Source organism: Rhinichthys klamathensis, unplaced genomic scaffold (assembly GCF_029890125.1).
Source record: "Rhinichthys klamathensis goyatoka isolate OS25496 unplaced genomic scaffold, OSU_Roscu_1.1 h1tg000186l_1, whole genome shotgun sequence".
NCBI lineage: Eukaryota > Metazoa > Chordata > Actinopteri > Cypriniformes > Leuciscidae > Rhinichthys > Rhinichthys klamathensis.
Window position 1 is genome coordinate 1 of NW_026606714.1, and position 55,011 is coordinate 55,011.

At 39.6% G+C, this 55,011-nt stretch overlaps 2 protein-coding genes and 1 long non-coding RNA gene across 3 annotated transcripts; 2 read left to right on the top strand and 1 right to left on the bottom strand.

Moving 5' to 3' along the window:
* Positions 1-13,081: 13,081 nt before the first annotated feature.
* Positions 13,082-14,513, top strand: med7 (mediator complex subunit 7). Its single transcript, XM_056261780.1, has 2 exons — positions 13,082-13,225; positions 13,589-14,513. The coding sequence occupies exon 2, from the start codon at positions 13,598-13,600 to the stop codon at positions 14,324-14,326; it is 729 nt and encodes a 242-aa protein (XP_056117755.1). The 5' UTR covers positions 13,082-13,225; positions 13,589-13,597; the 3' UTR covers positions 14,327-14,513.
* Positions 14,514-15,392: 879 nt separating this feature from the next.
* lonrf1 (LON peptidase N-terminal domain and ring finger 1) lies at positions 15,393-32,989 on the top strand. The gene is made up of 12 exons (XM_056261781.1): positions 15,393-16,262; positions 19,384-19,502; positions 21,084-21,206; positions 21,337-21,507; positions 21,740-21,869; positions 22,550-22,625; positions 23,771-23,885; positions 25,811-25,932; positions 26,164-26,322; positions 26,766-26,928; positions 32,267-32,416; positions 32,517-32,989. The coding sequence occupies exons 1-12, from the start codon at positions 15,965-15,967 to the stop codon at positions 32,664-32,666; spliced, it is 1,776 nt and encodes a 591-aa protein (XP_056117756.1). The 5' UTR covers positions 15,393-15,964; the 3' UTR covers positions 32,667-32,989.
* A 1,189-nt stretch (positions 32,990-34,178) lies between these two features.
* On the bottom strand, positions 34,179-34,488 carry LOC130095128 (uncharacterized). Its single transcript, XR_008808048.1, has 2 exons — positions 34,309-34,488; positions 34,179-34,214 (listed from the first exon to the last, which is right to left on the bottom strand). It is a non-coding gene; the product is annotated as an uncharacterized LOC130095128 (long non-coding RNA).
* Between the last annotated feature and the right edge of the window lie 20,523 nt (positions 34,489-55,011).

Below are 55,011 nucleotides of genomic sequence, written 5' to 3' on the forward strand. Positions count from 1 at the left end.
TGACGGTGGATTATGAACTCGCCAAAACGGAAAAGAAAGCCAAACTGGACGCATGATCAGTAACTGCTGCTGGCCCAGTTAGTGCTAGAAAAAAAAAACATAAAAAAAGTGAAATTCGGCACTGGGATATGAAGCAAAACTAAGCGTGAGAATGGGAGAGTGTTTGCAGATCAATGCAGCATTCCCGCTTGTGTCGCGGACCCCGGACGACTGCGAGAGGCGGTGGTGTGCGCTACAATCCTTTGTGAATTGGTCTTAGTGAGTTAGGAGTCCTCTCGACTTCTTTTAAGCTGTCCTAGACTTAGGTGCTACTTTTAGGGCTAAAATGCTTCGTGAATTACTCTTAGTGAAAAAAATTAGGAGTCCTAAAGTTACGAGTGACACGCCCATTATTTTTAGGAGTTGCTCCTAAATTCGCCAGTTAGGAGCTACTTTTAGCCTTAAAATTCTTTGTGAATACGGCCCCTGAACAATAAGCAGACCCGGACCAAACGAACCAAGCGAACAGAACTACAGGCATGAACACACCCTGAGTATTTTACAGGTCCAGATATTTTAGCATCCCTACTACATCAATCCAACAGTTCTTTACTCACCACCAATTTCTGCCATGCCACTGAAAATCAAACAGGAACGTGTTCTCAGCTTCAGTGTAGTGTTCAGATCGGTCAAGACTCTCCTCTGAACTCAGAAGTTCACCTCTGTATTCAAGAACAAAATCCCCTGTGAAGAAAGCTCCAGTGGTGAAAACTCCACGCCCTGAAGAGGAGAAATATATTAGCTGCAGCTTCTTTAATGTCCACTTTTATTTTGATTATTACTGAAAGTTCTCAACAATACGATGTACATTATATGATGTAAAAGGGAAATTAGTGTAGGAAAATAGTCAATAGCCAGGCTAATCTCGAAGTATGCTTTGCTTATACTTTACATTATACTTTCAAGTCTTAAAATTATACAGTTAAAATTTCATTCATTTTCTTACACCAACATTATTATCATGTCTATATATTGTTAAGAACAAAGTGCTGCGCAGCGCAGCACGGTTCGGCTCAGCTCGCTTCGCTTTTCCACTGCGTGGTACGACTCGATCCGGTTCGGCTCGCTTCGCTTTTCCACTGCGTGGTACGACTCGATCCGGTTCGGCTCGCTTCGCTTTTCCACTGCGTGGTACGACTCGATCCGGTTCGGCTCGCTTCGCTTTTCCACTGCGTGGTACGACTCGATCCGGTTCGGCTCGCTTCGCTTTTCCACTGCGTGGTACGACTCGATCTGGTTCGGCTCGCTTCGCTTTTCCACTGCGTGGTACGACTCGATCCGGTTCGGCTCGCTTCGCTTTTCCACTGCGTGGTACGACTCGATCCGGTTCGGCTCGCTTCGCTTTTCCACTGCGTGGTACGACTCGATACGGTTCGGCTCGCTTCGCTTTTCCACTGCGTGGTACGACTCGATACGGTTCGGCTCGCTTCGCTTTTCCACTGCGTGGTACGACTCGATCCGGTTCGGCTCGCTTCGCTTTTCCACTGCGTGGTACGACTCGATCCGGTTCGGCTCGCTTCGCTTTTCCACTGCGTGGTACGACTCGATACGGTTCGGCTCGCTTCGCTTTTCCACTGCGTGGTACGACTCGATCCGGTTCGGCTCGCTTCGCTTTTCCACTGCGTGGTACGACTCGATCCGGTTCGGCTCGCTTCGCTTTTACACTGCGTGGTACGACTCGATCCGGTTCGGCTCGCTTCGCTTTTCCACTGCGTGGTACGACTCGATCCGGTTCGGCTCGCTTCGCTTTTCCACTGCGTGGTACGACTCGATCCGGTTCGGCTCGCTTCGCTTTTCCACTGCGTGGTACGACTCGATCCGGTTCGGCTCGCTTCGCTTTTCCACTGCGTGGTACGACTCGATCCGGTTCGGCTCGCTTCGCTTTTCCACTGTGTGTTACGACTCGATCCGGTTCGGCTCGCTTCACTTTTCCACTGCGTGGTACGACTCAATACGGTTCGGCTCGCTTCGCTTTTCCACTGCGTGGTACGACTCGATACGGTTCGGCTCGCTTCGCTTTTCCACTGCGTGGTACGACTCGATCCGGTTCGGCTCGCTTCGCTTCGTAATCAAACAAATTACTGTTTCCCCCGTTACAACGCCGTTACCGTTACTGACAATAAAATGCGGCGTTACCATAGCCTAATTAAGCTATGGTACCACTGAAGCGGTTTTCATCCGAGTAGGCTCTCTCTCCGCCATAGGACCTGCAAAGTTTTTTCTCTGGTGTGTGTGTGTGTTTATGAGGCGCCGGACTGGACAAAAGCGAAGCGAACGCCGCGAGCGCGCTCGACAGTGCGCGAGAAAGACCGAGTGTGTCCGAGCGCGCGCTCGACTGCGCGAGAGAGACCGAGTGTGTCCGCGAGCGCGCTCGACAGTGCGAGAGAGACCGAGTGTGTCCGAGCGCGCGCTCGACTGCGCGAGAGAGATCGAGTGTGTCCGAGCGCGCGCTCGACAGACCGAGTGTGTCCGAGCGCGCGCTGGACAGTGCGAGACGAGTGTGTCCGCGAGCGCGCTCGACAGTGCGAGAGAGACCGAGTGTGTCCGAGCGCGCGCTCGACAGACCGAGTGTGTCCGAGCGCGCGCTCGACAGTGCGAGAGAGACCGAGTGTGCCCGAGCGCGCGCCCGACAGTGCGAGAGAGACCGAGTGTGTCCGAGCGCGCGCTCGACAGTGCGAGAGAGACCGAGTGTGTCCGAGCGCGCTCGACAGTGCGAGAGAGACCGAGTGTGCCCGAGCGCGCGCTCGACAGTGCGAGAGAGACCGAGTGTGTCCGAGCGCGCGCTCGACAGTGCGAGAGAGACCGAGTGTGTCCGCGAGCGCGCTCGACTGCGCGAGACGAGTGTGTCCGCGAGCGCGCTCGACAGTGCGAGAGAGACCGAGTGTGTCCGAGCGCGCGCTCGACAGACCGAGTGTGTCCGAGCGCGCGCTCGACAGTGCGAGAGAGACCGAGTGTGTCCGAGCGCGCGCTCGACAGTGCGAGAGACACCGAGTGTGTCCGAGCGCGCGCTCGACAGTGCGAGAGAGACCGAGTGTGTCCGAGCGCGCGCTCGACAGTGCGAGAGAGACCGAGTGTGTCCGCGAGCGCGCTCGACTGCGCGAGACGAGTGTGTCCGCGAGCGCGCTTGACAGTGCGAGAGACCGAGTGTGTCCGAGCGCGCGCTCGACAGTGCGAGAGAGACCGAGTGTGTCCGAGCGCGCGCTCGACTGCGCGAGAGAGACCGAGTGTGTCCGCGAGCGCGCGCTCGACTGCGCGAGAGAGACCGAGTGTGTCCGCGAGCGCGCGCTCGACTGCGCGAGAGAGACCGAGTGTGTCCGCGAGCGCGCTCGACAGTGCGAGAGAGACCGAGTGTGTCCGAGCGCGCGCTCGACTGCGCGAGAGAGACCGAGTGTGTCCGCGAGCGCGCTCGACAGTGCGAGAGAGACCGAGTGTGTCCGCGAGCGCGCTCGACAGTGCGAGAGAGACCGAGTGTGTCCGCGAGCGCGCGCTCGACTGCGCGAGAGAGACCGAGTGTGTCCGCGAGCGCGCGCTCGACTGCGCGAGAGAGACCGAGTGTGTCCGCGAGCGCGCGCTCGACTGCGCGAGAGAGACCGAGTGTGTCCGCGAGCGCGCTCGACAGTGCGAGAGAGACCGAGTGTGTCCGCGAGCGCGCTCGACAGTGCGAGAGAGACCGAGTGTGTCCACGAGCGCGCTCGACAGTGCGCGAGAAAGGCCGAGGGTGTCCGAGCATTATATAGTTTGTTTATAAATAAATTACAAATTTCAGCATTAGAATAATCTCTGTAGCCTATTGGTATCATCTGCAACGTTTTAATTAATTTACATGGTTATAGAAATAAAATCTAAAAAATAGCTGGCAGGTAATGTTCTGGGAAGGTTCTGGGAGCACTTCTTGTTAAACTGTTTATCATTTTAACTTGCACTACAAAGTATTATTATTTATTCATTTTTGGTACATTTCTTAAGAAGCATAATTTATTTTTAGACTTATTTTTTGGCCAGCTGTGGTCTGTGCAATATTAAATATTAAAAGTTCTAAACCATCTATTATGTTTTATTGTTCTATAGTAATGATAATATTTTAAACAATATATTGCATTGTCCCACAGCAACATTACAATAGTGTAGATTAGTTTACAATGTTTTATAATAATAATTTATTCTATAGTGTCCATTTCATTAATTTAACATATTTAATATTGAGGGCAAGTTATTTGACTTTTTTTTTTCAAAAGTAACGTAATAGTTACTTTCCCTGGTAATTAGTTGGTAATTAGTCTCTTATATATTGATTTAACTCAGTTACTATTTGTGAGAAGTAACTAGTAACTATAACTAATTACTTTTTTTAAGTAACATGCCCAACACTGCGAGTATCTGACTGTGTATTTCATGTCATGTCAGTTGTGATGTTAAATAAAGTCCAAGAGTATTCCAGAATTTCAGCGGGAAACTTACAGACTCATATTCTCCTCTCATGCAGTATCGGATGCAGGATTTCGACTGTACCACTTCTGCATGAGATGAGAACACTTTTTAAGATGTTCTTGGGTCAAGAAAACGCTCGCTCTGACTGGATGTGCTTAAATCCACAATAAGGACACTTTCCTGTCACACATCACACATGCTCACTTCAATAAGCCACAGAACGCAGGTTAATGTGTTTACATGCCGGGCAAATATGGAATAAGGGGCAAAAATCTAGCTGTGTCAATTGGTTTATGCTTATGCCGTTTATGATGACCTTAGTCTGCGTTTACATGACCACACGCACTGTCTGCTTCTTGTGCATAATTGGGTTAAGAATGTGCAAGTAAACATTGACTTTGGGTTGATGGAACCAGAAGTGCAGAAATGCAACTGTTTTTGTTTTCGGGCTAATGCCTGCAGAATGCCTCTATTCAGGAATCTTGACTGCACAAAAAAATAAAATATAAAGTACTGTTTAACTTGTGAAACATGGATATTAGTTGGCCTAACAACCATATGACTCGCCTCACATTAAATTCTCAGTTTTGTAGGTTAACGTTATTACTAAACTGCTTAGTCATAAATACTTGCCTTTATATTTGCTGATGAACTGCTCTTGAAGCTCAGGCTTGTCGGTTTCACAGTGATGTGATGCTCAGCGTCCTGCAGAGGTTTTATACGTCTTTTATTTCCCAGCATGGCGACTTTCTTTCTTGAAATGAGTGGAAAAATTAAATTAAATATAATGTGAATGAAATAAACAAGCATATTTAAAAAATCTTGTTGATCTTACTGGAATTGTTCACCCAAAAACATATGTAATTAACATACAATTATGTTAATTGTTGTTCCAATTGAGCCTCATGTTGTTCCAAACCTGTGTTGTGTTTTTTCTGTTCAACACTAAAGTATATATTTATATTAGCCTATATCACATCACAGAGCTCTATTCAATGACAGCATGTGTGACCAGTCACAACAGTTGTACAATTCCACGTACAACAGGAATTTAAATTAAAAAGGCAACGTGCCAAAAAACATTGGTTCTTGTGTGTCTTGTGATATAGATATAATTGACATCAATCTACTGTATATTCATATCTGAATTAAGAGCTACAGCATACAGGAGATTTTCAGTCAATAACCAGCTAGATTCATAGGGACTATTTTTAATGTGCTTTTTGTCTGCTTTGGACTTTGAAACACACAATAAAAATACTATAAGTGTCTATGTACCATCATTGGGCAAAAAAAGCTTTGTGAAGATAAATAATAATAAATAAATAAATAAAACATTCCACTGAAAAAAATATTTTTGGGCAAATAATGTAATAATGTATTACATAAAATAATAAATATATCAAATAATAATGATATAAAAAATATATAATTTAATTATTTCAAATTACAGTTGCTATTTGACAACACTTTTGAGAAAAACAATGATATAGTAGGCTATCACTGACTCGGTTGTTTTGATTAATTTGTAGAATCTAAAGTACTATTATATAAAAATAACAAAATTATATTTACTGGGCAATGCCTACAGTAGGCAATAAACTTTTTTCCTTATTGCAACAAATCATCAAATTAGAAGCAAATTCAATACAATCAAGAAGTAAATAAAACCTTACGCAAAAAATAATTAAACCACTCAAATAAACCACTTACTTACTTTCATATTTCACAATGTATTTAGTTATCATGCATTTTCAGGACAAGACTTGATCTCACCTTTCCTGCGTGGTGGGGGGTTGTCATCTGTTTCGCGTCCCATTGTCACGTGTCTGCATTTCCCGGGAAAATACATCGACTGTCGCAGACTTGCGTCAATGACGTAGTTACGTATTTGGATTTCACGTTGAAATTGTGATTATATTTATTTGACCGAATAAAAAACTCTCTGATGACAAGAATCTTTGTTTTAATCACAATAGTGTTTCTTCAAACACACACACACACACACACACAAAAAAAAAAAAAACTGGTGGAGTAAGTAGTAAGTCTTTCTAGTGGACAGAGCACATGATCACTTTTAAACGAACCCAGAGGACTCGAACTAGGAACCAGTGCGCATGTCCGTACAAGCACAAGTTTAAAAGAGCATATAATGCCTAAATGAGCAACCTAGATCTCTTGAACAGACATCTTATTTTCTACTAATAGCATTTATTAATCAAAATAGTAAATTGATGTCTGCAAATACACAGCAGGGCTGATATTCAAGCTGGTATATATGTATCCAGTTTTGCACGAGTCTGTGTTGTTGTCAATTTATTTGAGTTAAGATGGGGGAGGGATGTGGATTATTTCGAGGCTCTAAATTAAACTTTAACCAGTACTTTAACAGCATATCTTCTTTTTATTTCTTTCATAAATTAATGGTACTTTACATTAAAGGGCGGAGAAGCTAGACCTGGTAAAAGTGCTTTAAAAACGCATAGCCACAACAGATTGTCATCTTTTGAGCAGCACTTGTTCTGCTTAGCTATCTACCTGTCTGTCACTGTCTGCCTGTTAGTTCAGCTGTGTCTGCAGTCAGTCTCAGTGCTGTGGGGGAAGGGCGCGCGCGCGATCAGTCTCAGTGCTGTGGGGGAAGGGCGGCTGATCACAGTGTGAGCAGATCTCAGTCAGACTGACAGTCACAGGCAGGGTTAGGGTTAGGGTTAGTGGAGATCCAATGGCTTTTCAAATCAAAGAAAGAACAAAATAATTCTGTAAACAAACATTTAAACGTGTCAGCTTGATTCATGATTCTTTTAAACAATTTGTTTTCTTTTGTATGACTACATGTAACTGCTCTGTCTGTCTATCTATCTATCTATCTATCTATCTATCTATCTATCTATCTATCTATCTATCTATCTATTTCTTTTGTATGACTACATGTAACTGCTCTGTCTATCTATCTATCTATCTATCTATTTCTTTTGTATGACTACATGTAACTGCTCTGTCTATCTATCTATCTATCTATATCTATAGAGAGATAGATAGATAGAGAGAGAGAGAGAGAGAGAGAGAGAGAGAGAGAGATACAGAGCAGTTACATAGTCATACAAAAGAAAAAAAAGTGTTTAAAAGAATCAAGCTGACACGTTTAAATGTTTGTTTACAGAATTATTTTGTTCTTTCTCTGATGTTCATTGATATATAATGTACTAAGGATTTTGAGCAAGTTACAGGCTTTTGATGGTAATCTATTGTGTTCTGCTGTTTGTACGAAATGCGCTTTCCTTATTTGCAAATCTTAAGAATGATTCAAGAAATGTACTAAAGCGACTGATAAGAACTGTTTATAGAGGAGAGCAGTTACAGCAAACATCTCTCTCTCTCTCTCTCTATATATATATATATATATATAGAGAGAGAGAGAGAGAGACAGAGCAGTTACATATAGTCATATAAGAAAAAAAAGTGTTTAAAAGAATCATGAATCAAGCTAACATGTTTAAATGTTTGTTTTCAGAATTATTTTGTTCTTTCTTTGATTTTAAAAGCCATTGGATCTGCACTAACCCTAGCCCTAACCCTAACCCTAGCCCTAACCCTAGCTCTGCCTTTGACTGTGCCTTGTGTCACAAACAAGAATGTCAAAATGCTTAGTCATGTTGTCAATATAACTGTATCAGTACTTTTAGAAGTAAACAATGGCTACGATTTTGATGACAATGATTGAAAATACAAAAGACTGCACTTTATCTGTATGACACATATGCATGCGCAGAAGAGTACTCAACGGTCAACAACGTCACTTGTTTGCGGAAGTAGCTAAACATGAATGTCAACAGTGGAGCTCGTTTAGCAATATTAAAGTTATTTGTGTGGATGCGGAGTCGCAGCCAGGAGTGGTGGGATACTGATGTGAGTGGCTTCACTAATACAGAATTCATCAGTAACTTCCGAATGACCAGATCCACCTTCGATTATGTTTGAGCACCTTCGATTAACTCTGTCACGGGAAGAGACACGTCTGCGGCGGACCAAACAGTGCAACGCGTTGGAGTGTAGTGGCTAGCTACAGGTGCGTGCTATCGTACGATAGCTAACTTGTTTATCTTCTCATTCCCGCCTACTTCAACGCAGAATTATGACGTTTGTCGCATATCAATGGCGTGCGGGTCGGATACATGTGACTTGGCCGTTCAGATTGAGGTCGCATTTGAAAAGATCGAATACAGATCGGATTTGGACCACATACCCAAGTGGCCTGGGTCGCATTTGAAAAGATCGGATCTGTGTCGTTCAGACTGTCATGAAAAGATCAGATACAGGTCGCATAGAGGCAAAAAAAATCGGAATTGGGTCGTTTTAGCCTGCAGTGTGAACGTAGCCATAAACACACATGGCCCATTACTCTAGTTGAGACTGGACTCACATATATACTGTTGGTCTGTTAAAAAATTACAGTACAATGTCATTGCAATAAAGAAAAAGACTATTACACACATATGTACGTGTGTGTGTGTGTGTTACATTATGTCTCTATCACGTATATTTACTGTATAATGAACTTATGGTGAACAGTAGCCTAGTGAACACTGTCTGATCACACACCTGTTCTGTCTACAAACGCTTGAATGATTGAGGACACACACGTTTGTTCTCATGGCTCACCTTTCAACCCGCCTCGGCCATGAGGTCATGACTGAACATGATCTACATAGTGGCCCTTATTTCTTCAGAAACCTACATTCTTGGCCTGTTCTATCTCTTCCTCTGTTTTACCTCTGTATCACCACACATGCTTACTCCTCTTCTCCTCCTCGGCTGTTCACCCTGTTGTTCTTCCGTTCTCAGAGTGTGTATGTGTTGTGCTCTGTCTATATGCCAGAGGAAGATCATGAGATGCACTCTGAGCGATTATAGAGAACTGGTGATCATTGATTGATCTAATGCTTTACATTCCCCTTCATTAGTGAAATTCAGAATTCACATCTGCAATTCAACAATTCAGGACAAAAAAAGTCTAATAGAATTGTATAGAAAATATGTTTGACAGTTTATGACAACTAGTTCAACCATTCTGCATTTAATGACTTATGGAACTAATGCCTATATGTTTTGAGGGGTCTATTGCCTATATGTTTTGAGACTATTCAACAGAGAACCAGTATAATACATTTTGATAAACATGACATAAGCAATTAATAATGTAAGAAACAGCAGACACTTGTATATAAATTGCATGAATGTACCAAAGCATTTGCAATTTGTTCAAAAGAATGATAAACTGCTTTTATGATGTGCATTTTATTTATATTTAAATAGAAATACTTATGTTTAACAGGTTATTCAAATGTTTCTGTTGATTAAACAGTGACTAGATGATGATGTCTAAAACAAGAATTTTAGTTGTGATCTGGGAAATGCACCAAAGCGACTGAAAAAAACTTCAATATAATTATTATAATAATATAATATATAATTAGAATGTTGTAACTGCTTTCCTCTATATAATATAATATAAAGAGAATGTTGCATGTAAGTGCTCTCCTAGATATATAATATAAAATAATATATAAAATAATACAATATAATATATAATATAAAGATAATGTTTGCTGTAACTGCTCTCCTAGATATATAATATAAAATAATACAATACAATATATAATATAATACAATTTAAAGAGAATGTTTGCTGTAACTGCTCTCCTCTATATAATATAATATAATATAATATAATATAATATAATATAATATAATATAATATAATATAATATAATATAATATTAAGAGAAATGTTTGCTTGTTTGCTTTAAGTGAATGTGTTGCTGTGGTAACGGACTCCCGCTTGTGCGGTGGGTGGGGGCGGGGCGGCGCCCGCTCACTGATATATGAGAGGGAACGGCAGAACGCAAAGTAGGAGAAAACACTTTTTAAAAAAAGATTACTCATAAAAGCAAGCGATTAAGCATGTTTTCACATCTTTTTGTGGCTTGTCTGTTTTTATTAAACAAACTCGGATGAATAAATCATCACACCCATATTGACAGATTTAATCAGTTGTTCCTCTGCTTTTGGAAGGAAATATGTAACGTACTTTTTAAATTCACATGACGTAATGTGTCTGTCCCTTCCCCGCTTCAAACTCGTTCCTACATGATTAATAAACTCCTATGTAAGTTACTGTACGTGCTGTATAGTCTCGGTGACGCGCAGCAGCGCGATCTTCACACACACACAGAGCAGACTCTGATGCGAGAGCAAAACTGCGAGGATTAAAGTTGAAACACATGCTCATATACATCATGAGAGCTCCTGCTGCTCAGGGCAAATTAGTAATTTTTTATTTAAATAATAATTATTGGCAATTTATCTATAATTGAATGTGGATTATCTGTTTATTTATTTATAATAATGATTTTTTTTTGCCTCCGCCATCTTTGTTGATGACGTAATGGCCTCTGATTGGTCAGATCATCAAGTCCCGCTCTCATAGTGGCTTCCTGCGCTCTGATTGGTCAGAATCCCCGAAGTGTGTATCTTTTCCGGAAGTGCAGTACTCCTAGAGGGCGCTGTGTTATACACACTTTAGTGGGGGGGCATACACACTTCACATACACAAATCACTTAAAAGTGATTTTTTGGGACAAGTGAGATTTTAAGTCTGGACACCATTTTAGAGTATGCTGAATGCCATTATATAGTCAAACAAATGAGGACATACAAAATGTCCTCAATTTTTGAGGTGGTCCTCAGTTTACTGGTGTGTATCCTGGTGAATGTACCCAAAAGGGACATAAACAAACACACACACACACACACACACACACACACACACACACACACACACACACACACACACACACACACACACACACACACACACACACACACACACACACACACATTATAGGGGACTTTGCATTGACTTCTGTTTTTATTATGAGCGAAATATATATATATTTTTATCTACTGACGTACAACTGTAAAACATTTTTTTTTTGCATTTTTACTTTTTCATCAAGACATTATGTTTATTAAGCTCTTTTCCTTGTAATATGATGTAGGTGATTGAAATGTTTGTTATTTTTATGGGAACATTTTACATCAATGTAAACAAAGCCATGAGCACGAAATGGAAGAATTCACTTAAACATTTCTGCTTAATTCCCTCATGACAGTGGAAACAGAAGAAACCTTAAAATGTTAAGTGTTAATAATTTTGAGAACAGACATAATAGACATATAATTGAAACTTGACATTACAGGTCAGGTATGAGGTAGAAAATTATCTAACCACAAACATGAATAAGGAAACCACATCAGAGTGAAAATAAGAGTAATATAAAAAGTAACTTATAGTTTTTTCCAACTGCTAACACACTAAAATGACATGCACAGCACAATTATTTAAACTGACACACAGAGAGCAAAACCTCTTCTCAAGTCTGCAATAGTCTAAACACATTTTCTGCTTTTTTGCAATTCAAAATGACACTTTTTAAATGCACTGAACACGGTTCTCTGCATAAGACACAGCAATCTGACATAAAGTTACATGTTTGCCATTTCAAAACTGCCATTCAAAATGACACTAGATAAGCTAATTGGCCAATACATGTGCCACCTGGCCAAACACCTCAATGGTTAATTGTTAACACCTCAATCAGGATGTATAAGCACAATCTGTTCTGCAATTTTCTTTTTCAGTTAACTGTTTTTTTTTTTTGTGAGCATAATTTTGTTCAGTCCAATGTAAATATATCTGCTGTGCATAGGTTGCACTGACTTGTTTGGTGAAAAATAAAACAATAAATGTTTCAACAGCATGTGTGTGTATCTGCAAATATTTTTGTGCATGTGAACAATCTGAAGAATTTTCTACAATTTGAACTATTTTAGTATTATGGCAAAGCATACTAAAGATGAGAGTGCTTTTCATTATGCCCAAAAGTATGTAGTTGGTTAGTCAAAGTAATAAAGTAGTCTGGTAATAAGAATGAAGTGTGTGCCATTTCGTGCAAAAGTTTGATTTTGATAATGCTATATTGGTTGCAAAAATTTGCTGAATTCTTTGATTTCCTGGAAGAGGTGTGTGAGTCTGACCATTTTTTTTCTCAATATAATTTTTTCTCAAAATAGTGAAGTTGTTATATATCTACAGTATATAAATACTTATATAATACTGTAATAAGAATACTTAATAACTTTCAGTTAAACATATTTATAAATGTTAAGAATTTTCAAAAATGTTGTCAGTTTCTGGCACATCTGTTTCTGAGGGATGTGCCACTAAATTTTGTGTAGGCAACCAGTGGTGTGTATGTTACAGTAATGTTATATCACACAAACGGCCCATTAGAAAAAAAGGGGGAGTCTTGAGACAGAAGGGCATGTTTTTCTGGAATGCAGAAAGTATTGGGCAGAAAGAAAAATATTCTTTATTAAACTGTCAGGACTTGGAGTTAAGGATTTTTATGTTTTATCTTTGTTTGGAGTGGACACAGTGACGAGCATAAACTGATCTTCTCCACGGCAGTTCTTCAATTCTTGCATGACACAGAATGTAAGAATTTAGTGCAAACTTTGACCTGTGGAGGGCAGTAATACGCTCAGCAGCGTCTACACTGCCGGAATCCTACAAGAAGAAGAAGAAGAAGAAGAAGAAGAAGAGACATGCAGGAGGACTTGACCGCTTTGCTTATGTTTACTGAAATTCTGTTTTCGTAGCCGACACTATTTTTGTTCAATAAAGCCATCAGTTTCGGTATGTATTTTTGTTGATTACTACAGTAATGAGTCCCGCTTTGCGATTCTCTATATCACTTATTTGGTGAACAGTAGCATTTAGCTTGTAAGCTTTTAGCTGTTTTAAACAAGTAAGTTATTGTTGATAACATGTTTATGGTTCCTTTTACTGCATTCCGAAGACCCCCAATATGTTTGTTTGTCAGTAATATAACGAAATATGATTGAGAGCAAATCATTTTTCAAAGCGAATTTTGTTTTTAATAAATAATAGTTGTTTTGTAGATTGCATCCCAGTGAGACAGAGTTTTAATAAATAATAATAACAACAATATTGGTACTATTCTATTTAATAAATAGATTTGATTGTTTTCTCGACTAGATTTAAAACATGGGGGAGCCACAGCAGGTCAGTGCTCTTCCACCGCCTCCAATGCAGTTCATCAAGGAGTACACGGATGAGAACGTGCGAAAGGGACTGGCCCCCAAACCCCCTCCTCCTATTCGAGACAGTTACATGATGTTTGGCAATCATTTCCAATGCGATGACATCATTATTCGACCATTGGAGACCCAGGGCATCGAGCGCCTCCACCCTATGCAGTTTGACCACAAGAGAGAGCTGAAGAAACTAAATATGTCCATCCTAGTCAACTTTCTGGACCTTCTGGATATCCTCATCAAAAGCCCAGGCAGCATTAAGCGAGAGGAGAAGATGGAGGACTTGAAACTCCTGTTTGTCCACATGCATCACCTCATCAATGAGTACCGTCCTCACCAGGCCAGGGAGACGCTTCGAGTCATGATGGAGGTTCAGAAGAGACAGAGATTGGAGACGGCTGAGCGTTTCCAGAAGCATCTGGAGCGGGTGGTGGAGATGATTCAGGGGTGTCTTGTTTCGCTGCCTGATGATTTGCCACAACCTAACAGCTCCAGCGCGGGAGAGGCTGGTGGCGCGGGGTCAGCTGGAGCCGCAAGACTGAAAACCGAGCCTATGGATGTAGATGTGACGGGTGTTAGCTGCATGGTTGCACAAACAGACAAGAATGTGTCTTGTAAGAAGGACAAAGTGGGGGACAAGGATGCTGCAATGTGCAGTATTATTGATGAGATGACTTGAGCTGTCTAAGGAATGTATTGTTTTTATTGTTATTCAGGACATGCCCGTTCTTCAACTTTGTTACAAAACTCAACATAGGCAGACCACATATACATACAGACATTTGTACTATTTAACACGGTGATCTGCTCACACAGTCATTGAAGTAGAGCTGTATGTGTAAAATAATAAAGATCTGGTCTTTTCATTTTCATATCACTTACTGCTTTTTTGTGTTGTTTCCACATAAATAAAACCGACTACAAGAATCAGTTCAAGCCATATTTCACAAACTGTTGTTGTATGTAGATGTATATTAATGGAATGATAATGATAAAGGAAAAAAAAAGCTTGTTACACTGCTGAGTAAAAACCTGCTCTGCAGCCAGACAATGTAGTGTTATGTGATTTAGCCATTCTCAGTGTCACATGACTGTTACATGATGCAGATTGGTTGGAGGAAATGCAAACTTATACAACCTTTACTGCACTTATGCAATCTTGTGTAAGTGCACTTTAGTCAACACAGTGACGCAGATTTTAACCAAATGGATATTTGTATCATTGGTTGGTAATTACAATGCCTCTGTATTTGCAGTGTCATCCTGTTATGCTTCAGGTTTTTACTCACCAGCATGCCAGTGAACATATGTTCTACATACACGAGTCCATAAATACACAAACATGTAGGGTTTGCGAAGGTAATGTTTATGTAAAAGTTGTAGACAATTTGAGATAAATGTTTAAAAAATATTAACACAATGTTATTTCTCAGGGTTTATAATGTTATCAGTGGCTCAGAATGCAGGATCTCCGGAAGGGGCTGCATTCAACATCTAAAGCAAAACCTCTAACTACGTGCGGAAACTGTTAAATTACACAATGATAAGGCAAGAAAGCAATTATCAAAGCACAATTATTGAGCACCCATATGTCCATGGCAGAGTTTGCTTTGTAGGCGTCTGTCATTGAATTAGTGCGCGAGATTCCCTGTTATGAAACGCGGCGTTCGCTGTTTCACAACAGGGTGGAACGCGGAGCGGGAGAGCCAATGGGAAGCACCATTACTCGTCACGTGTTTTTTTTATTTATGTAATGTAATAATGGTGTCAGTGGCGAACCCAGCACTATCTGCGGTCTAAATACAAGAGAAAGATGTTGGTCTAGCGAAATTAAAAACAGGAAAATAGAGATCCATCGGTCGCTTTTTATTTTGTCCTTGCACTGCGTTGATGGAGTTCGGAAGAGTCAGCAAAGCCACGCTGTTCGGACTGAAGCGGAGTGAACCGATTCGTCATACACAACAAGGGAAAACGTTACTCTCACAACAAAGACTGAGATATGATTGACAACGGATAACCATACATATTAAATCTATTGTCATATATAAAAGTAAGTTGGAGATGGAATCCTAAAGTATGCTCATAGTCTTGGCACACTCGGCTCAATTTCGCATAAACTGCCATCGGCCTTTGGAAGCTTATAAAAGCAGTGGTCACGAAATGAGATAGGAGAGCTGTTAAACTACCGGTGTCATTTAACTTTTTTTCATAACGTTACTACATTTCATGCTCAAGAATCGAGCTCTGTAACTTTTGACAAAGGGCATCAGCTGTTCAACTTTCAGGAGGAAGCTGTCACCGGGTGAAAGAGTCCAGCATGGATCTGCTGGAGTGTCCGATCTGTCTGTTCCTCATGTGCGAGCCCGTGACCATGAGCTGCGGTCACTCGTTCTGCAGGAGATGCATGGGGGCTTTCCTGCCCTCGCGATGCCCAACCTGCAAAGAACGACTGAAACAGAGAGATGCGAAAAACATCAGAAACAACGTGTTACTGTTTAGCGTCATTGAGAAATGTTGCCCAGAAGAGACTAAGATGAAGTGTCACATTCAGGAGAAGCTGAAAACCAGCGAGTTTACAGAAGCGCTTCGTATTGCGGACGAAGGGATCGAGATGGGTAAGGATGCAAACTCCGTCTACGAGGCAAATTACCTTATGCAACCAAATTGGTGTTTATTGTGCAACAGGGTTGTGTTCCGTATCGGTAATAATGACAACTGACATGCAGATGCGCCTCGGACTATGGGTGTCTCAAAACTAGGGCTATAAACGGAGCTCGATTCGTTAATTTTTCTATTAAACACCGTTTTGTATTATTATTACAGAAACCGAATTGTTTTATGTTTAGTTGCTTTAAGGCGCTTGATTTCAAAACACAGAGATACAGCGCGAGTGTAGTCGAAAGAATCATTCTTGAGAGCCGATTCTTTTTTGTGAATCAAAACATATCACGAATCGGAATACCGATTTATGAGTGTGATTACAGAATTAACCAGAGTCACTTACCCAACCACAAGTTATTACTAACGTTATGTCTGGCTTAAAATAAACCAAAACTGTTAGTGTTGCATGTTGTACGTAGGCCTAAGTCTCGCGAGAATTTTATCAGTGTTAATTGGTTGTTCACATGACAAAATTAATGAAATGTTTAATTTTTTTAGTTCTTATAATTTTTTTTTTTTATGGTTAGGATGCATTAAGTAAAAGTAAACCCACTTTTTGCAAGAATTGCAAATTTGGTGTATATGATGATCGGTGACATGGAAGGTGCCTATAGGTTGTGCAGTCTATAGATCACTAGATTTTATACAGCAAATTGTAACCTTTTTTTTTCTTGCTGTACAGGATATTTGTAACTCATAATAATAGCCGGCTCTTGCCTTTTATAGGACATTTATGCAGTGACAGCACACCTCATTCTGCTGAAGTAGGCCAATGAGTTTGTGAACCTCATATTCACTAAGGAAAAAGGAATACATTGAATGCAATTAAAAACCTCCAGAAGTATGATGATTTGAATTAAATGAGGATAAAATTTACAAGAATCTGTTAATAGATTATCAATCATGTCAGTTCAGGACATCACTGTGGAAAATGCATCATAGAGATGATGTAATTAAAGGGTTAGTTCACCCAAAAATGAAAATTCTGTTATCATTTACTCACCCTCATGTCGTTCCAAACACGAAAGACTTTTTGGACTCATCTTTGGAACACAAATGAAGATCTTTTTGATGAAATTAAGTGATTTCTTTCCCTCCATTGACATCTACACAACTACCACTGAACAGAATTGATTTATTTTTATTCACATATAAACATTCATCAACTCACGCATCAGTTGTGGTAAACAGAAGCGCAAGCATGCTAGCTTGATGTGCGAGAAAGAAAGAAATTCATTCTTGCGTGACGCAGCACGTCTGAGCTTCTGCAAGAACCAATGAAGTTTGTTCTCAAGCGTTAAGCAAAGATGCTTGAGCTTCTGTTTATGTTCGCTGATCAATATTTATATGTGAATAAAATCCTAAATTCAATCAGTTCATCGTATAAAGCAATCGTGTCTCTTCAGAAAATTTAGACTAAACCGCTTGGGATTAGATTTACAATCTCTTTATGAACTTTTCTATGCGTCAGAGTTGCGTAGCTGTCACAAAAATTGGGACAGAAATCTTAGATTTTATTAAAAATATCTTCATTTGTGTTTCTATGAACGAAAGTCTTACGGATTTTGAACGACATTAGGGTGAGTAAACGACTCATCATTTACTCATTTTTTATCATTTTGAGACAAACTATCTCATTTAACATTTAATATACTAAATGCATGTTTAGAATCAGATCAGCCTATAAACACAGCTAGGCTGAGATAATGAAAGCCATATGCAGCAGGAGTCTGAAATCTGTTGTTTTTAGAAATATTTGCCCTAGATTACAGCATTTTAACACAGCGTGGGTTAGTTGAAGACTGTTAGAGATTGTCTTTGTGATCCACCTACTCACACACTTGAGAGCGGAGAGCCGTGCTTGTTGAAAGCAACAGTGATTTCATAATCTCAGGTCTCCTAAAGGGTTAATGAATACCAGTGAAAATGGGTTAAAACATGTTGTGACTGAGTGGCTGATGTCACTAACAAGGGTAAATAAGGCCATGAAAGAATCTCTAGGGCACACATTGGTGAAATAACAAGTCCCCTTAGGTATACAATATACACAAAGGAGACATTACAGAACATATTCTAAGATGCATGATTGTGGTTGTGCAGAATCCTGTGCAATTAATGCATCTCCGACATAATGAGCTACAGTGCAGTTTGGTAATATTGTAAGGCTCTTCTCTTTTAGATATAGCATGACTATTAACATCAACAGTACCATTTGTCTTTTAGTGAATTAAACGTATCATTTTACGGCCACTGAATGAACGAGTCATCTGTCTAGTAACATAAACCCTCCCAGGCAAACCTCAGATGTGTGTCAACTCTTTGAATCCAATTAGAGAGTTTCCTGTACGCTCAGCGTTCTGCCCCACATAAACTTTCCCTCTTGTGTAACCGAGAATCCTATAGCATAATCTGGTTTGTATCGTAACATCCTGGTTATTTCATCGGCCTGTGTGCACATATATCCAGTAGCACCTCATTGCAGTACACGAGATCCAGGGGGCGGAGTTGGATCCAGATCTAAGGGGTGGAGATGGGTAGGATTAGGGGCGGGGTTAGGGATCAGGGGGTGGAGATGGGTAGGTTTAGGTATATGTAAGGTGGGAGGAGTTGGATCTGGATCCAACTCCTCCCCCTGGATTTCGTGTTCTGCAGTGAGGACCATCTCATCACTGTCAGATCAGATCCCTTTGTAGTTGAATTTGATTAATCTCTAAAGCATCCTCATCCACCCCTTCCTTTGTTTATCTTATAGCAGGCGAACTCCATTCATTGCATTTGATCTTTATGCATTACACAGTTTCTTTTCTTTATTTTTTGCGTTATGCTATTAGATGGTCATCTCATGCCATCCAAGTGGTGCAGATGTAAGATGTGCACTAAAACACAATGGTCCCTAAAGGTGGGAGGAATGCTTATGCAGAGTGCTGCTGTTCAGAGATTAAAGATGTCCATTTAGGTTTCTCTCTTTTTGTTTATGCACATTTAAAACAAAAAACTCCATAAAAGCCAGTGCCACATATCTATGTCTGAAATGAGACTGAGCATCATACTGTCCATCTTTTCATGCATCTACAGCCCCGGATGATGTGAGTCTGAAAGTGTGGCGGGCCGAGGCTTGCATGGGCCTCCGTCGCTTTTCTGATGCCCTCCGTGACCTGGATGACCTGTGCTGTGTGCGACCCAATTGGACTGAGGTGAGGGCCATCTTTGCTGACTGTACTGGTTATTTATATGTTGTCTAGGGACAAGACTTTGATTACTGTTTACTAGGAATGGTGTTAACAGATGAGTTATATTCTGCATACTTAAAAAATCTGTATCAATTTATTATACATATTTATTATTCTGCATACTCACGCCAGATTTCTAAAATGTCTGTACAGTCTCATGTTTTGGTTTTGTGGAAATGACTGACACAGTTTCATGGTTATGTCATCTCTGTTGGTATGGACAGAGCACATTGTGGTTTGGTATTCTTCCCACAGCAGTTTACTGGCATACACTACCATTCAAAGTTAATATTTAATGATACTCTTTTAAATTAATTTAATAATAATAATTCATTACATTTATATAGCGCTTTTCTCTGCACTCAAAGCGCTTTTACATGGAAGGGGGAATCTCCTCAACCACCACCAATGTGCAGCAACCACCTGGACGATGCGACGGCAACCATATTGCGCCAGAACACCCAACACACACCAGCTTACTGGTGGAGAGGAGACAGGGTGATGAAGCCAATTAGTATATATATATGGGGATGATTAGGAAGCCATGATGGACAGAGGCCACTGGGCAAATTTGGCCAGGATGCCGGGGTTACACCCCTACTCGTTTCGAAAGACATCCTGGTTTTTTTTGTGACCACAGAGAGTCAGAACCTCGGTTTAACATCTCATTCGAAGGACGGTGCTCTTTGACAGTATAGTGTCCCCATCACTACACTGGGGCGTTAGGACCCACACAGACCACAGGGTGAGAACCCCCTGCTGGCCTCACTAACACCTCTTCCAGCAGCAACCTGGTTTTCCCAGAAGGTCTCCCATCCAGGTTCTAACCAGGCTCAACCCTGCTTAGCTTCAGTGGGCAACCAGTCTTGGGCTACAGGGTGATATGTCTGCTGGCCAATTTATCACTTTTATTCAGCAAAAAGGCATTAAATCAAAAGTGACAGTAAATACAAAAATACATTTATAACAGTAAATACATTAACATTACAAAATAATTCTTTTTATTTTAATGTTTTTTTTTTTTAGCTTTACATCCATCAAAAAATCCTGAAAATTATCATGGTTTCCAAAAAATATTAAACAGCAAAACTGTATTCAGCATTGATAATATTAAGAAAATATTTCTTGTGCAGCAAATCAGCATATTAGAATAATTTCTGAAGGATCATGTGACACTGAAGACTGGAGTGATGATGCTAAAAATTCAGCTTTGTCATCAGAGGAATACATTTAATTTAAAAATATATTAAAATAGAAAACAGCTATTTTAAATTGTAATCATATTTCAAAATATTGTTTTTACTGTATTCTTTATCAAATAAATGCAGCCTTGGTAAGTATTAGAGACTTAAGACATAAAAAAATCTTCCTGTACTAAAAAAATGTAAATGTAGTGTACGTATTATGTAACTATGTTTTGATTATATTTATTATGTAAAACGGGGAGATGCACTTATATTCCTGAGGATTTTTTCTAAATTATATTTAATAAATTGAATAAGATTAGTTGTGTTAATAATTTGTGTTTAAATTCTGTGTTTTTAGGGGTTCTTTCGTAAAGGGAATGTTCTTCTTGAAATGGGCAGACAGACTGAAGCCCTCATCCAGTTCTACCGCTGCCTGAAGCAGCAGCCTGACTTTGCCCCTGTGAAAAACCAGATTAAGAAGGTGGGTCTTTCAGAAAGTTTCCAGAAGTTTGATGAACAGTTCACTTTTCTGAAGAGAGTCAGATCCAAAACATCCAAATATGGAGCACATTTTGCTTAAAAAATGAATAAATGTTTTACATGATATGCAGATCTTGGAAGCAGAGGGAATGCCTGTACCGGAAGAAGTTCCACGGATCCTGCATGTTGTGTCGGAGTACTTGCAAGATCCCTGTCCCATCACCAGCTCTGTAAGCCCCTCTTGCACAGATACTCAGCGCTACACGCACAACAGTGCTGAAGGTCAAAGTGATGCCGGGCAGGTGAGGTGTGCGCACAGCGCTCTTGTGTAACATTGGTAATGTGAGCAACTAAAATATTAAACTAAAAGATCTGATATAGTTGTTATTGTGATGTTTTCTTAAAGATTCTTTTTGTCTTCTTCATGAAAATAGACTTTGATGCTGATATGGCAAAAAAAAAAAAATCATTTGTGATGTTAGCTATATGGGAAAGTTTTTGCTCACTCTCAAGGTCTTTCCTGTTCTGTCCTAGAATGCAACTAAAGTGAAGCATGGTACCAGCGGCGAGTGCTGCCTGAGCCTGTGTCAGGCCGTGTCCTTCCTCCCCACTGCTGAGGATGATGAGGAAATGATGATGAAGAGAGAGGAGAAACAGAATGGAGGTAAAGATATCTTACTAACTGTTCATGGAAACAAATGTAATGCATTTATATATGCACCTTCTAGAAATAATTAAAACATAATTTTTGTATTAAATATAATTCAATAATATTTTCAAAGTTTAGTTTTTAAATGGATAGTTCCAGTCCAGAATGCTGAAAAGTAGTTAGTTTAGCTGCTTTGCGTCATACAATTTGAATTAATTGTCACTTGATGATGATTATTAATCATCATTAATCTCATACTTTTTTTAAACTACGCATTAAGTAAGGAATACATAATAATGTATGTAGGTGTTGGTTTCAGCAAATTGTGTGGGACTGGTTTGACATTTTGGCCATAATTATATTCATAACATAGCACATTAGCCAAGCTATATATATACAGTATAGCACATCCTCGAGTGACTTATTGCATATGTATACAAAAATGTAATAATATGTCATAAGTAAATTGTCATATTAAACATATGATATTCATTTTGTTCATTGTTTAACCCAGGTAAACATAATGGGTTATACAGTATATTAATAATATTATTAAATATTATTATTCATATAAATATTATTTAATTTTACTTCCTAAGCAGTTCTCAAATAATACTGTCTTTGTTTAGACATGATTAGACAACAAATCAGAATGACATTCATTCAAAGTTTATTTTGGTTGTTTGATTCTTTAGGTGTGTGCACTGTGGGCAGAGAGTCCTGCCTCAGCGTTCTGACAGTGACTGATTTTGAGTGCCCTCTCTGCATCAGGTCAGTGGAGATTTATAGTGTGTCCTTTTTCACTGACCTTATATCCTGCTACAAGACCCTTGCATTTTCTTGAACTTTGATATAGTCTTTAAATGTTAGATTACAGCTGGCACTTGCTTAATTGAAGACACAATATGTTCTTTAATACTTTAACAAGTGTAATTCAATATAGGGAAATGTCATGACACTGTTTTATTCTTGTTTTGTGGTCATACCAGTGTATTTTAAGTTACTATGGAGCTGTTAAATGCATGATTCTGGTTTACAAACGTTCTAAGGTGTGCAATTATTTTCAGGGAAACGCACAGCTAAAGTTGTTCCAGGAAGGTCTTGACTACATTATATGTCCATATCACTTCGTCAAATGATTTCAGAGGTCCTTACAGCCTACAATAGCAAAAGAACAAAAACCTACAAAGACATTGACCAATCAAATTGATATAACAAACAATAAGATAAAAATGACAAACTATATCCATGTTTTCGCAATGGAACTACCTTTCATTATCTATGGAAACCACACTCTCTTTCTCCTGCTCTCTCTCCCAATATAGAAACACACCCACACACACACACAAACTTGTTGTCAGTGCTGCCCTGCGTCTTTATCAGTAAAATAGTTTTGCAACTGAAAAGCTATATGACATTTTTGCAGTTTCTCAGTTACGTGACTGTTTTTAAAGCAGTTAAACTTACATCTTCACTATTAGTTAGACGCTGCTTGCGATGAGATGCATAAGAAATTAGTGTTTAAAGGATAATAATCTGACATATGTCTTGAAATAAAACATTGAACAATGTTTTGAGGCGTGGTAACTGTAATGTAACCGGAATATATCGACTCCGGGCTGTTGAATTATTTGAAAATGTACAAAATAATGCACTACTATTTGTAATAATTAAGCGGCATGTTGTTAATTATTCCTTATCAATTGTTATTATCAGTTGATATATTTCTGCAAAGTGATCCTCTTAATGAAATGGGATAAAACCAGATAAAAATTTATATCTCTCTTAATGAGGATTTTAGCAGTTTTTTTATTCCAGAAGACCGTAAGAGCTGTTGTGCATAAACAGATTTGTTTATTAACTTCCCACCTCTTATCTGTGCTCAATGGATCACTATCATGATCAATGGATTAAAGGTTATTCTATGAGCCAGTGACAACACCCTGTGGACACACGTTCTGCAAGAACTGCATCGAGAGAAGTCTTGATCACAATCTCCGCTGTCCACTCTGCAAACAACCACTGCAGGAGGTACTACTGAAACACAGACTGTTACAATAATTACATGTGTGTGTGTGTATATATATATATATATACAGGTCCTTCTCAAAAAATTTGCATATTGTGATAGTTCATTATTTTCCATAATGTAATGATAAAAATTAAACTTTCATATATTTTAGATTCATTGCACACCAACTGAAATATTTCAGGTCTTTTATTGTTTTAATACGGATGATTTTGGCATACAGCTCATGAAAACCCCAAATTCCTGTTTTAAAAAATGAGCATATTTCATCCGACCAATAAAAGAAGGGTTTTTAATACAACAAAAAAAAGTCAACCTTCAAATAATTATGTTCAGTTATGCACTCAATAGTCAATACTTGGTCGGGAATCCTTTTGCAGAAATGACTGCTTCAATGCGGCGTGGCATGGAGGCAATCAGCCTGTGGCACTGCTGAGGTGTTATGGAGGCCCAGGATGCTTCGATAGCGGCCTTAAGCTCATCCAGAGTGTTGGGTCTTGCGTCTCTCAACTTTCTCTTCACAATATCCCACAGATTCTCTATGGGGTTCAGGTCAGGAGAGCTGGCAGGCCAATTGAGCACAGTAATACCATGGTCAGTAAACCATTTACCAGTGGTTTGGGCACTGTGAGCAGGTGCCAGGTCGTGCTGAAAAATGAAATCTTCATCTCCATAAAGCTTTTCAGCAGATGGAAGCATGAAGTGCTCCAAAATGTCCTGATAGCTAGCTGCATTGACCCTGCCCTTGATAAAACACAGTGCACCAACACCAGCAGCTGACATGGCACCCCAGACCATCACTGACTGTGGGTACTTGACACTGGACTTCAGGCATTTGGCATTTCCTTCTCCCCAGTCTTCCTCCAGACTCTGGCACCTTGATTTCCGAATGACATGCAAAACTGAGCAACAGTCCAGTGCTGCTTCTCTGTAGCCCAGGTCAGGCGCTTCTGCCGCTGTTTCTGGTTCAAAAGTGGCTTGACCTGGGGAATGCGGCACCTGTAGCCCATTTCCTGCACACGCCTGTGCACGGTGGCTCTGGATGTTTCTACTCCAGACTCAGTCCACTGCTTCCGCAGGTCCCCCAAGGTCTGGAATCGGTCCTTCTACACAATCTTCCTCAGGGTCCGGTCACCTCTTTTCGTTGTGCAGCGTTTGTTTGCCACACTTTTTCCTTCCCACAGACTTCCCACTGAGGTGCCTTGATACAGCACTCTGGGAACAGCCTATTTGTTCAGAAATTTCTTTCTGTCTTACCCTCTTGCTTGAGGGTGTCAATGATGGCCTTCTGGACAGCAGTCAGGTCGGCAGTCTTACCCATGATTGCGGTTTTGAGTAATGAAACAGGCTGGGAGTTTTTAAAAGCCTCAGGAATCTTTTGCAGGTGTTTAGAGTTAATTAGTTGATTCAGATGATTAGGTTAATAGCTCGTTTAGAGACCCTTTTCATGATATGCAAATTTTTTGAGACAGGAATTTTGGGTTTTCATGAGCTGTATGCCAAAATCATCAGTATTAAAACAATAAAAGACCTGAAATATTTCAGTTGGTGTGCAATTAATCTAAAATATATGAAAGTTTAATTTTTAACATTACATTATGGAAAATAATGAACTTTATCACAATATGCTAATTTTTTGAGAAGGACCTGTTTATATATATATACAATTCTAACTTTAAATTTAAAAAATGCACTTGTGAGATATAAAGTTGCAATTGTATTATTTTATTTTATTTTATTTAACTTTATTTTACAATTAAATGTTTTATGTTTTTCACCTACAGAATAACATGTCTTAAATCAGACCTGATTCTTCTAATTCAAGTCAATCACATTATGTTTTCATGAAGTAAATAAACAAAAATAAAACAGAGCAAATCATATTACATAGCAGTATAAGTCTCACCACATTACTTCCTATTCTCAGTATTTTAAGAACAGGAAGTACAACCCCACAGTGCTGCTGCAGGAGATTATTTGCCGCCTCTTCCCCCAGCAGTTGGCAGAGAGGAAACAGGTGCACGAGGCAGAGATGGAAGAGCTCTCAAAGTGAGTGCCCCTCTCAATGATAACAAAAAACAGTGCTCCTGCCTATTTATTGTAAAGGAGTTTCTATGAACGGAATTTCCTATGCTGCTGAGGTCTGGAAGAACTACTCCAGTATCTGCAAAATGTATAAAATGGTGTCTAGAAGTCTTCACACAATATCAAACGTCTTCTGGACTGTTAAAGCCTCTGAAAAAGTGTGCCATCTTTTAATTGACCATCTTTTATCTCCAGTTTGACCAAGGACATCCCAATCTTTGTGTGCACAGTGGCGTACCCTGGCATCCCTTGCCCGCTGCACATCTTTGAGCCACGCTACCGTCTGATGATGCGCAGATGTATGGAGACGGGCACCAAAAAGTTTGGCATGTGCAGCTATGAGCATGGCAAAGGGTATACAAATAAAATATTATGCAGCTAACATCTGTCATTTAAGGTTATGCTAGCATCCGCACTTACTGATTTTAAGAAACTTAATTTAGGCCTTATTAATTCTCAAATTTACACTGAACTAAACACTTTTGTTTTTGTGTACGACTGTGTACATTTTGTGTACATAGAAAAAGTCTTAGATCTTTGAGTTCAGCTCATGAAAAATGGGGGCAAAAACAAAAGTGTATATACATACAGTCATGTGAGAAAAGAAAGGACACCCTTCAGAGTTTTTTGGTTTTAAGTATCATAAAAATCATCTGTTTGTTAGCAGGTCTTAAAATTAGGTAAATACAACCTCAGATGAACAATAACACATGACTTATTACACCATGTCATTATTTAACAAAAGCCATATATATATATATATTACAGTATTTTGATACTAGAATTTCCTGTCACAGCTTTGCAGATTATGGCTGCATGTTGGATATTTTGGAACTTGAATTGCTTGCCGATGGTCGCTCCTATGTGGATACAGTGGGAGGAAGTCGCTTCCGAGTGCTCAGGAGAGGACAGAGAGATGGCTACCACACTGCTGATATTGAGTACCTGGAGGACCATAAGGTCAGAGGTTACAGATTGCCATAACTCAAATTTCAGATCTAAGTCCAAGAAAAAGGCACATTGGAAGAAGTCTTTAATGCAATACAGCATTATTAAAGCACATAAAGACCGTATAGCAAATATGAAAAAATTTAACCTTATAACCAGATAATACAAGAATCATGTAAATTAAATTGCTCTCATGGGGCCATACCATTGAAACATTCTAGAATTCTATCTAATCTATTTAGTAACTATGGTGATTTCAGTTAGTTTAGTTAAATCAAAGAGTATAGAAGAACAAGAGGCGAAACTCTGATGCTTTTTTGGTAACAGCCACTAGGTGGCGCTTCGGTAGCGCAGGCGCCATTTTGGGGTAAAAATTCCAACTGGAGTTACTGGACAACAGCCCCAGATAGCACACGTACGTCTGCAAGATGTCTGTTAAAGATCACTTCATCTGGAAAGCATCTGCTGTTTACTAGCATCTGATAGACATCTTTAAGATGTCAGTTTAACATACATTCTAAATCATTACATCTTAAAGACAACGTCTATTTGACATCTAACAGGAAACGTCCTATAGACGTATTGCAGATGAGCAAACACTCTAAATAATACGTCTTCCAGATGTAAACACGCACATCAACTAGACGTCTCCGTGATGTACGTGTGCTATCAGGGGCACAGATAACAGTTTTTTGAGGTAGTTTTTTCTTGCATTAGTGAGTATTTCCATTTTATGCAACTTTACACATGGTAACTTACTACTATTATTAGTTACCAACTCCACTAGGCCTGAAATATATTTTGTACGTTTTAATCCCCTGGATCATGCTACAAACATGATGCTGCTGCAGTGCTGTGTCCGTTATCCTATAACTTTAATTGCCACTTTGGACAGTGGCTGTGTTTTTTTGTTTACATAGTCTTGCTTTAACGGTCATTAATATAAGATAGTACTGCAAAAAAAAAAACAGTTTACTGTAAAGCTATTCTATTGCTGTTATATCTTTATTGTCCAACATTTACATTTTTGTACAATTTATTTGCTGAATTCATTTATTTCATTGATAACTTATTTTTGTATGTAACATTATGTGTACCTCCTGGGAAACGGTCTAACGTTATTATAACTTTATGAACTGAGATCACTTTATTCTTACCTGTCACACTTAATATGGAGAGTAATATAACATTAATTAATTCAATCCTTGAACTTCAGTTATGTCTCAAGTTATGTGGGGGAAAAAGCCTGGTAGCAACTTCTTTTTAACTGCTATAACGTTAACTGTTGTGAGTTAAAATAATCACCTTATTTAAACCTAAAAATGACCTCTGCACTGGACTAAATATATGTATAATATATGACTGCCGAGTCGCTTTCACCCCAAAATGGCGGACGCGTAGCGCTGCTGCTGGTGCTGGTGTTGCAATGGAACGTTCTATTGGCTTTCACTTCTTGTCAATATACGTTCTTTGGTTAAATCTTAACTTAAAGGGGTCATATAATGGTACATGCACTTTTTCAAGTTGATTGTACTGAAATGTGTGTTGGCAGTGCCTGTACACAAACATCATATAATGATAAAAATCCATCCAGTGTTTTTGTTTTATTCTCCTTATATGTTTTCCCCTGCCTCAAATCGAGCCGTTCGACCGTGTGACGTCACACGGTCGGACGCCCCTCCCGCGATTGTTGATTGACAGCCAGGTTTCAACACAGACCCGCCCTCGCTCGTGAGCCAGCTGTCAATCATAGTCTGCGCGGACCGGCGCGATCATTGTTGATATGCTGGAGCACTGTCTATGAGCAGAATAGCGTCTAAGCGATTGTGGTGTTCTGTTCTTGGGTGTAATAAGGAACACAGCAGTCATTTTAATGTTCCCAAATCCGAACCGCTGAAGACGCAGTGGCTGAGTTTTGTTTTCGAAGGGAATATTCCCCACGAGCAACGTCAATGCTCTCATGTTTGCCCGAATCATTTCTCAGCAGACTGCTTTATAAACGAGGGTCAGTATAAAGCTGGTTTTGCTAAGAAGCTTCCTGAATAAAGGATCGGTACCAGCTATTCGTGTTCCTGCTGAACCTCTAGAACAACTGAAGTGAGTGTAACGTTTTATTATCCTTTATATTAATATTTATATCTTTGCAAATCGCTTGCACGCTTCACAATGAATGAGTCTAAGGTTTACACTCAGGGTACATTACGGCATGTTTTCTATGTACGACGTTCTCAATATAATTCATAATCCCACGTTTATAACGAACAACGCGTTATGGTTATTGTGTTACAAACGTGTACGCACAGAACAGAGGGGCGGGGTGAGCACAGCTCATTATCATTTAAAGGCATATGCACTGAAACGGCGTGCTGAAAACAGAGCTGTTTTTGACCAGGTAAAATAATGTTTTCTAACAATACTAATGAGAATTTTAATTAAAGTATATTACAAACTTTTAATTTAGACCCTAAAGAATCATATTAGCTTGTACAAAAATGGCATTATATGACCCCTTTAAGGCTTAAAGAGGCTATATGCGTTTTTCTGAAATTTAAACTCGCGACTGACACCTGTGGCCAAAAAACAGAACTGCTCTTCATTTCTGCTCGCTCTCGCAGTGCGCGCTCGTACGTGCACACTTCACAAGTCATCTGCTGCAAGGAGGTCAACATTATGTTTACAGAGGTAAGAACAGTCAATTACATATATTGTTTGAGATAAGTGTTCTCTTATCAAAACGTCAAACGTGTAGCTGACAAACTACACAAAAAATTAATACATTAAATAAATAAATAAACCCATTTCATCATTGGCCTACACGCTGATGAAGGGCGCACAGCCCGAAACTTTCATAGAATATTAAAAACACAAATCTGAGCACTGTCCTTGACCACTTATTATACACAAGTAGCTTACTATCACCAAGTATGAAAGACACATATACATAATACCATTTAGCAATATTTATTGACTACATGTCTTAATACGTGAAATAAAATGCATCACACTTTATATCTTCATTTACCTCTTATTTTGTGTTAAGATATAGAAACAACAAACAATATAATGTAGCTTTACATGGCTATATAATAAATAATAATTTATTTAAGGGGGAGGGGCGGAGAAGGAGAGAGAGAACGCTCGAGGGAGTCATTCCGGCAAGCGTTTGCATCAGAAACGACGGCAGTGTGGCTCATGAGTGGCAGCTGCGCGTCTGTGAGAGGAGGCGGAGAAGGCGATATCGAGGGTCGAGGGAGGGAGTCCGGCGAGCGGCGAGCCACAGGCTCCGGCGGCCTTTGAGAACGGTGCTTATTTTGCGCGGTCCTGCAAAGGGCGGAGTGACAGCTTGAGGGTTGAACTCTTCGAGCCGAGCCCGCAGGGTCGTGTTGTTGTTACTGTTGGTGTCCGAGTTGTCCTGGGTCTCTTCTGTGTATTCGCAAAATCCATTGCACAGCTTGCGAGTGTAGGCTACTTGCTGACTAGCGGTGGTGGCAGAGTGATCTGAAACGTTTAACATGAACGCGCTTGACGTCTAGCCTGGTTAAAACCAGACCATTCTCAGTTGTAACTGAGTTATGGTCTGGCAAAGTGTCATAGACAAATCATTTCCAGAGGGGCGTCACCAACGGACGTCGCGGACAGACCTAAACCCAATCAGAGCGATGCCGATGAAGGAGATGACGTATGCAGAGCGGCGGAAAAAACATCTCTGAGTGTTGTTCTTTGCTCGGTTTTTAACTAAAAGGAAACGTTCAAATCGCTTAAAACAGACGCGATGGCTGATTCGAACGAGTGATGTTCGACGGCAGCATCCATCTTTGTAATGTAGGCTACAAAATCATGTTCAAAATCCCAGCGCTCAGCGCTGTCGTCATCGTGTAAAGCCCGCCCCAACGTTTCTGTTTGGTGCCGCGATTTCGGCAGATTGGAAATGAGCTTGAATGAGCTCTTTGCCAGACTAACTTTCAGAGCAAATCTAAATTTGCTGGAAGTTGTCTGGGTTTTCCCAGGCTACTTGACGTCACATCCGCAGACAGCGCGGGAAAAATCCGACCCGACAGAAAATAGGAAAAATAGGATACAGGCTTATAGGTGCACCCACTGTGAGCGGACAAGGTGTCAGTATGCTCATCAGGAGATGTTTGAGTCATAAATGGTAAAATAAAAAGGCTATTGTTACGTTTATTTTGGGGAAAAAGTTGCATATAGTCCCTTTAAGATAGGAAGTATCTTTAATACAGCCCTTGATATACTTCTCATCTTAAAGGTTTCTTGTCACAATAGAAATCTGGCACATATTTATCTGAAATATTTCCTGATGACACACTTGCATTCTATAATGTATATTAGTATTTAAACTAAAGTGCTGCCTGCGTGAGCCTCCGGGATATTATTCTACCATAGCAAACTGTAGCAGTAGCAAGCTCTTTTTGTCATATTATAATATTCTGTCATTTTAATAACATGCATTTCAGTATATTATATTAAAATATAATGATCTGAATGCCTGGATAAAGGTGGATCGTTTTAATACTGCTTTGACCTGTTGTGGGACACTTCCTCAAGATTGAAATTTGTGCAGAAGTTTCTCACACTTTCTGTACACTGCACTGCATAGGAAGTTGTGGTGCCCACTGAGGCTATATGTGGAAGCGATCTTGATTGTTGTGATCACTCAAATAGTGCAGTGACACCAAGATGATTGTCATAATAATAATAATCAAGCCATTTGGCTGCCGCAGTTATTTTCATTAAATTGCATCCGGTTGAGCTCACATACTAGGGCAGAATACTGTAATTTATCGGTTTAACACAGTAATTTCAACAGGTTCAGGTTGGTTCTGACTCTGACAATTAAATGTTTATTAATGAAATGTTTAAGGCAAGTAGAGCCACGCAACAGTGTGGTGTTTTTCGTTCAGTTATTATTATTATTAGTAAATAAAGTTGGACTTTTTAATCTTCTAGTTGTTTTCCCAATGGTTATGCGTCTCATCCACCTAAATAAGGTGTCATGATTGAACATTAAATGAAAAGCATGCATAAAAGATTCATGAGGGGGTTATTACCACTATCACAAGCCTGAGCCTTTTTGCATGATAGATAGCTTTTAATGGCTATAAATATGAAACCTTTTGTTAGCACAGCAAATTTAATATCAAGTAAATACTTAGTGTTAATTAGCGTTAATTGCAAGTGTATTCATCGAACAGCTTGTGATTAACTGCCTGTTAGTCAACAAATTCAGGCTCTTTTCTAACATCTCTTCATTATGATTTCACAAGGATTGTTTTATCATCAGGTTGAAAAAAGCATATAAATAACAGTAAAACTTCTACTTGTTTGCGTTTAGGTCGAAGGCGGCGAGCTTGAATTACTGCAGCTTCACCATGACAGCGTGTATCAGCAGGCGAGAGAGTGGTACCATCGTCTGAACAGCCGCATTCAGGATCAGATCAGCCGGCAGTACGGCATCATGCCCGAGAAAGAGGACAACATTCAGGTCAGAGCACACAGAATATTGTGTTTATTAGCAAAACCACTGATCTTGCATTTTAATAGTAGCTTTCTAACGAGAATGAATGTGTTTTTGTGCGTTGCAGGCGTCTGCTAATGGACCGGCCTGGTGCTGGTGGCTGCTGTCAGTGCTGCAGTTAGATCCAGCCTATCAGACCACCGTTCTGTCTTTGACTTCTCTGAAGGATAGACTGGGTCATCTACGCATTGTACTAGAATACTTCTCTCAGAGCTAGGACAGAGACACATTATATGCCAATATTGCTGATCTCATCACATGCATGCCCCACAGAAGATATATATATATTTTTTAATTTGTCACTTTTTTTTTCTTATCATAATCCATACACAAGATCTTGTGCTTGGATTATACAAAGGACAGCTATGGTATGGGTTGGTTAAAAATAAGATGACTTGTTCCAGTGGCTTTACAACTATTGAATTAGTCATTGAACTAATTCCTACTTAGTCAAGCACCAAAGAATTAAGGACTCGTTCTACACAGAACAGCTGTTTATTGGTTCACGCTGTTCACTTCATTAAACTTCATCAGAGTGGATGCCAAATGTTACAGCTAGTTTTGTTGACATACATTTGAGATGTTTCCAGTAGTGCTGCGCCCTGGCCAGGATTTTTTTTTTGAATGTGTAGCCCACATTTGTGGCCGAGAGGGAAACTGTTGGCCCAAGGTTCTGATGACTGAATAGGAGCTCATTGATTATACATGAATGAAACGCTTATGTCTACAGACTCAAAATCGCACAATTCCGGCCGTACATTTTAGTAGAATCATAAATCATATTATGAGGAGTTACATTAATATTGCTATACTAATGACATAGAATACACTTCCTTTTTTTCCATAAATGAAAGCCGCTAGTTGTGCTTGTTTCATTTTTAGTATTAAATCTGTTGCAACCATGCTGGCATAACGGTAAGGAAAAGAGAGGAAAGAATTCTAGCAGTCCGTAGTATTTTTTTGAAAGAAAGAAATTAAAATCGATCAAAAGTTACAAGTTTTATAGTTAAACATTTATGATGTCACAAAAGATTTCTGTTTTTAAAAAATGCAGTTCTTTTGAACTTTCTAGTATAAATCAAACAAAAACAGTTTCCACAATAATATTAAACAGGCAACTGTTTTCAACAACAACATAATATAGCTTTGCATCACAGGAATAAATTACATTTGAAAAATATTCAAAAGGAAAACAGATATTTTAATTTTAATGATAATTTACAGTATTTTTGTTTTACTATATTTTTAATCAAATACATGTAGCGTTGATGAGACTATAAAACATAAAAAATCTTACCAGCCCCAAATTTTTGAACGGTAGCGTACAAAATTCTCAATCAAACTTCAGATTCAGACTTGTCATGGGCACCAGGCCCGTTGTGGGAGGTGTTGTGAAGGTTTTAGCCATCTGGATGATCAGTACAGCTCTCCAAACCTCTTTGTGTCAGTCATATTGGATTATTTCTGTGTGCTTGTGCCTTGTTTTAGGTCTTAATCTGGTTTCAGATTTTTAGTTAAGGAGGACTGTGACATTTAATTTCCTTATTTAGTGCCACATTCTGAGGAATGTTAAAACTGCAATGTTACATGTGATGTAACACTTAAATGGACTTAAAACGTACCTTTTTTTTTTTACTCTGGTGAATGTGCCATTGTTTATTTTATAGCTGGAAGTCCAACAAGGGTTAAAATGCACCAACCTGCACTGTCACATTTTTCTTTTGTACTTTACACATTTTTCATATTTGATCTGTTGTGCACTACTCTGAAGATTACTGTCAATTTGCCATATTGAAAACCAGTTATTAACATGTGGGTGCATTGCTTTCAACCCTGTTTTGAATGCAGTATGCCTAAACGTACTGATTTACGACAGAAACAGTGTCTTGTTTGAGGAGATATAAATCTGGGTACTTTTGGAGGAAGGATTTTTAGGGCTCGTCTATTAGGTACAAAAAGGTTCTTAAAATGAGATTGAAAGAGGCCTCAGTTATGTTTCTCATGAGACCGCAATGAATCAGAGAGACACATATTTGAAAGGGATTTTTTGAAATATTAGAAACGTTACTGATTGTTGCATCTGATGTGTTGTTTCATGTCTAAGGTGCCCTCTTGTTGTCTAATACCTTCCATCCTCAGGATTAAGGACTTGAAAATCACTTACAAATGCTTTCAGAACTGTTGCTTCATCTGTAGTGTGACTCAGTTACGTGCTATCGAGTCTGACAATGTCAAATGTTCACCCTTCTGTTTATTACTAGTGTATGTGAAAGTGGCAGATCCTGTGGTGTTGCTTGGGGATAGTAGTACACATGTAATGTGTGACTTTATTCTTCACTAATAGTCTCAAAAAACAAGAAGGACTCTCCTGTAAACCTCAAATCAGTTAAAGAGCTATAAAAAAAGACTTTGGTTTTATAGATTAGTCCAATCAATTCAAACTCAATAATCAAGATTATATCCATTGTTTTGTTAAGAAATTGCTCGAGAAGCAAATATTTTCCAGTCAATGGCAAATAATGATTGCTTGCTTGTTTTTAAATGATCCGTGGACTCTGATGCATAGTATTTTTTTCTTTCTTTTTTGTCACTAATTATTTTATTGTCATATATTGTTGTGTTTGGAATTAAAGCAGCCTTTGCCAGAGTATTTTATAATTTGTAATCCCTGGTGTAAACTAGGGGCCTGTATCAGTGATTTTTCTTTTGAGAGATTTGTTGTATAACTCTTAAGGAGTTATACGATACGCATTATACTACAATAAATGTAACATGAAAATCATTCAAAATATCATTGGTTTTCTGTCATTGGAAATTGCTAAATCAAATTAATAATAATAATAATAATAATAAAACATTAAAATCAAACCTATTTATTTATTTACCAAGCATCCACTAGATGGCGTCATACAATAACATGATTGGCACCAGATTGTCTGATGTATTAGCAGCATCTATCAGCATCTTCCATTTCTTACCGTGGAAGAGTAAAGATGTTAGTTTTTCCCCTTTCCAAGCAGACTGGTCTATCATATTTAGCTAGTTTTAAAGTTTTTTTTTTTGTCAATAAAGGTCAATAGGGACTATTGTTATTTTGTATGTATGGATAAAACATCTTTTTATCAAGGTCCCACTTGTTAATGTTAGTAAGTTAGTGCATTAAAGGAGGTTCACTCAAAAATGAAAATTCTGTCATCATTTACTCACCCTCAAGTTGTTCCAAACCTGTATGAATTTCTTTCTTCTGCTGAACAAAAAAGAAGATATTTCGAAGAATGTCGATTACCAGTTGTTGGGACCCCATTGACTTCCATCGTACTTTTTTTCTCTCCATTCTATAAGTCAATGGGGTCCAATGAGCAATACATTTGTTAGAGTATGCCTATTTATTAATCTTTGTTAATGTTAGTTAATAAAAATACAAATTTTAGCTTATAGGTTTATTAAATAGTATTAACAGATACAACGTTTGATTTTAAAAAAGCAAAAGAGAGAAACTCATTCAGGTTTGGAACAACTTGAGGGGGAGTAAATTACAGAATTTTCATTTTTGGGTGAACTATCCCTTTAATAAACCATCTGATAGCAATGTGGATGTTTGCAGCTCTGCAATTCACATGGGACACCATTGTAACATCCTATAAGGTAAAAAAAAAGGGATGACATCTAGTCGAGAAGACTATCTATAGCCTAATAATATTTATGTTAGTCAGATATTGGTTGTGTCCGAAATTGCCCCATACCCTCATATCAATTTCACATTTATTTCTAGAACACAGTTCAGGTAACTTAGTGGGATTGAATGTGAGATTGAATAAGTGATATATAGCGTCCACATGGTTTCGGACACCCAAATGGCTGTTCCCTCAAATAGTGCCCTATTTAAAGTCTCTATGAATTTTTTTTCTTTCTTTTATTTCCAACCAAAATTCACCGTCTGTCTGACAAGCTACAGATTAGCAAAAAAAAAAAGCGATTAGCCTACATGAGAATTCTTACATAACTCCTTCAAGTTGCACGCGCAGATTTCCCGCTAAATGTTGCTTGACCACATCTACATTAGGCCTAAATAATAAAATGTTTAAGCAACTTTTAAGTGTAAAAAGCTTTGTGGGACATTCCTGCACAATCACAGTCTGTTGTGAGGGGGAGCTCTGTATCTGAGGACGTCTTTGTGATTTATCTCAATGTGAACATCAAAGCCCATTAAAAACACAGGCAGTAGAGTAGTAGCCTACGGTAAGCTAAATTGATCCATCATCACCCGGCTGCAACTCCATTTTTGTCGTTAATATTTATAAAAAACTTGCTCTTTCTATGTTAAGTGAAATGTGTTTACACGTGAGTGTGTTCAAAATGGACAATTCTTATTTTTTATGGAATTTTGCAGTTTTTATTATAAATTATTTATCTGTGTACATCATTAGTTGATGGGCCCCCCATTTACTTCTATGTATTTTTTCTCCATACTATGGAAGTCAATGGGGCCCATCATTTGTTTACCCATATTCTTCAAAATAATCTTCTTTTGTGTTCAGCAGAAGAAAGAAATTCATACAGGTTTCGAACATCTTGAGGGTGAGTAAATTATAACATAATTTAAATTTTTGGGTGAACTATCCCTTTAAAGGTAACCTGCATAGGACATCTGTGTGTGCTGATGAAATCCCCATTATGTGTTGAGTAGACAGTTGAAGTGCTGTGTCAAAACGATGGCAATTAATTTGGGATGAAATCAATGTAATTTCACAAAGCCAGTCTGTCACCATTCTGTTCTGTTTAGTTTAGTTTTCATGGACATTCAGTTTGTTTTCATTTGTCACGTGTCTTCTTTGTACAGATTCCCGCCACCCATTTGTCTCCTTGGTTACCATTATCATTGGTTCATATGCAGGGCTGTAGCTAGAGGATTCGGGGCCCCCTGAAAAAATATTGATGTGGGCCCCACCACCCTCCACCAATATCATATACTGTACAATAGATGAACATGGAGGCCCACATATAACAGAAGATGGTGATCAATAGATGAACATGGAGGCCCACATATAACAGAAGATTATATGTGGGCCCCCCCCCCCCCCCCCCCCCCCCCCCCCCACCAATATCATATACTGTACAATAGATGAACATGGAGGCCCACATATAACAGAAGATGGTGATCAATAGATGAACATGGAGGCCCACATATAACAGAAGATTATATGTGCCCCCCCCCCCCCCCCCATCAGTCTGTTATAATTCATAAATCAAAAAGTAAACATTTAGAAATTGACAAGAATGCAGTCTAATTAAAAAAATAAAACCATTTATTGCCTTATTTTTTTATAAAGATAATATGGAACTGGTAATATTATTAAATAAAGCGAATACATTTATTCATCCAAGTGCAGTGTGTTGTATTCGTGTTTTCTTGATGTTTTAAATATCATCAGTCGGCAGTTCAGATGCATAATGCAATGCGTCGTGACTCGTGTAATTTTTTTAAAACTCTATTTACAATAGTGTCAGGGGCGGAGTGGGACCAAAAAATCTACCGGGAAATTTCGTAGACCACCGGCCCTCGTCGCCGGCAGGGCCGGATTAAGAGCCCCCTGGGCACAATGTCTTGTAGGTCCCCTCTTAGGCAGGCCAAATGTATATTTTGTCCAGGGACATTTTAATACGGCATTTACAGTTTTACTGATTTAAAAGTAACTTTGTTGTACTATGCTGGAGTAAAGTTCATAAATGGTCGTTCTTTCCCATAGGAATTTTTAAAACTATGTTGGGTGGACCTCTGTGCCTCTAGGGGGGTTCGGGGGCATGCTCCCCCGCAAGATTTTTTTTTACATTTTAAGGTTAAAAGCATCAATCTCGTGCTCTTTGAGAGATCAAAATTAAGAGCTTCAACCCATGAACTGCTCGTTGAACAAAGAAAAAGCATTGATTTGTACCAGGACAATAAAGAGGGCATCTTTTTAGTTATGAGAGTCTCAGTCTGCATTACATTATCAATGATGTTTTAGGATGCCAAACAATTATTAATATAATGTAATAATGATTTATATAATTATTCCTATGACGTTAAATCCATTTAGCCTATAAATGTACTATATAAATGAAAATGAATATTTCAAAAGTATATTTTAGCCTACATTACACTATAATATAGGACAATTAAAATATTTTTGTCCTAATTTCTTCATTTGCAAGAAATAAACCCTTGAGCTTTTAGGAGAAAACACCAGATAACCATGCTGATCGCGTGAGCAAAGTAATCACCCAGCACAGACAGGATGCCTATTCTTAAAGTCTTGTGCTGTTTTATAAAGACACAAAGCCATATCATGGTTTCAATTTTAGTTCGTTGGCAAAATATAACGCTAGAGACCTTAATGTTAGGTTATACATTTTACATCTTTACATATGTGTTGGGAAAAGGGAGAAGAGAGAGTTCGGCAAAAGGCGGATTCGAACTCGGGTCGAGCGCATCAAAAGCTGCTTTCCAGCACTTCACGCCCTACGACCTACGCCACTGTAGCTGTTTCGTAACGAGTGTCTTTTTGCTTTAAAGACAGGCACTTAGTGCAAATATACGGTCTGTTATAGAAAATGTTAAAAAAAAAAGTTTTCTTCCCCTCGCTTGGGCCCCAAGTGCGCATGGCGAATTTGCAATGAATATATTTTATCAGACGGGATTATGGAGCGTCTAAGGGGTGGCAGAGCTTGGACTGATAAAGCAGCCTTGTTCCACACTAACCTAATCCCCCTGTGTCAATACACTGATAAAGCTTCAAATGCTGTGTGCAAAAGAGTTAAGGTAAACATATCAGAGCCTTGGTGCTTGAGTCTCAGGGTGCGTTTGGTAATAATAAGACAAACGCATGCAGCACGTCTCCCTTCGTAGAGGTGGAGATTAGCTTCCATGAGAGGCAGCTGGCTTTGTTCCCTCCCCTCGCTGAGGTGGCAAGATGAGACACAGTAATCTCTAACCTCCCTGTGATGAGCTAATACATTTGAAAACAAAACAATAAAGTTAGGGGAACGTTAGAATGTAGTTTGTTTTAATGTAATGTTTACTTTTTACAAGTTGAAATCACGTAATTGTGGTAATTACATCATGGTGTTAACGCACATATGATCTAAAAGAATGAAAAAACGATAAAACATTATTTTTCTCCAACATAAAACAACTTTTTTTAAACTAAAAAGCTTTTTAAACTACTCGACCACCCATACTAGAATTTATCACATTTTATTGTATTTATTGTGGTAAATTTTGAAAAGAAAGTTTGAACTGTTGTATTCTGATGTAATGTGTGTGAGAACAAAAGTGAATGAGTAAAGAAGATGGAGGAAGTTTGCTGCTACTGTCTCGTGTGCTTTGTTTTATAACTTTTGACAGATACTACAAATTGGCGACGAGGATAAGGCATTTTTTTGTCAAGTCAAGTCAACTGAACTGAACACACTTACAGACCGTTTCCAACGACTGGAACAGATTTTGAAACACCGACTGTGAACAACGACTTAACGCAACTTCTCTTTGACTCGCGTTTGGGCATGACCAGTCGTAGGTAAGTATCAAATTACAGTCATAATTGGCCTTACAGCCGTTATGTTTGTCCCCGGCTTAACGTGCTTTGCCAGAGTTTTTCCTGGATTGCCCTGCGAGGTGAGCCTGCAATACCATTCAGCTCATGGCTACTGATTTCTGAAAATGATCTACGAGTTATTGATGCTACAGGGGATGCCTAGGCGGACGAAAGACTCGTTAAGTTGTTGCCATACTATAAACTGCGACTGGATCTGTCTGTTAAGGATAATAGCTGCTCTTCGATCTGTGCTGGTCTCCATAGCACACAAAGGATATCAGGGAAAGGTGAGCTTTGTATTCTCTATTGGTGGCCAGGGATGGGTGCTAAGGTTCATAATGCTGTCCGTTGCTGCCACGTGTGTCAGCTCAATGACAAAACCGTCAAGTCACATCCTGCTCCTCTCCAGCCGGTGCCGGTTTTGCTGCCAGATGGACCCCAGCAGAATGGCCTGTGGATATAGTCAGGCCATTTGACACTGCTGCATCGACTGCAGGTTTGCTATAACATTAACTGATTATTACAGTAAATGGCCTGGGGTCTCCTTTACTCATACTGTCACTATGGTTTCTGTGATTTAGGTTCTGTCATCAGTCTTCAGCCACCATGGCAATCCATTGAGTATTATTGCTAATAACGGTGTTCAGTTTACATCTGCTGCTTTCTCTGCTTTTCTGGAAGGAAGGTCTTTTCGTCTCCGTCGTTCCTCTCTCTACTGCCCAGCAGCTAATGGTGCTGTAGAGAGGTTCAAGCGTGTGCTCAAACACACTGTCCAAATGGCCATCCAGCAACATCAACATGGAAACCTGTGGTAATTGACTTCTTGCAGGTGTATCGTGCCACTCCACATACTGAAACTGGTACTTTCCCCTTTCAGATCCTCGATAGCAGGCAAATGCACACAAGGCTGTCAATTTTGCCATCTGCTCCTGCGCACCCACCCACTGACATGACTGTTTGTTGAAGGGTTACGCTGCTGGAACACAAAATAAAAAAGTACATGATGCTAAGCGGGGTGCTCGCACTTCTTGTTTCTAGGAGGGGGATAAAGTGAGGGTACGGATGCATGTTCCTAAGGGACACCGAAAGTTTGCAGATGGTTGCCTATCTCACTGCATTTCCATGCACACCAACAACTCCAGCTGAGAACACTACTCACTAAACAAACGCTCATACCACTAGTCTAGACCTAAACGTGAAGTTCGGAAGCCAAGGTTAAATGACTATGTTACTTAAATCTGATGTAATATTCTGTTCTTTAAAAAGGGGGAAATGTCGTGTTCATGGGTAGAATTGTGTTGTGACTCCTATTTTGAAAAGGAAGTCTGAACTGTTGTATTCTGACGTTGTATTGATGGGACGAGACTCTGGAATGGCGGTGGCCATCTTGGGACGAGACTCTGGAATGGCGGCGGCCATCTTGGCAGAGGGCTCTGGTGTGCCAGCGGCCATCTTGGCTGGAGACTCTCGAGTGCCTGCAGACAGAGGCATCAGGAAACACGGGGAGTTCAGTATTGGCGTTCGTGGCTGTGATATCAAAACAGAAAGTTAAAAAATAAAAGCCACCGCTGCCTCGGAATAAATGGGCACAGTGTGTGCAGCCCACACACACACAAAATGGCGATAGCAATCACGGGGACAACCGAAAGCAAAAGGTCTATCTCCGAGTCAAGCGGCAGGCTTGATTGTGTAGCGGCCTGGGGATTTGAGTGCGCTGAGACCATTGAAAATTTCGGGATACCGGCTGCTCGGGTAGATGTCAGTGGCAGATCGGCCATGCTGGACGCCAATCCTCTCCACCCTCAGATGGGTCCAGTGGCCGCGATAGTGCTGGCTAATGGTGCGCTCTGCGCTAGGCTGACTGGGGAACACCAGGGGAACTAAATCAACATGAAAAACTTCAAAGCAAAGCACACGACAGGAAATAACAAAGTCCACAAGCGCACAGGGAATAAATGACACCAATATACGGTAGTTTAATTGAGGAGATTACACAGAAAGACATTGAGAATAAAGCAAACCTAAGGAGAAAGGACAAAATGACCCTCCACTATCTGTAAAGCTGTAAATTGCAATGCTAGTTAAGTGCATGTAATGTGCATTTGTGGAACTTTTTCACAAACTGTGTTGCATGTTATGGGTAAAAAGACGTGCAATATAAATGTGCAGGCTGGCCTTTGCTGTGTAGTTCCAGTGATCACAAAATCACAAGGTCAGAGTAAATGCGAGCCAAAAGTACAACCCCAAATCCAGAAAAGTCAGGACATTTTGTCAATCATGATACCCTATTACCAATTCACCTAATTATTGTGGACTGTTTCAAAAGAGTTTAACCTGGATATTTTATAAGCTTTTCACTTAGTTTGCCACTGTCCCAACTTTTTTGGAATGTTGCATCCATCAAAATAAAAAATTGGGGTTGTAATAGCAAATTAAATAAACATTTTGAATGGAAAAAGCAGGCAGTTGAAACAAAGAAAAAAATGGCAGGCAAACCTGATCTTTATTCAAAGATCAGGTTTAGATGCATAGCACTGAGTTTAATGCAAAACAGCTATGGATGAAAAGCCCATTTCATACAAGACATGACCCCTTATCCAGTAAATAAAGCTGTTAGACAGTAATGGTGTCTACCTGAGTAGGTCTACTGAATTACCTGCTAGGGTAGCACAATACCTAATGTATTTAAGAGAAACTTACAAGAGAAGCATATTCCTTCCCTATCTTTATGGTCAAACAGGAGACATTCATTTTGACAGGTATTCAAGTGAACTTGGCTGATAAAAATGCTATTCATGTTCAGCTCTCATTCTCCACAAACCTGCAAAAATCAGCAGTCTCTTAGCTTTCTCCAGCATAGAAATCTGAGCTTCAGAAAAGAGACCTGAAATCAGCAGGCAACCGAAGAAATAGAGTCTGTCAAAAGCCTCCCTATAGAAAACTAGCTTCTGCTTACTGCGAGTTGAAGTCTTTCTTTATACTCTTCAAATAGTGTTACTGCAACCCTGGGAGAGTGACATTGAATAAGTTTGTGTTAAATGTAAGGTTGTATCAGATTATAAAAAAAAAAAAAGATGTGACAGTGTTATTGCATTATGATGAACTATATTCAACAGAAAAATCAAGAAGAAACAAGTGAACTTAGTGTTTTAGGTTGAACAGTAGAAATAATGTTAGTACTTTTTCCTAAGTGTTTTGTCATTTGCTATGTTAATATACAATCTTATATTATTATTATTATAAACATACACTCACCTAAAGGATTATTAGGAACACCATACTAATACTGTGTTTGACCCCCTTTCGCCTTCAGAACTGCCTTAATTCTACGTGGCATTGATTCAACAAGGTGCTGAAACCATTCTTTAGAAATGTTGGCCCATATTGATAGGATAGCATCTTGCAGTTGATGGAGATTTGTGGGATGCACATCCAGGGCACGAAGCTCCCGTTCCACCACATCCCAAAGATGCTCTATTGGGTTGAGATCTGGTGACTGTGGGGGCCACTTTAGTACAGTGAACTCATTGTCATGTTCAAGAAACCAATTTGAAATGATTCGAGCTTTGTGACATGGTGCATTATCCTGCTGGAAGTAGCCATCAGAGGATGGGTACATGGTGGCCATAAAGGGATGGACATGGTCAGAAACAATGCTCAGGTAGGCCGTGGCATTTAAACGATGCCCAATTGGTACTAAGGGGCCTAAAGTGTGCCAAGAAAACATCCCCCACACCATTACACCACCACCACCAGCCTGCACAGTGGTAACAAGGCATGATGGATCCATGTTTTCATTCTGTTTACGCCAAATTCTGACTCTACCATCTGAATGTCTCAACAGAAATCGAGACTCATCAGACCAGGCAACATTTTTCCAGTCTTCAACTGTCCAATTTTGGTGAGCTCTTGCAAATTGTAGCCTCTTTTTCCTATTTGTAGTGGAGATGAGTGGTACCCGTTGGGGTCTTCTGCTGTTGTAGCCCATCCGCCTCAAGGTTGTGCGTGTTGTGGCTTCACAAATGCTTTGCTGCATACTTCGGTTGTAACGAGTGGTTATTTCAGTCAAAGTTGCTCTTCTATCAGCTTGAATCAGTCGGCCCATTCTCCTCTGACCTCTAGCATTAACGAGGCATTTTCGCCCACAGGACTGCCGCATACTGGATGTTTTTCCCTTTTCACACCATTCTTTGTAAACCCTAGAAATGGTTGTGCGTGAAAATCCCAGTAACTGAGCAGATTGTGAAATACTCATACCGTCCCGTCGGGCACCAACAGCCATGCCACGCTCAAAATTGCTTAAATCACTTTTCTTTCCCATTCTGACATTCAGTTTGGAGTTCAGGAGATTGTCTTGACCAAGACCACACCCCTAAATGCATTGAAGCAACTGCAATGTGATTGATTAGATAATTGCATTAATGAGAAATTGAACAGGTGTTCCTAAAAATTCTTTTGAGTGTATATACAACTGTTTGGGATCAGTAAGATTTTTTACTGCTTACCAAAGAGGCATATCAAAAATACAGTAAAACTGTGACATTATAATTAACAATATTACTATATAAAAACGTTTTCGTTTAAATATATTTTTAAATATAATTTATTCCTGTGATGGCAAAGCTGAATTTTCAGCATCATTACAGCATACTGTTCTTCTGTGTCACATGATCCTTCAGATACCATTATCATTCTAATATACTGATTTGGTGAAATGTCTTTTGGTGCCCCTAGCTAACCATCAATACTTATTTTGTTGATGTAGGATAAAGACTCCTCGCATTAAATCAAATTTTAATTTTGAAGCTGACTTTTTTACGTTTTACATTTTTTTTACTACTTTTTTTTTTGTCACTAAGCAATTTTCGCCAGCAGCCATATCACCCTGTAGCCCAAGACTGGTTGCCCACTGAAGCTAAGCAGGGCTGAGCCTGGTTAGTACCTGGATGGGAGACCTTCTGAGAAAACCAGGTTGCTGCTGGAAGAGGTGTTAGTGAGGCCAGCAGGGGGTGCTCACCCTGTGGTCTGTGTGGGTCCTAATGCCCCAGTATAGTGATGGGGACACTACACTGTCAAAGAGCACCGTCCTTCGGATGAGACGTTAAACCGAGGTCCTGACTCTCTGTGGTCATTAAAAATCCCAGGATGTCTTTCGAAAGAGTAGGGGTGTAACCCCGGCATCCTGGCCAAATTTGCCCAGTGGCCTCTGTCCATCATGGCCTCCTAATCATCCCCATATATATATACACTGATTGGCTTCATCACTGTCTCCTCTCCACCAGTAAGCTGGTGTGTGGTGAGCGTACTGGCGCACTATGGCTGCCGTCGCATCATCCAAGTGGATGCTGCACATTGGTGGTGGTTGAGGAGATTCCCCCTTCCATGTGAAGCGCTTTGAGTGCCTAGAAAAGCGCTATATAAATGTAATGAATTAATTAATTATAATTTTGATATGATTCTTCAGTAGTGCTTTTTTGCTATTGTGTCTTCGACTTTAAGCCATTAACCAGCAATATATTTACTATATAATTCTATTATATTTACTTGTAATTATTACATATACTTAGGCACATAACTCTTTCTCGTCTGTCTGTCGAAGCACAGAAACTCTTATTTGGCTGCAAGCCGGAGTGGCCTTTTTGCTCTGACTGATGAAAACATGCTTGTCTATTCTCATCAGTGCCCCAATGAGTTCTCAATATTCTTTTGACTGAGCATTGTCATGGTGACAGACCTTCAGCAGCCAATGGCTTTTCAGTGGGGAACGCAGCAGACATCATTCTCTAATCAGATTATTCTCATCAGTCAAACTCGTTTGCTTTGTTTTTACCGAAATTGGAAAGCTAGCTAAAATTAAGTAAACAAACCAAACACACGCACACGCACACACACACACGCACACACACACACACACACACACACACACACACACACACACACACACACACACACACACACACACACACACACACACACACACACACACACACACACACACACACACACACACACACACACACACACACACACACACACACACACACAGGACAGCATATTGAATATATGAGATGTAAATAGACAAATAAATACTTTTTGATATCACATGAAAAACACAGATTTGACAGTGCTTGTAAAATATTGTCACAGTTTAATTACACAGACTCAAAATGCGACATCTACAACTATCATAGTCTCATTGCCGCCATGACGCAGTCGTGGAGCACATAATCTTGGTCGTGCTGTGAGAAAAGAGCCGTATCAACTCACAGGTCCTCTGCATTACACCAAGGAGGTTTATCTCCTCCTAAAGATGATGAGAAGAGGATTCTGGGAGCACAACTGGGACATGGCAGCCAACCATATGAGGTTTCTCTGTGTGAACAGATCCATAAATAATGCATATCCTACATCTGAGGAAATGTGCCTCCCATCCAGCGCAAATGAACCGAGACTCTTTAATACAGCAGAACATATGTTTTATTTCAAAGTTCACATGCATGTTTAAATGAAAACGTATAAGCATATTGTGTAAGAACATTGACTTGTGCCTGCTTTTGAGTGCTTTTTAACTTGTTTTTCTCAACTGCAAAGCCCCAGGATGCTGTATTTTCCTGATACTTTACAGCCCGTGCTGCGTAAGATTGAAAATAAACCCCATTGGATGCTTGCAAGTGTTAAAATGTGGATCCACTGCTGTGGACGGCTGTTTCGCGAGTCACAGATCTGTGCAGGCGGCCTCTAGCCCTGAAGCACTAACAGATTGCGGACATAATTTAGTAACAAAGGGGACTTATAGATTTGTGAATCACACAGAGTGACAGCCGCTTGCTCTGAGTTTGGCTGGTGCTCTATTTTAATGCATATTATTTACATAAATTCCCCCCTCTTTTGCAACGTTTGGCTTTGTGCCACTCAGTGCATTAATCATTGATCTTGAAAGTTTGGGAAGAGCCCAAGCTTTATGTTACTCTTCAGTGGAACAATAAAACTGCAAAAGCCCTGTCCCTGAATACTCCATATCCATTGCCAAATTATTAGAGTGTATGTGGTGGAAGAACAGCTCCAAGCTACAAGTATATCTGAGTGCTAAAAATTCAGCCAAAGCAGGTTAAGAGGGGTTTCATCAATCCAAAATAGGTGCTAAAACATTAGCTGGGACGGGGCAATTGTTGTGAAAACAGATGGGATTGACATAGATGGTTATTTACACCATCTCTGGCTCTGTTTGGAAATCATTCGATTGGCTCATTGACCTGTTGCGGTGGTGTGCTACTGTATGTTTTTCCTTTGTCTCCGTGCACGTTTATATGTGAATTGTGCAAGCTAATTTTGTCCATTCGATCGAAAGATCTGAAAAAAACCCATACATTTACCCGCTCATTAGTCTCAGCCTCAGATGTCATATAGTGACTGATCTGAGACACATTATTATTGTTGAACCTGATGCAAAAACTTTTTTTCTCTTCCAGATCCAAAGCTGCATCCTTAGAAACACTGCAGCTCCAACATAGATATACGTCACCATGATTTTGCCACGTAAGACATGGTCCTGGATCAACATATTTTGTTGGTCCTGGATCAACATATTTTGTTGATCCTGGATCAACATTCTTGTCCCAAAATGTAGTCCTTACCCAATCCCTACCCCTAAACCTAACCCTACCCATAACTTTTCCCTAAATTCAGAGGGTAATGAAAGGTGAATAACACTGATGTTTAAGTACTTCACCCTGGTTCTAAGCCTAAACTTGACATAAACGGTAAACTTGTCCCTCAAATCTGATTGGTTGATTGGAAAGTTGATCCAGGATCAACAACGATGTTGATCCAGGAACATGTGGTACTTGGTGAAATCACGTTCACCATAGATATAGCAGTGCACTAATGAATGTGCCACAGCTCTGACAAGAGTTCCCACTTTCAGGTAAGATTTTCTGTTTGTACCTGTACGTGTGTTTTTGAGGATTAGTTGACCCCAAAATCTTTGACGCCAGTTGAACTCAGCCAAAATTTTCTACCTGCCTTCTATAAATACAAGGACTTCCCCTTCATTGAGTTTTATTATATTTGACTTTAGCTTTTACACTCTTTAAAATCTAGAAACAATACATATTATGCCAATAGCTCAATATACATTTATTTGCACGAACATCTAGTGGTTTTACCATCATGAAAAGGAAAAACAGCGGCATCCAGAAATGTCAATTTTACCCCCATTTCAAAAGGGAACTTGCAGGTTTATTAGAGTTGGTGGCCTGTGATTGCCTTTTAATGAGAGAATGACTGGGAGTGAGAGATAAGGAAAGTTCAGACTGAGAGGTCCTTGGTGGGATTAGAATAATCATCAAAACTGCCATGTCTTTAAAAAATCCACAATAGGACATGGCAGCCCAGCACACTTCCCCCCTCTCTGCAGCCAACCTATTTGCATTCCAGCGCAATGGTCCAGTGGATGCTTGTGAATATAGAATTTGTTCTCTTGTTAAAGACCCACCATGATTGAGGCAGGAAAATGAAAACTGTGCCTGCAAAGGAAAGAAACTTAAATGTCACAACTGTGACAAGATTAATTATCAGTTTAGTCATAGCCCGTATTAAATTCACCTTTATGATGAGCTGATATAGTTTGCCTTTTGTAGAATGCTGCCTCAGAAATATAAAAGACTGCCACAATACATGACCATTATATTCGGAAATATGTCCTATTTATTGAGCAATACACCATTTTGTAGGTGACATACATTGTTGAAGTGTATTGGAAATAAACCCATTTACATTCGAAAGAAAGACATTTTCTTAAATTTTCTTAAAGTAAATTGACAGCAACTCTTTGCTTTTCAGGTAAAATGACAAAGGGCAAGTGCTGTGTGTTTCGAATTGATTTCTTTTTCCCATTACCATTTGATGATGGCAATCAGGTGGACTTCTGTCAGTTTAAAAAAGCAGGTCTGAACATGTCGACTGAGATATTGATCCCATGAGCGGGTCTGTGTAGTTCAAGAGCAGCCAGTGGCAGTGACTGCACTGAACATGTTCTCACTTCTCATTGCTCATGTTTCATTTTTGGAAACCTCATGCTTTCAAGTGATTTTCGGGGATCAAGAAGTGGAAAAGCTTGTTCTTCTGTCTTAGATGTGCTACTCAAAACCTCAGAAGACATTGGTTTGTTACTCGTTTGGGAAAAGATACCCAGAGAGATTTCTAATGGAGTCTTTTTCAGGACTCAAGCTGCGAGTCATTCAGTAATTGGACCACAGTCTATTTACACCCAATGACAATATATTAAAGTCGATAAATATCTGCCGAACCTCAAAAATTCATCTCAGATAATTTGGAATTGTTTTGGAGCACGTCTGGGTGAAAAGCCCAACCTTCAGTGAAAAAGGATTATGTTTCTCTGCCGTAAAGCATTCTGACATTCAGAATGATATTAAACTTCAATGGACTCAGATCAAGGTTCACCGATCATTCTTTCAGGCGCTGAATTATTCAAGGTTAGAGATGCTGTTTACTGAAATGAAAATGGGCTGCATCTATTATACATTCACATTACACTCAAAGCACAAGTGGTGTTTTTTGTTTGTTAGAAGTAATGTACGGTTTGACAATACAAAGATGCTACTAGGAAATTGTATATGAGATAAAACTGCACTGCATTTACATTGCTCTCAAGATGCTAACTATGAAACATTACACAAGTGATCACCAGTGATCTATACACACACAACTTATGTACACTACTCAGAACTTTCCTCTGTATGAAGAGGGATAGTTCACCCAAAAATGAAAAATAATGTAATTATTCACTCACCCTCATGCTGTTATGAACATGTATGATGTTATTTGCTTCTGTGGAACATTAAGAAGACATTTTTGACATTTTTTTACACAGTTCTTGCTATACAACAAGGCAAAGTTGCCAGCACAAATTCAACTCTAATTCACAGCAAGGTGTTCAGAATTACTTGCAAATTCCAGAAAGGTGGGTTAAAGTGGGTGGGTTTAGTACTAAAGTCTGCAGAACACTTCCCAGACAGCAACATAGTCTTGGCCCAGATCCAACCCTCATCTGGTACACGTGACCAATTGTAAAACTACACAAATCAATGTTAAAAGTGGGCCATAAGAGTTATACACCTGATAGATTTGAATGGAATTATGGAATACAAGACGTAAAGCCTTTGTGTGTGTGGATATCAGATATGGTACATTTGCTGGAAAAGATAAGCCAGCGATTTTACTACAATTTAAGGTCGCCATGAAAATGGTGACAGTTATTTTCTTCCGTTTTGTGACACATCCAAGTGTAATGTTTTATCGAAAAAGGGGAAAAGAAATGTAGGGCAGGGACTTGGTTCTGTCCATCGGTTGTCGGATTTTGAGATGTGGCCGTACTTAAAAATAAATGTGAGCTTGCAGTCGATAGTGGAGGGACAGGGTTTAAGTTAACCTAAAATGATTCAAGAAGTCAGGAATATGTCACTAGAGATAAAACTATTGTTTTCACCATAAGATCGAGTTATGACATTTTGATTAAACATTACAACAGGGGCGTTCAAACTCGATCCTGTAGGGCCACTGTCCTGCAGAGTTTAGCTCCAACTTGCCTCAACACGCCTGCCGGGAAGTTTCTAGTATGCCCAGTAAGACCTTGGCTAGCTGGTTCAGGTGTGCTTAATTGGTGTTGGAGCTGAACTCTGCTGGACAGTGGGCCTCCAGGAGCAGAAAAAGGCACAAGTTGTATGTAGCAGTTTTATGTTTGGGGTGAACTATTTATTCAAATTTGTTCCTTAGCAGAAGTGCCTCAAACAAACTCTAGCCATGGCAATCATAATAAACAGATTTGCCTTCAAGTGGGAGGCTGTAGATTTGAAATCATGCTTTCCCCGTTATTGTTGAATCACGGAAGCTACACCAGTTACTTTGCAAAATAACTCTTTATATTATTTTATACATGTATCAGACATACGAGAGAAACAGGCATAGAAGAATAAGGCTACATGAGAGGTGGTCTTCATTACGGATTTCTCTGTTCCCCATTTCTCTATTCCCTCACCCCATCATGCCAGCTGTAAATGGTTTCTCTGTGTTTCTCCTCCCTCATCCCCTCATGCCTTTATGTTTCTCTGAGTCAATACAGTAAGGATTGAGCTACCATTGAGCGACTTTCAACTTCCTTGTAAGGTAGAAAAACATGTTGCTTATGTTTAAAATGGAATGTATACCTCATGCTTACACATGGTACAATCCACTTTCCATTTTAAGAAACTATCCCTCGGTGTATACATTCGTGGTACATTTGCATCAGTTGAAACATTCCTTTCCTTGTAAAGAACATGGCAACTGTACACATTTGAAGTATCATCATCATTGGAACATCTCTGCTCAGTGAACATGTTAGTTGCACACATATTTATATGCAAAATATAGCTCATCCCATATCTCTGCTCAGCACACATACTCTGAATTCACAAAATACATTATGAAATGATTATGAAAATGAATAAAGAAAAATAATACTAAAAATAACATGAAACAGTACATTTTTAGTCTTCAGAGGCATAACTTGCTGTTCTTTCTGTGTGATGTCCCTATAGTCGGTCTTGTAACAGACTGGAGGTCAGCTGGGACTGTCCTGCTTGGCTGTCCCTGCTCCCCTCTAAACAGTGACAAGCAAGGCTCCAGTGTGACTGTAATCCATTCATCCGTCATCCCGTCTCACTCCATGTGCACCACCATACATCTCTTCGCTCTCTGCGTTACTCATTTAACTTCACCATCCATCTTACGATGGCAACTTTCTACATCTACGCCCAACGCGAACACTGGCCAAGTGAGCCTGTCTGATTCACCCACTGTAGAAGGTGTGTGCCTTAATTTTAACTTTTGATTCACCGCATATAGCGTTTAGTGATTTCCCTCTCAGAGAGGAGATTTGGGTGAGATCAAAGGCTGTGCATTAACATGGCTGGGATTAAATGGTGAAGGGCGCCTTTGTGGGTCAGAAGTGAAATCATGAGCGCATTAGCGTGATTCGTACGCATCACCGTGGCGGTGTAGGAGAGGAGGCAGGGGATCTATCTTTGTCACTGCAATGATGAGCCTGTGTGATTAACAGGCCTCAGCTCTCCGCACAGACCGCAGAACACTGGGAGCAGCTGATGAGCCAACTTACAAATACAATGCTCTTTTCTCTCTCTTTCACATGTGTACGTAAGCATGCCCGCTCTCTCTTTTGGTCTATCACTCCATCGCTCCCACTCACGTCTGCCCCCTTGTAGCAAACAAATAAAAACAAATCACACCTCTTACAGAAACCCCTCGCCATGAAATATGAAAACTGTGATTATTTACTCACATTTGTGTAGTTCCAAACTTTTACTCTTTCTTCTGCAAAAGACATAAGGAGAATGGTTTGAATGCTCTTTTCCAACCAATTACAATAAACAGGGACGAAAGCTATGAGGTGTCAAAATGGATGCAAAATCACAATAAAAATGGTCTATATTACAGTACAAGCCTTCTATTCATATTATAAGAGCCCATTTAACCACAGAAGAAAAAAAATGACTTAGTAAATAATAATTATGATATCAGTTAAAATTATGAAGTACGTCATTATGTTAATTAAAAAGTCAAAATTGTGACAAAATTCACAATTATGACAAAGATTTGAAATTATCACACTGCAGATTTTTGCCATAATTATGACTTTTTGTAACAGTTTTGACTTCATCTCATAATGACGTAGTACTTCATCATAAAAAATGTCAAAAAAGTCGACATGTCAAAATTGTGACAAAAAGTCAAAATTTTTACATAAAAGTAAAAAAAAAAGTCATAATTATGGCAAAGATTTTCAGTATATCAAATTTCAAACCTTTAAGTCATAATTATAATTTGTCACAATTATGACTTAGTATCTAGTAATTGTGACTAATAATCATCATAGTTTTTCTTATGTGGTAGAAATGGGCGTCCATATACAATGTCTTTATTAGAAGCACATTTAAATTTGTCGTATTTCACGAGTTCACACTTACATACAATTAGAGTGGATAAGGTTTAATGCGTATTTGGCGTGCTGTCCGAGGGGAGGGCTCCGAGCTCGGAGTTTGGCCCGAACCTAGAGTACTCCCCCCTATGTAAGTGTTTAGGACTAGAAGTGTGGAGAAGGGGCAGTGGAGGGATGCTGCTAAACTATCAATGGAGTGAGGTGAGATTGCTGAATCTAAATATACCTCTATCAGTGATTGCTGAGTGCACTCCACTCGTGTTAATTAACTGAATGTGCTCCTCCCGAACTTTGTTAATAAAACATCATGTATAAAAAATCCTAACATTTACCCTAGCTCTATTTTTTTCTGATTTGTGAACAAACAGTTCTTGTGAGTCTGATATTTTTAATGAATTTCATCAAGTTCACATAAACGATTTGTTCTATTCATTCATGAAATAATCTGGTCAGAATCTCGAGTTCAACTCACTGACTCAACAATCCAGTCAGTTAATGGCTCATAGCCTAAATACACTCACCTAAAGGATTATTAGTAACACCTGTTCAATTTCGCATTAATGCAATTATCTAATCAACCAATCACATGGCAGTTGCTTCAATGCATTTAGGGGTGTGGTCCTGGTCAAGACAATCTCCTGAACTCCAAACTGAATCTCAGAATGGGAAAGAAAGGTGATTTAAGCAATTTTGAGCGTGGCATGGTTGTTGGTGCCAGACGGGCCGGTATGAGTATTTCGCAATCTGCTCAGTTACTGGGATTTTCACGCACAACCATTTCTAGGGTTTACAAAAAATGGTGTGAAAAGGGAAAAACATCCAGTGTGCGGCAGTCCTGTGAGCGAAAATGCCTTGTTGATGCTAGAGGTCAGAGGAGAATGGGCCGACTGATTCAAGCTGATGGAAGAGCAACTTTGACTGAATTAACCACTCGTTACAACCGAGGTATGCAGCAAAGCATTTTTGAAGCCACAACACGCACAACCTTGAGGCGGATGGGCTACAACAGCAGAAGACCCCACCGGGTACCACTCATCTCCACTACAAATAGGAAAAAGAGGCTATAATTTGCAAGAGCTCACCAAAATTGGACAGTTGAAGACTGGAAAAATGTTGCCTGGTCTGATGAGTCTCGATTTCTGTTGAGACATTCAGATGGTAGAGTCAGAATTTGGCGTAAACAGAATGAGAACATGGATCCATCATGCCTTGTTACCACTGTGCAGGCTGGTGGTGGTGTAATGGTGTGGGGGATGTTTTCTTGGCACACTTTAGGCCCCTTAGTTGCAATTGGGCATCGTTTAAATGCCACGGCCTACCTGAGCATTGTTTCTGACCATGTCCATCCCTTTATGGCCACCATGTACCCATCCTCTGATGGCTACTTCCAGCAGGATAATGCACCATGTCACAAAGCTCGAATCATTTCAAATTGGTTTCTTGAGCATGACAAGGAGTTCACTGTACTAAAATGGCCCCCACAGTCACCAGATCTCAACCCAATAGAGCATCTTTGGGATGTGGTGGAACGGGAGCTTCGTGCCCTGAATGTGCATCCCACAAATCTCCATCAACTGCAAGATGATATCCTATCAATATGGGCCAACACTTCTAAAGAATGCTTTCAGCACCTTGTTGAATCAATGCCACGTAGAATTAAAGGGGTGGTTCAGAAATTTGGACATCGGGCCTCATTTCCAAGTTAGCCTTAGTGTTATTTATCAGTGGAGACAGTTTAAAAAAAAATTCATTCAGTCGTTCCAGTTGCATAGTTCGCCGGTGCTAGGCTAGCGCGAGTCAACGGTAACTGCTAGCCTGCCATTAAAAACAGTTTTACCCACTCCACAGTGCACCTAAAGCAAATAAATTATAACGCCAAAGTATCGATGTAAATGTCTGTTGAGAGAATAATTAAATAATTAGAAATCAAACTACCCTTTCATCGCATTGCAATAGTTATACTTTGTTCCCTG

Bases quoted from the DNA above. Each gene is read 5' to 3' on its own strand.
- lonrf1 (XM_056261781.1), top strand. From the start codon at position 15,965: ATGGATCTGCTGGAGTGTCCGATCTGTCTGTTCCTCATGTGCGAGCCC. The intron at 21,508-21,739 runs GTGAGGTGTGCG...GTTCTGTCCTAG, and splicing joins GTCAAAGTGATGCCGGGCAG to AATGCAACTAAAGTGAAGCA. The intron at 26,929-32,266 runs GTCAGAGGTTAC...GTTTGCGTTTAG, and splicing joins AGTACCTGGAGGACCATAAG to GTCGAAGGCGGCGAGCTTGA.
- med7 (XM_056261780.1), top strand. From the start codon at position 13,598: ATGGGGGAGCCACAGCAGGTCAGTGCTCTTCCACCGCCTCCAATGCAG.